Source organism: Folsomia candida, unplaced genomic scaffold (assembly GCF_002217175.1).
Source record: "Folsomia candida strain VU population unplaced genomic scaffold, ASM221717v1 Fcan01_Sc034, whole genome shotgun sequence".
Taxonomy (NCBI): Eukaryota; Metazoa; Arthropoda; class Collembola; order Entomobryomorpha; family Isotomidae; genus Folsomia; species Folsomia candida.
In genome coordinates, this window is record NW_019091226.1 from 1,137,855 (window position 1) to 1,198,802 (window position 60,948).

A 60,948-nucleotide genomic window follows, 5' to 3' on the forward strand; every position below is an offset into this window, starting at 1 on the left:
TGAGAAATAGACATAATAACACGTTTACAAAACTAGCACATATTATGTTCATATTAACTTCGAACAAATGCTCTTTGATTCGCATTTTGCTCTAAATTCCCAAATTACATCTACTGATTTTTGTAAAAGGCTGGTGGTAACTTTCATAGCTGCATTTTGTCAACTAGTCTGGTCAAATTTGTTTCATAGCCTTTACAAAATGCCAAACGAATTTTAGGAAATTTTCGATTCAAACTAATATCTCAGTCGATTTCTTGTCTTTGAAATTTCAAAAATATTTGGGAATTAGTTGTGATATTTACAATGTTTCCTAAACACTTTACACCCCCGTCGCACACCGCGTTTGAAGCGTTACAACGTTTCTCCCTTGTCATGGAATGGCTCTACAACCGCCCCATAAATTGGGACAGGTCGACATGGCAACCGAGAACGACGCCTCGACAAAAACTCACCACTTGGTGCTTTCTGTCCCTAATCGTGCCCAGCTTCGCGATCTATGCCGTCTTCATCCTGCTCCAGCAGCTCGTTTCGTACCAAAAAGACCCCGACGTTTCCATCGTCATGGGAATATTTATAATTTTTGGAAGTTCTGGGTATACAGTTGCTTCGTCCGCAATTTTGACGGAAACCTTGAAACTTGACGAGCTCTGTGTGATGTTGAAATTCCTTCGGAAATTTGAAGGTATTCATAACCATGAGGGTGTTCGAAATTGTTTTGTTGTCCTTAGGTTTATGTACGATGGAAAAATAATGAGTCAAGCTTCGTACAAATTGTAACGGGATTTTTTACAACAAAATATGACGACGCTTAAAAAATCCCGTTACTTACGATACCAATAAAAGAATAATGGATCGATACATAACTTCAGAAATGATTCATTTAAAAAAAATTCAAACTTTCCCCTTCTTCTAGCACATTCCACACAACCATCCGACCTGTTTGGCCTATTTCTGCACGGACTCATCCTCGCCGTTATTATGCCACCTCTCACGTGTTGCACTCTTCCCATACTGGCGCCCAAAATGAACCCAACGTACCTCCTGTTTCGAAATGTGTCTCTGATTTCGCACAATTGCAAAATAATATTGAGATCTTTGATCATATTCGTATCCACGCTGCACGCTTGTTCGGAACTTCTTGGATTTGCAATAATCGCTACGAACGTTACCCTCACATTGAATGGGTGCCTAAAAGTTGGCAAAATTGGAGATACCCATGCAAAATTTGTCACGTGTTCCCAAATTATTTCAAGTTTCCGGAGGTATCGACAACTACAGATTTTTAATTCAATTGTGAATCAGGTGATGTCCTACATTTTGCCGGTGGGGATGTCACTCACATTTTTGTGCATGGTTTTAATGGGATATTTCTTAATCAAAATGACGCACCTGGTCCCGCACACGATCACCTTTTGTGTCGGGTCCGTTTTGGCGACACTGTTTTGCTTGGCGGTAGCAATACTGCCCAAGATGGCGGACGTTAGTGTTAATTCCGCCAATTTTGTGAGGTACTGGAAATTGCAGAGGACTTCTCGTTATTTGAGCAGACAGCTGAAAAGTTTTAAATGTTTAAGGTTAGACTCGGGACAGTTTGGATATTTAAAGAAGGCCTCGGGAGCGGAGGTATTATCGCAGTTTTTGTATTTTGTAATGTCCTTGGTGATAATGATATGAGGGGTACCATTTCGAAAATTTGTAAAGATCTTTTTGTCGTGCTAGAATTCATAAAATATGGGGTTTTAAGCTATGTGAAAATATTCCAGATATCAGAATATTAGATATATGTACATATTTAAATTTATTTATGTACATAATTTCCATGAATTACCGTATTTTCCATGTTTTCTGATAATGAGTAGAACTTATATATTAAAAAATATAATTTATTTATTAAAAATATAATACTAGAAATATACAAAAATTGTTAAATTAATTAATGAATGAATTAATGTTAGTAATAATAGAAATTTATAAAAAAATGGTAAATATATTGGTGCAACCCCGAAACTATATAAATATTGCACTTATGTATGTAAAACGAAAATTTATTCTGCAATGATGCACTGAACAAATAAATTTAGTTTAGTGTAATCAAAAAATGTATCAAAATCCAATGAAAATCACTACAAATCACTAATTAGTGTGTGCTGCAATCATGATTTACATAAATGATTTTACGTATAACTATACAAATGTATGCAGCCATAACAAGGCTTCTCATGTTACGATGCATGTATAAATACCAGTGCATTAATACGACACTTGCTATTAGGCAGCTTAACTAGGGATTTATTAAACATTTATAATCATGTTTATAAAAACAAAATGCAAAATGCACCACATTTTTTGTAAATTTCCTTCAACTTGCCCTTCCTTCAGATATAAATACCTCTTCAACAACAATCTGGTCTTGTACTATTCATATCTCTTACGGAAAACACGATGAAACTTTTCACCCTACTTTTCGCAACAATTGGTATGTCGCGCAACACGTTGAAATTAACAAAACTGTATCATTTATCTAAAAACCATTCCCATTTAGCGATCATTTCCATCATTTGTACAAACGCAATGCCGGCACGACGTGAACAACCCGAACTTGAAGAGGAATGCATACCCGAAAATTTAGAGAAACGGCGTGAGTTTGCAAAGCTAAACGTACACTCTTATAAATCCAGTACTAGAATAATATCAAAGCGGAATTAATAAGAAGTACCGCTTGGTAATAACTCGTTTTTAAATATTTTTCTTTATGGGTAGAAAATTCTAATGAACCGGTATAATTTTAATACTGAGCGGTAGCAACCTTAATACAGATAAATCAACTAGATTTTTCATAGTGTACAGAATTTTAAAATTCATTTTCATAAAAAAATGTTCCCAATTTTCTAAATACAGATTCGCACCACCACCATTACGATTACTACTCCGATGAGGACGACTACTATTATGGGGAGGCGTATTATTCTGATGAGCGTCACGATGACGGAAGAACGCTCCAACAAAATGGTCGTTTTATGCTAGAAAGGGTCGGAGGTCGTGCTGGAGCAAATCTTTCCACTTATTACACAGGGTCAAATGGGGGATTATTTGTTGGAGTCGGTGGTTGGGGTGGTTACTAAAAACTGGGGTCAGTTTTCCCTAACTAACAAAAATGCAAGGCAAACATAACAATGGAACCACAACAATGTATCGCGAGATGATTATAATCATCATTAATAATTTACTTTTTTATTTATTTATTTATTTATTTTATCACGCTAATAAATTCATAAATCTGTAGAAATCTATCAATTCACTTAAAATAATTAAGATCCGCATATCAATGCAGCAGAGTTGTTCATACACATGTAAATAGGCATGTGGGCAAATACTTCTTAAGGAAGATATCTAATTAAATTATATAAGAGTCCATAATTAGCACTTCTGGCAGACTCGGATCTATTTATTGATTTATTATTGATTTTGATTATGCAATATTTAAAATAGCTGAATACGTTACATTTCTAAAGGGGAAATGAGTGATTGATTTAAAATGAATTATTTCGAATATTGAGGATAATTACGATTGACATCTTATTTTGCATTTTGCAATCTTATCTCGTTTTGCACGTATGTATGAAGGATAATTCATTCACACTTTGGAATTACCATCATCCAAAATTTATACAAATTTGAGTCCTCCTGGAACGAATAATCAAAAATGCTTACGTGAGTAAACATTATATAAACATAAAAATACAAACACTTTATTTGTTTACTTTATGAGTAGCATGTCTCGAAAAGTTTGAAATATGGCGATTATGTACAAAGCACTTCAACCATTAACACATTTTGATGTTTTTAGTATGTTTTAAGAATTTATTAGACATCAATTCATAAATTTAATCGACATCAAACTCTTAACAAATTACTCGATAATTATCTGCGTAAACCGTAAAAAATTCAACTTATTCACACAATCTTGGTGTTTCTTTGTGCAGGGTTTTTTTAGTATTTATAATATAGTTGAACCAAAAACCCTTGTCAGGATGAGGAACCATAACCTTCCCTTTGGAAAGCATGCATTTTGTAAGTTTGTGACGCTGGTCATTAATTCTGAAAAATTAAGACGCATATGTGTAATCAAGCAAGGTGAAGCAAAGTTAAACGTTTGTCCCAATTCTTCCGACATGACATATGTAAGTACTCATCACAACTATTTATGTATAATTAATGACATACTAATTTGCATAGCTGGTTTCATTCGGTACGGTACAAAAACCCTCTCCAACTTTTTCCAGTGTTCGACACTCTTGAATTCTTTGTGTTTACAAATTCTCACTACCCGTGTCTTGTACATACATTTCGAACCGGCAAAAAGCAACAATGAATACAACGGATTCATTGATGCTTGGAAAACACATGTGCTTCTTCAAGGTTTTTGTTTGAGTATTTACCAACAAGAGTGTCGGAATACTCATTTTTCAAATACAAAGAACCCTCGGTGTTATATAAGTACGTTAGGGTACATAAAATGTAAATGTTTTGTGTACAATGGATACGTGCCGAGATGAATAGAACTATTTTCAGCCTACGCAAATCGATCTAGCATCTGGACGAGTATCATTCAGCCAGACATTTATTGGCTTCGACAATTAAGCAAATTGCGTCATTTATATAGGGAACTTGCAGCTTTGAGTAGCGCATTAAAATCAGAACATTTGCACAGAATGGATGCATTTTTTGCTAACTTACTGTTTCTCATCATCTCATTTTTAAGTAAACTGTTCTATGCGTCTGGCTCAAATTTTGAAATATCAGGCTTGGAATTGGCCACAAAGCTATTTGGAGCGTGCAATTCACACATCATGATGTTCGCGAGACCAATTAAGAACCCGATTTTTGCAAACCCAGTTCAACTCTTCATCCATAATCACACCCTTTCCACCACAAAGCACAATTTAGTCAAGTACGAGAAATGTCGCGCAAATATAATTTTTCCTGTGAATCAATTCACCCCAGATTTCCAGCGGAATCTTCACCGCGCTTTCGGTAGGAATGGCGCATCCGTCAGCGAAATGTCAAAGGGAATCGTGCGCAATGCTAACTCTAAGGGAGACCGGGAACCCTGGTACGAAGGCAGGTACGAAAATGTTTTCTTCATTCTGGTAGGCCATTTTGAACCACGAAGTTCCGAATGGATCATGTCTGCATTAACCAGGAACGAGTATCCCAACCATTGGTTCGCCATTAATACGAGAACATCCCCTCCCACCATGAAGTACATATGTCTCCGCTGTCTCCCAACCCTCTGGGCCAACTCTACGTTTCGGTTCGACCTCTGGAACTGGAACGGGGAAAACATTACGCCCACTACATTTGACCTTTTCGACCATGTAATAAACTGGGAAAATCGTATCGTCACCCTGTATTGGTTGGACTACTGGCACATGTCCGTTATGAAGACTCAGTACGACAAACGGCTCTCATATGGACCACGCCACGTGTTGAGCGACATCCGCTCTGGAGCGGCCCCTATTGTCCCGTCGGACGTCTATGCACCCCTCCTACTCGGAGGAAACCTTACATTTTCGGAGTATCAGCATAGGTACATTTTTTCCAGACAGACGCAACTCGGGAACTTGCAAGATATTCAAATTCAAGGGGTATGCTATATCGTGCAACATGATGATGTTGGCGGTGAATTGGGACCGGAAGAAATGTATCAACGGAATTATCAACTAGCTTTCACGGCGGGGCATGAATTTAGGTTCATGACCTGTTCATCCCTCTCTACTAGTTCTAGGATCAGCTTTCTCTTCTATTCGTACCCGTTTCATGGGGATACGTGGGGTGTAATTGTTACGTTTCTCGTAATCCTACCGACGCTCGTGCTGGCCTTGACGGTACTGATGAAGGAGGGGAATAAACGGGGACAACGGTTGCTCTTCTTGTACTCTACGTTTTCGATGAGTCTGATTGAAATGCACTTGGCTCAACCAAAATCGTATAAAACCAATAAGGTCTTTCTGCTAATTTTTTTGGTCTGGTCGGCCTCCAGTGTGATCATCAGTAATGCGTAAGTGAACTAAAAGAGAAGCAGTTTCGGAATGATTTACTCAGAATGTTGATCATCGATTTCAGCCCCCTATTGCAAGCGAGTCTTATTTTGCCCAAAATTTTACACGTGTAAAGTAAGATTTGAGTGTAAATTAAGTTATGATGAACCTGATTTTACTTCTCCATGCTAGCATCTTATTGAGGGTAGCCATGATTCCTGTTATAATATCAAGGAACTTTGTCTTTACCCTCCCGCGCTCGTATCCCTACCATACTAATAGTATGGGCAGGATACCGCGCGGGAAGGGAAAAGAAAAAGTTCCTTTTTATTAAAACAAGTCTCAATAATTGCGAGGTTTTGTAAACGTCGTAAGGTTCTGTGATCAAAAATACCACTTCTTTTCTTGCAAAGATATTTTGCGATAATAAATAATAATGAAGACAATTGTGAATATTCTCATTCTGAGATACTTGTTCGAAAGTAAATACATGTATGTAATTAATAACCACGTATTCGTATATTTATAGGTATAAAGGAATCCTGACCAACTACGTCGTCCTACCCCTGGAAGAGACCACCCCACGGACCTGGTCATCTCTCTTTAACCTGTCCAGCTTCACTTTATGGATGGGCGACGGCAGTATCGCTCCTAATAATAAAGTATCCGCTCAATATGGCGTCAAGTTCGCGCCGGACACCCGCTTCTCCAAAGAGCTTTTTGTCACGATGCGGAAAATTGCGGAAAAATGGGTCGCTCAATGGAAATCTTCTGACAGGAAGGCAGCAATGGACCTCGTGTTCCAAACCCTGCTCGAAGGTCGCCTCTACACCATGACCCGGCTCAAGGTCAACTTCGACTACACCTCAATCGAAAAGGAGGTCTCATCCTGTCAAAATTCCGCTTTGGTAGAGACTTCCCGAATTTTTCGGAAATATTTATTAACGGCGTTTCCAAAAAGGTCTTCGAAGCTGAATAAATTTTACCGGGCGAGTTATCAGGAGGACGCGTTTAAAGGGAGCGAAGGATGGTTTGGGACTAATCGGTTCGGAAACCCGCAAGTCTGGCGGAGAATTCAGGCCTTAATGGAGTCCGGATTGTATGACATGTGGAAATCACTCTTTGAGTTTGGCCTGATTTACAGGAATTTGAATTTCTCTTCGGAAAACGAGTTCCAGCCGCAAAGCCTGGTTTCAAATATTGCGACTTTGTTTATTCTCTTTGTGGGTGGGGTTTCTCTCGGGGTGCTGGCATTTTTGGGGGAAATTGGGGTATTACTGGTTACCAGGTGTGGTAGGTGTGGTGCACGACGCAGAAAAAAATGAAAAACGATTGAGAGTATACATATACATATATATATTTGTAGAATTAGTAAAGTTGGTAACAGAATGTTAAGAAGTTAAGCACGTGCTTCTAAATAATTACTTATTTGTGTTACACGCTCTTTGAAAATTATAAAGAAGAATTACGGACATAATGTTATGAGTCGAATAAATTTAACTTATTGCTCTCTGCAGATTTAATTTCATACCTTACATACAATCCTAAAATATATATGACTCCAAAAACGCCAAGCAAGACAAGAACAATTTTGCATTTTATTCGGGTCTTTCATCTACAAAATCATCAAAATAGCGAGTGGGCGTTAAAAATATCAAAATTTGTTTTTAAAACTTTCACATAATAGACACATATATGTACATATGTACTCAATCCCGTCATACATGCATGTACATATGTACCTCATCTCGAGTAGTAAATTGCACACATGTAAGTATGTATTGTACATAAATCGCGACAAGGTGCAAAAAACCCTACACTGTTAGGCAACTGGTAAATTAAATCATTACTGTCCACATAAAGTATGTACATATTGGTGTACAATTGTATAGATGTACGGCTATTTACAATAATAACCGTTTAATAATGTTATGGTTGTGAACAATGACCACTCAGAAACAAACTTCTATCAATCCGGTAGAAAATTAAATATATTCTGTAGAACCAAGTATTTTATTCCTCTCTCAGATTTTTAGATATAAGGGCAGGATGGGTTGTTTGGTGTCAGTTCTTGTTAAGTGGGGGATTAGTATTTGCTGGGGGACGATGCTCAGTGCTCTCTTACTTTCCACTATTTACATACATACGTTTCATGACTCACAAACATGAACCACCGAATGCACCAACCAAGCTGATCTTCTTCTTCAGTCTGATTCAAATCGTTACTTGGTGCGTACATACATGCTTACATATCATCAGAATATGAATATGAATATGAATTTTATTAATCCTTTTTCTTGGCCACTCGGGCCCAGGTAATAATTGTAACACACCAAACCAGTATATCCGACAAGACACAAGCGTGGAAGTGCAAGAGTTTTACTTGCAGATGTAAAATTTTTACAAAAGTGCGTGGTTCACAATATTTATGTACATATATGTACACGCGCTTTCATACTGATCACAGTGATCACTGGTTTGGTTTCGCTGCTGTGCCATTGTTGGACTGGTTGAGATCCACTTTTACAAGGAAAATCTTGCCCATGCTGTTAAAATTTCATACCGTAGTGGGTACACAATTGACACAGTTTTTATTTAAATACTTGCATATTTACTTGTATTATTATAATTGTATTGGTATCCTAATCAGCAGAAGAAGAAAAAGGGTTGGTAATAATAAAAATATGTCGTGAAGACTCGGTCAGTCTCATCTCACCTCCAAACTACTTATTACCAGGTCTGAACAAATCTGAGACCTACTTTGTAAGAGTAAGCATCGTAATTCGTGCAGTTTGTGAAAATAAAAGGAGGACGAAATGACCACAAGTTATCAAATTTCGAACCCCCTGGAAAAGTGTGGATTCTTGGGAAGACTTTGATAAAGTATAAATTTCCCTTGTTTTTTATTCCGGCGAAAAAAGAGAGCAAAGCTGCCGACAAGATGACGATGGCGAACGGCGACTCTGCGACAGAATCATCGCGGGGTTGTGGAAAAAGGGGGCTGATTATTAAGAAAAGCGGTGGTAATTTTAGACCCCCAGAAAATTGGGGTAATAATTCAACACCTCAAGAAAATCGTGGTACAAATTTAATACCCCTCAAAAATGGGGGTAGTGATAAGCGACATCCCCACCGTCGGGCCCCCTTCAACTGGTCCGGTCTCTTGGAAATGCTGCTCTGCGACTTTATGCTGACCTGTTTCCTCCCATTCTTTTTCGCTCCGATGTTCCTCCTCAACATTGTGGGCAGGTGTTTGGCCAGAATTTACCTCTATTTCAAAACTGGGGGGAAAGTGCGCCTAATGCGGGGACAGGATGTCTTCTGGGCGTCAGAGTCACAGTTTATCACGTGAAATTTATCTTATCACAGTTTAATCCGTGCAACTTTACGAGCCTCTATGTTATCGAGGGCATCCCTGATTTAGAGAAGATAAGACACCGGTTAAAACCCAGCTGGGTATGCAAAACAGTAATTTCTTGACACTGCTAGAAATCTGGTATAGTCAGGCAGTTTTCCGGAGTTAAAGTTGCCACCGCCCGGTACTGAAATTATGCCGGTCCGTAAAAATTGTCTATCGATTTGGCAAATCTTTAATACCGAACACTTAAGTACTACGCGGTATTATTTATCAATACCACTTTGGTAGAATCATATACATATGAATACCGCTTAGTATTATTTTAATACCGGATTGGATTTCTAAGAGTGTAGGGAAATGCGGAAAGTGATCACTTATTTACAATTATTTGCTGTGCTGTAATTCCAATTCCACTTTTTGGCCATTTTCAACTTCCAGATTGAACGAAAAGACACTCAAGGTCGACCCATATTTACGAAGCTAAAGCTTAGAGCGGTCCAACGTGCGAATTATTTTGGATGGGAGTACCACTCGCAATTCGACTTGAACCAGCATATCAGATATTTACATCCAGACAATCCCGATAAGCATACGGGTAACCGATTATTTGCATCATTTGTTTCGACTATTTCGCAACTCATTTAGCAAACTTGCCAAGCTCGAAAAATTGGTTTCGGATTTGCAAAATAAATAAGACTTCACAAACCTCATAAAGCTACTTATCGTAGATACATATGAAAAAACCCAATTTTGATGTTATACAAATATTTCCCTGTTTGCCAAATCATTTTGGCAAGTATTTAGAAACATTCCCATTCACTGTAAGTTTACGAAAAAAATCCCATGATTTTCCAGCAAAATTTTAGCGAAATCTTACAAATTTCGTTAGTTTTAAGACCATGAAGGTTGACGTGAGTGCGCCCACTAAACCGTTAAAATTTTGTTGCAGGCGAGGCAGAACTATTTGAAGAAATCACAGCCATCTACGACCGCATTTTACCCCAGGATAAGCCCCAGTGGGAGGTTAGTTCCTTCAGCAACGTTTAATTAACCGTTTAATTAAACCATAAATAAAAAGAAAAATAGTTTTAACTAAAATTAAAATTACAAATTAAATTTGCGCTTTTGGCAAGGTGCTTCTTGTACCGAATTATCACTATGACGATGACACCTCGGGCAGGAAGGGGTCACCCCATTACGCCCTCATTTTCCGTGTCCACCACTCCATCATGGACGGTCTCTCGGCCGCGCAAGGGTTGCGACTGGTCTTTGCGGACAACGTGGTCGAAGCAGGCATTGACCCCATGAGACCCATCAGAGCGACGTGGATAGAGAAGATGTGGGTCAACTTTGCCGCGTTGATGTTAGTGGGTAAGTGCATATCTTGACTTAACTTAACACTCTTAAATAATACCATGCGGTATTAAAATATGACTCTAACAAAGTGGTATTGATGACAGTAATATGGTGAAGTAATATGTAGCTCGGTATTAAAGTTTTATCATATCGGTAGAAAATTTTTACCGACAAATGCAATTTTAATACCAAGCGGGAACAACTTTAATACCGAGAAATCAGTACCGGCCTGACTATTCCAGATTCCTAACAGTGTAGAAATCGTCAAATTTATTCTATTTAACCGATTTTTAGGACCCTACCTACTCCGAAATCTGTACATGAAAAAAGAGACCAACCCATTTCACGGTCCGGCCCTATGTGGACCAAAAACTTTAGGATGGTCGAAACCCATCAGGCTCTCGGTGATTAAGAAATTAAAGGTATGTGCGATTAAAAAAAACAGAGCCAAACGATGTACATACACGTGGTAATTAATTAATGAAGAAATTTCATTAATTTAGGACTCGACCCAATCATCCATCACCGCCGTGTTTACCGCCTGCATAGGAGGAGCTTTCAAAACCTTAGCGGAAGCCAAGGGACACCCACCGCCGAAAAAACTGACCGCTGCCACGTGCGCGGCACTCATTCCTTACCCAAATATCAAGGCACAAAACAGATTTTGTGTCCTCTTCACGCCAATTCATGCTCAAGTGGAGAATGTCCTTGTAAGCAAAACAGTTTCTCATCTTTTCCAAAAAATTCACACAAATATGCATCCGTTCAATCTGCACATCTTTAATTATTTCTCGGCTGTGGGAATTTATTTAAAAAATCTGGACGACAAATTTGTAAAGCAGGTCGGTGCTTTTGTAACACTCCAGATTTTGACACTTTTTGAAACATATTTCGAGTTTAAGAATCCTTCAGAAAAATTGGAAAAACTCAACGCCATTCTCTTACACAACGACACGTGACGTCCAGAATTTAAAAATTCAGCCCCAGAGCTGAGAAATGATTAAAAATGTGTTGATTTTGACAATTTTGGCGACAAGTCCGACCTTAATAAATTATTTTTATGTCCAGGAACGTATCAAACTTTCTCCAGAACCGTTCGCAACTCCCACCCAAGTTGTCATGGCCTACTGGATCACGTGGATCGGTGGCTGCCTTCCCATCCCAATTTTAAAGCTTTTGCAGGACAGGATTTGTTCTGGAACAGTCCTCCTCTCCTACCTGCCCGGTCCGAAAAGCACCGCACAAATTTTCGGGGGTGACGCAATCATCGATGTCGCCGGGTGGTCCCCGATCCGCAACAAGATCGGAATAGGCCTCTGCCTGTTTGGATATAATGACCGCATTCGCGCCAACCTGGTCGCGGACCGGTCCGTCTTTCCCGACGAGGGTGACGTGACCCATTTCATTTCCGCGTTTGAAGGCGAGCTAATCACGTTGGGGAAGACTTGCCTCGGTTTAAGGGAGGAGGAAATTTTTACCTCTGGGGACAGACACCCCCACCACAGGCAGGCGGGATATTATAAACATTATTATGCAAATAAGACAGATCGTCGCTCACAGCAAGTATTAACAAAAAAGCGCTTTAAATAATTTGGAGACAAATCATCTCCCAGGGTTCATAAATATTATAGTGCTCGACTTTTGGGAGGCGTTTTGTCACCAACGGGAAATAAGTCAAAAACACGTGGACCAAATGCACGTGACATCTTCATGTCTAAGAAAAGATGAACTTTTTATCTGAATATTGAATAAGTTACACAGTGTAACATGAAAGATTTGATTTTCTTAATAACGATATCACTTGTGTTTGGTGCTCGAATTTTTGACTTGCTGTTCGTTGGTAACAAATTATCTAGGTAATCAATAGATTGGTAGAGTATGCAAGTACCTTTGCGGGTAACGATTTCTCTACAAATTATTTAGAGTGAGTGACCAGCGACTATGTATAATCTCAATTTTAGTAAATATAATTATTTTAATATTTATATACCTATGGGTAGAGGATGAGGACCAGTTAGTAAATTGTATTTCCTGATTTTTATGCTATCTCAATTTAAATTACATATGTATGCAAGTATGAGAAATGTACAAATAATAGAATTTGTCACTGGTTATAAAATCATTTTGATTTACTTTCCTTCAAATGCTGAAAACTGAATTATTCGGGGGATACACATTATTAAAATTGGCGATTTTTTACCCCTCCCTCCCCCCTCGTCACATGTAAGACCCCCTTTTTTCACCATGTACCGAAAGTTGACCGGTAACGTGACAACTATACATGTAGCCTTCACCTCCATCGCTTTACATATTTTATTAACGCTACCTTAACTTTATTCACCTCTTATTTTTCGTTGAGGAAGAAGTACACAAATGTGTGTACTGCATAAATTACGTTGGCACCAAAATTTCCTTTTAAAGAAATATATTTCCTATATATTTAATATACCTTGGTATTTCGGAGAAAATTCGATCGTAAATTCTTGGATTTTTCCTTCTGAAATTTTGGAATTTTTCATATACAGACCAATATTAAAAAACTAATTTTTCGTGTTTCTCGTCATCAAATTCCAAAATAGGAAAGTTGTTGAGATTTTAATTGGTTCCTATCAGATGTACTTATGAAATCAACATCGTACTTTTATTAAAAAATGAGTAGTCCGAAAGAGGTTAAGCCAACCGTACTATCAAAACTATTATCCCTATAAAACTGCTTATTATTAGAACTGCAAAAATGCCCCACTTGCAGAAAGACTTCTTCTCCCTGTTTTTTTGCTGCAGTGGTTCCGCATTTGGAAAAAGTTTCGCAAATTTTCCAAACAGAGAAGAATGCACCATTGAACTGGGAAAACTTCCCAAGATAGCGACTTCCACGGAGGGAAGGGTAATAATTTTACCCTCCCACCAAATGCAGGTAGTAGATTTGTAACGAAATAAAGCTCCGCCAGGTCGTCTAGGGATATTTCTTCGTCTTCTCCAACTTTTATGGAAAAATTTTCCCCCCTCTGAATTGTAAACTTGAGAATTTTGAGTTTCCCAAAATCACCTCGTTCAAGGGGAGGAAAGCCGATTAAAGCTTGTTGTGGTTGACGTGCAGATTTAAAGTTATGCTGTCTTCCCACCCCGGCCCACGTGACGGATAGTGCTGAAAAAAATTAATAACGGTAGAACGTTAAGCGGGGAAATTCAGGCATGTATCGTAATACAAGTTTGCCAATTTTTGTACACACGGCAAATTTGCACTAAGTACGCAAATAAATAATTATTCGCGCAGATATCTTTACAAATTTCTCGGTATCAAAGTTTCTACTCTCGATGTTAAAATTATACCAGTCAGTAAAAATTTGCTACAAATATGATAAAACTCTAATACCGAGAAATTAATAAATACATACCACGTATCACTTCTTATTACCACTTTTGTAAAGTCATAAATATATTAATACCGCTTTTTATTATTTTAAACTGGGTTTCTAAGAGTGTGCAAAAAGAATTCGTAACATACCAAGTGATTCCAAATTCGTCATTTTCGGCAGAACAATCACGTCCGTGTATTTGACATCTTTTCGGCCTGGGTCCCTAAATTCGAGCGTAACATGGGTCAACGTTTCTTGATTTGCATCGAACAGTTTCTGCACTGCAAGGTGACATCTTAAATCACGTTTCCAATAGGGAAGGTCAAAGTAATGAATGCGGAAATCAATCTTCTCCAAATTTCGAAGCTTCTCAAGGAAACAGTTCGTTTCGGGAAAAACCGGAATTTCAAGTTCCTTAAGCTGTTCTAATCGCAGAGGAAAATTTTTTGTCAATTCCGATAAGAAGCTTTCACTCGGGGTGGCTTCCGTGCACTTGAATCCTATTAATTTTGGCGTCATTGCGACAAACCGGGTAACGATCAGGTTTATCACACTGCCCGGGAAGCAGGACAGATTTTCAAATGTTAATTCGAGCCGTTTTAACTGCGGGAAGTGTAAATTTGATAACGTGCTTTCGACAAGTTGGATTTCCGTTGTGTCCCACGTGGACGCTTTGAAGTCTAGATTAAGGTTTAGTTTCTCAATTTCGCGCGAGTTTTCGAGTATTTTCCGTGTGGAGTGGTTGTTTGTGAGCCTGGAAACAAATATGTCTTTAGTGCTGCTTGTGCTACATATTCAGCCAATATTAATATCAACTTTCAATTTGTTGGGAAATTTTATGAGAGGTTATTTCGTTTTTGGAAAATGATATAAAATGATCTGCCAGGAAAACCGTTCATGTTTTTTTCATACTATTGATATTAACTAAGCAGTAGTTTGTAAACAAATCCATACACGTGGAACCGATCATACATATAAATATATATAACAGACGAAATTTTGCTATTTTTTTTAGCTACTTTCGAATTACTATAATAGATCCTTAATCATTTGATGTACAGGGTGCTTCAAAAAGGACTTTGCCTGGAGAAATTTTTCAATTAATTTTCAAGGATTTTGATTTTTACCAAAATTCGAAACTTGTTGAAATTTTAATTGGTTGCTATCAGGTGTGATTATGAAGGGAAATTTTATTTAAAAATTCGTAGTACGAAATAACTTAAGTAGGACTCTGGATTTAGAATATTATACTTGATACAGAATTTAGACTGCATTTGTCCATGTAAAATGGCGGACACGCAACATATTTATGTAAATATACACTCTACTTTAAACTTACTCATTATCCTCCCGATTTACACCCCAAGATATGCCCAACTCCTTGCTGAGTCCTCCAAGTCTTTTGAAGTCATCAATTAATGTATCCACATCTGGTAAATTCGGTTTGTGTCCCGACATTTTAACTTCGGACTCTGCCTTACTCCACACCCGACTCAAATATTTCGAAATATTGACCTCTCGGAAACATGGGTTAGTTTCCATCGTCAAATTTGCGACTCCTCTCTTTACCTAAATCTGAGAAGCTACCTCTTCAAATTAAATTCACTTGAGAACATGACCTTAAATTTTTTACTTCCAAGTTGCGAAAAATATGGGATAAGATCTGTAAATTAATACAAATAAATACATTTAAATATTTTAACACATCCTTATTTTCATACATATGTAAATGTGGATTATTACGTCTGGATTTGAGACGAAGCCCGGCTCCATTTGCAACTGTTCAATTTTATCGAAACTGCAATGCAGTTAAGTATGTACATATGTAACTTATATATGTATATAATTCCAATTTATCAGTGCGTATTTTGCATCTAAAGTACATACTTAAAAAGTGGTAAAGTTATGGGTGATAAATTTGTGCAAAATGTGAAAAATTGCCGTGTTGTTTATGCCCTGAATTTGTCCGGTTTCAATGGTGAGTAGTCCACCCAATACAAGTAAACTCCACATGCAGGTTTTATTATCGATACTGATTGTGCGAATAGTTTGTCAAGTAGACACGTTTAAACTTGTTGGATAAATTTACAATCATCATTGTTTTTGCAAACATCATTGTTTTCCAGCACAAAAGAAAGCAACTTATGCATGTACATATGTACCTTGTACCAACTTTGTGTACATTCTCAATTTGCCAGGTATTCAAAAGTTGTCTTATCAATGTCAACTTGGTGCATGTTCTTAGAGAGCAATTAGCGAATGATTTATTTATTTATGCGTACATATATTTTTCATCATTACTCTATAATCTGGTTATGGACAAATGCGTACTTTAATACACTTGTGATTTTGATACGGACTTGCACATTAAATAAGGACTCATGCATATTCACGAGGTGCAAAATGTTAGCATAATACTTGTGAAAAATTGCGAGTTGAATTCATCATGAGTTAACTTCTAGCAGATATGTATTAAGTTTCTTAGTATGGACTGTCCGGTGAAAGATAGTGTCAAGGTTCCCCCTATTTTTTCCACCACTTAAAAACTAATTTTGGATAAATAAAAAACACAAAACTTAGCAAATTTGATAAGCTTTTTAAAGCTGAAAACAGAATTTGATTATCTCTATTGGTTAAAAAATGACGGCACAAAATTTCTCAAGCACAGTTTGTCAGCTCTAACTATCAGTAATAATTTGACTTGTATGTGTGTGTAATTATGTCAGTCTGACGAGATTTTAATTTGTACTTTGAAGAAGAAATACTTCAATCCGATTGAGAGCAAAAATTTTATTTATTGATTTTTCTAAGAATTTTTTTAATGAAAACATCTTTTAAATTAAAATTTCAAAAAATCAAACTAAAAATTTAACCTTTTTTCAAGCAATATCAAGATTGTCTAGCGGGTATTTATACCAAAAAGTCAAGCCCAAAATTAGGAATCTCGTGATATTTATCTTTCCATTAAATTGCCACTTTGAAGAAAATATTGGGTGCAAAGTTTAATTTTTAGTAAATGTTCTGCATCTTTTTCCTCCACTGGACGAAAACCAGGGTGGACTTTGAACTTTGCCTCCAATAAATAGTTTCTTAAACATGTCATTCACCAGAAAGATGGGCTATAATTCCTAATTACTGGCTTGATTTTTTGACTTAATTCGCTATGAAATCCCAGTGTAAAAAAGTTCCATTGTAGGTCAGAGTTTGGTATCAGGAGCATCAAATTACACCTAGCAAATTATGGCATTGCTTAGTTGCACATCATTACATTTCTCAAACTACTGATCCACCTAAACGAGCAAATGACTGATTAAATAAAATTTATTCGGATGGTTGGTTAGTTTTTAACTCAATTCTCATAACGGGTAGCGGGTTACGGGTACCCGCACGGGTACCCGTGCGGGTACGGGTAGTTGGGCAGCGGGTAACGGGTCGGGTAACGGGTAGCATTTTCGCTACCCGCGGCAACCCTACGGGTAACTATATAATTTTTCAATATTCCTTAAAGTTCATTTCATCATTCGAAAGGCTGATGGCTATGTTAAAAGCATTGGGAAAATGACAGGTTTTGGTGCAGTTCTCGCCAAATATTTCGCGAAAACGTGATTTTGCACCGCATGTTCTATGATAAAGTTTTAGTTTAACCAAATTATCTGTCGATTAAGGCCATTTGGAAGGAAATCGAGAGGTGACAGTACTTAAGGTTCCCTTGTTAGATCAATGCTAATTAAATTGTCGGATTCATCATGAAGTTTCGAGAATTTTAATGTGAGACTTGAATTTCCAAGTATCATTGCATATTTCCAGATTGACATGTTAAACATGGATTTTCAATGTAACAGTCCAAGTAAATGATAACGCTTAAAATTGCATACTAAATTCGTATATTAAATTCGTTTTTCTCTAATATATAATTTTAGGAATTTTGGTTCAACCTGCCCCAAAATCTACAAAAACCCACAAAAACCCACAAAAACCCCAAAAACCCCGGAAAAACCCCCGGGGTTGGGTTTTTCTAGAAAAACCCCGGGGTTTTCTGAACCCTGCCCCCTCTATCAAAAACCAAGACTTTTTGTTTTTACTGAACATGGGTACGTGCCACATTGCCAAAATATTGACCGGGTACCTCCGAGGGAAAAAAGTTGATTTCGTCGGTAAAAAATACTGCGCTCCAAATGTACCTTAGTGTCGACCCATTGAAAGATTTTGGGCATAAATTAAGAAATAGTACTCTCATGAAGAAAGGACATCAAAAAATTTCGAAAAATTTCGGCAGGTTATAGAGAAATTCATCATTAACATTGGTGAAATGAGTGGCAAAGTGCTCATTAGAGGTCCTCGATAAAGTATTCTCTCCACCGGTACGGAAGGGGTATCTGAACCACTGAAGGGTTGAAAACCTTTGGTATATTCATCGTTCGTATTCCACCAAAGTTTCGTTAGATTTGATTCACGCATTCATTTACTCTAGGTAAAAATAGCTTGACACTTAACTTCACCGGACAGTCCATAATTGAGGCGTTTGACTCACTTTTCCCATTATGTATGTACATATGTATGTATGCAGTATAGGACATTTGTACAAATTTAACTTTGTCCAAATCGCTTGGAGTGAGTAGGCAGCGATTATAATGTGAATTTTAGTAAGATAAATAACTTTAATCTTTCGATACAGGCTAAGGACCAGTTATAGTGAATTGAATTTCATGATTTTTATCCTATTTATGTATCTTAATTTAACCTATGTAAGAGAAATGGTGGGCTAATAAAATTAGTTAATTGCATTTAAGTATATACGTACATATGTACATACTTTTCAAAAGGATACGACTATATTTAAAAGTGCATTAGTATTTACTTATTAATTCGTTCGAGTAAATTTACCTAGATCACGATACCAGATTAAATTCCAATAAGTATATGTATATATGTTTATTTTTATCATGTGAATGATAGCAAGACCTAAACCACCCACCCATTAAAATGATAACGTAATATATGGACGTTCCCTAAGCCAACGCTGTTATCAAACCTATTATCATTACAAAAATGATTATACACATCAACGCAACACCGACGCATTTTCGAAGGGACTCATTCTGCTTCTTTTCCCACTGCAGTTGTTCCGAATTTGGGAAAAGTTCCATAAGTTGTCCAAACAAAGGAGGCGCCACAATTGAGAAACTTCCTAAAATGGCGCTTTCCACGGAGGGAAGGCTAATTTTATCCATTCCCTCTAAAATGGGGGATAATAGATTCTCGGTGAAATTTCGTTCCACCAGTTGGTCCAGGAAGAGATCTTCTTCTCCAATTCTAACAAAGATAGGTTTCCCTTGCTGAATTGTAAACTTGAGAATTTTTAGCTTCCCAAAATCACCCGGTACAAGGGGAGGAAAGGCGATTAAGGATTGCTGGGTTTGAGATGCAGATTTAAATTTGTGCTGTCTAGCCTCGCTAGTCCATGTGATAGATAGGGCTGAAAGTTTGTAAAAGAAGGAATATCATTAAACCGGAAATATGTATGGAAATTTAGCATAGTTCGCAATTGAATTGGTGTGCGAAGGGTCATGTACACTTATTAGGCCCATGCATCATTGTTTTTAAGATAGATATATGCAATGAAATAGTGTTATATTTTTTATCTTCCAACGTTTTTCAAGTTAGATAGCTAGCTTAAAATTTGCGTAATTTTGTGTAAATCAAGAATTTGTAATAAAATTGGCGTGTCCTACGAGCAGTTTGCGCGATACAAGCCAGAATGTGCGAATTTTTTTTTAATCTTGATTTTTTCCCCAAAATCGTCTACCTTGGGTCAAATATCCGTATAAATAATTTTAAAATTTAAATTATTTTACACTAGAATTTGGCCGCTGCCTTGTTTTTAATGGACCATAGACAAATTTATTTCGATCCGCGACCAGATGACCTCAAATTTGTATATTTTCATTGATATGGCAAATCTGCATTCGTCCATCACGGTTCAAAAATTAAGAATTATTGCACTTGTGTACAATTTTAGAAATCTTGTATAATCATGCACGTATTAATTTCTCTGTTAAAGTTAGTATTAGATTATACCAAAACATGCTATATGTATAATACCATTTTGGTAGTCATGCATGCATAAACTTTTGGTACTATTTTAATACCGGGTTTCTAAAAGTGTGCAAAAATAATTCACAAATTTCCATACTTAATGATTCCAAGTTCGTCATTTTCGGCAGAATGATCACGTCACCAGTTTCTGTCGGACCAGGGTCCCTAAATTCGATCTTGATATGTTTCAGGGTTCCTTGATTTCCTTGATTTGCATCCAGCAATTTTTGCACGGCAAGCTGACATCGCAAATCACGTTGTGAATGCGGAAGGTCAAAATAATGAATGCGGAAATCGATCTTCTCCAAATTTCGGAGCCTTTCAAGAAAACTTCTCGTTGTGGGAACGATCGGAATTGCGAGTTCCTTAATCTGCTCAAATCGCCGGGGAAAATTGCTTGCCAATCTCGATATGAAGTTTGCACTCGGAGTGGTTTCCATGCATTTGAATCCTATTAATCTCGGGGTCATTGAGACAAACCGGGTAACGAGGATGTATAACACGTTGTCCGGGCAGCAGGATGGGTTTTTAAACGTTAACTCGAGCCTTTTTAACAGCGGGAAGTGTAAGTCGGCTAAGGTGCTTTCGACAGGTTGGATATCCGGTGGGACACACGTAACCGCTTTGAAAACCAGGTTAAGCACAAGTTTCTCCATGTCCCGGGAGTATTCGAGTATTTTCCGCGTGGTGAGGTTGCTTATAACCCTGGAATCAAATGTTTGGTTAATTACTCAATTCGTTGGAAAATTTAACGTTGGATTAGGTGATTCATCGCTTGTGATGTCAAATGTCTTAAAATCAACATTTTACGCATTTATTCGTTCTGGAAATTTATTTTAAAATTCTGTCCGATCCATTCATAGACCAGGTGAGTACCAATTTATTAAAAATATACACTCTAGATTTTTCCAAGTTTTGAAGGAGGAGACCCAAAAAGACTGAAGGCCTTCAGAAAAATTGAATTATGCACAAATTAAAAATAATATTACCCTTTTGCTGAGTAAATGCACTCTTACGCAAATTATACTAAACCCAGGGTAGTGTTGACTTAATTAAGAGCAAGGTTTTCTATTTATAGTTTACTTGTGTACCCTACGTACGTAAGTTAAATATATAATATAGAATTACGGGTGTAAATATCTACCTAACATTGTATTTAGGACATTGCCAAAATTGAGGACACGATTTACGCATACCCTCCACTTAACTTACGCATCGTCCTCCCGATTTACACCCCAGGTTATGCTTAACTCCTTAATCAGACTTGCAAGCTGTTTGAAAGCATCTAATAAGGTATCCACATCTGGTCCAGGTAACTTCGGGTTGGTCAAATTCGGTACGGATATTTTAACCTCTGACTCCATCCCTCTCCACGCCCGGCTCAAATATTTGAAAATATTGACCTCCCCGAAACGTGGATTAGTTTCAGTCGTCAAATGAACTACTCCCCTCTTTTTCAAAATCTTAGAAGCCGTCTCGTCCCATATTGAATTCACTTGTGAGCACGATTTTAAATCTTTTATTTCCAAGTTGCTAAAAATCTGGGATAAAATCTGAAAATGAAAGACAAAATATGTACATATTTTAACAAGTACATGCATATTTTCAGAAATGTGGATCATTAATTACGTTTGGATTTGACACGAAGTTCGGCTCCATTTGCAGCTGTATAAATTATATAAATTGAAATATAGTTAAGTATTTTACTTACTAATGACGACTATTGACGATATAATTTAGAATTATCATGGCGTATTTTGCCATAATCAAAACTGATTTCTGAAATACTTATTTTCCGAAGCATCTATTTACAAACAGATAAAATTGTTGAATAAAATTGCTCAAATTTTGGAGACTTGCCTTGTTATATAATAAGTTGGCCAGTTTTTCAATGGTAGCCAGTCGTGAGTATGTATGTATGCATTATGCAGGTTGTTAGAGAGCAACAAGAGATTTGTTTACTGATTTATATCGATATTTTACATCTTTAACACATACATATCGTCGTACTAATTCATAGAAGACCTAAGTGCAGTCGATGCTTAATTCATAAAAGACCTAAGTGTACAGAAAAAAGTAAGAAAGACCCTTGTGCAAGAATGTATTTACTTATGGCTAAATCCATATGAAGAATTGTTTTGGCAAGATATAGCCAGAAGTAAATACATACTTGCACATAGGTCTTTTTTACTTTTTTCTGTACACTTAGGTCTTTTATGAATTAAGCACCTTCTGCACAAAGGTCTTTTCTGAATTAAGCATCGACTGCTCTGAGGTCTTTTATGAATTAATACATACGACGATATGTCCATATGTATGTAGCTTTACACATTAGTGGTTTTAACACTTACTTGCACAACTAAAATTAAATAATGCTCCAGGCATATTCACGAGGTGAAATATATTAGCATTATTCTTGTAAAAAACTCTGACTTGAATTCATTATCAGTTAACTTGCACAATATAAATATTAAGTTTATTTACAATTATGTATGTAAGTAACTGAGGAGTTTGATTAACTTTTCCTATTACACACAAACGTGTAGTAGATAAATGTTTTGACAAAAATGTGTTTGAAATTCTATTGTACATAAGCACAAATTATGTAAATACTATTTGAAGATATCGTAGTATATACTTATACTAAATAAATCCGTATCAATGCTTTGGACGGAAATTGTTACATCTTCAAACAGAGATGTAATTAACCTGTGTAATCGCACTTACTATACTCACTGCTTCATATGTATCTTACCTAGATATTAAAATTTGTATGTGTATTTGAACAATTGAAATTATGTATATTTACTACAATTATAGTTTTGCTCAAGGTTTGTGAAGCATCAACTCAATAAATGTAAATTTATTTATAGGTCCAACCCAATTAGTTTACATTAAGCAAAACATATACCTGCTTCATCAAATAAAACAGCAATTTACTAAGAAAATATTTTCTTGAATATTCCCAGGGTTAAATTAAATAGTGCTGCCAAGTAAATATATGCCTTTTAGACATGGTTTAGCATACTTTTGAGAAAATACCATTCCTCCAGGTTGCAATCGGTCATCTATTGACAAGGGGAAAGCACTCTACTTATTTTATTACTCGCCCTCCAGTCGTCATTGCAGAGCTGGTTGGAAAAGTAGCACTCTTTGATAAATTTAACACAAAAATTTCAAGATGCTGACTCTTCGAACACTAAAAATTGTTGGGATGTACTCCACCTTCATCAACAACATAGTTGGATGTACCCCCTTCTCCTGGAATCCTGGAAAACAGCTTCTTTACGTAAAAACGGATACTTCCTATGCCCGCTTGGCTGCGTACTTCGCCAGCTATGGTCAAGCTCTTGGGTATATGGCGTATCTATTGTGGCAGGCGTGTCTGGTCTTATCTCACCCTGTGGGAACATCCATCTTCGAAGTGCTATGGCTCATTAATTGGATCAACAGCTATGTTTGGCAGATATCGTCAAATCATTCCGCATGGGTTAAGAGACACGAGACCGTGACAGCTTTTAACAAATCGGTTCACTTGTTTCGTCAAATGTCCTCCGAGAACAAAAGGATTGCTCGAATGGCACCAATTATTTGCACATTGAACATCATCGAGCTCTACTTTCTCATCACGATCTTTATGATGGGGCAGTTCGCAGTGGCGACGGTTTTGATGTTTCTCGTTGTGCCGGGCATGATCCAATATGTGTATGCGGTTGTGGACGAGAAGTATAAAGTTGGCGTGGTTTTTGTAGGATTTGTAATTTTTGAGGGCTATTCGAAATCGTCGATGGCGTGTGTGATGGGTACGGTGGGGTTTAATGTGTTAATGGGGCCGCTTGGAACTAATTTTTGGCTGAGGTTTACGAATAGGTAAGGTGGTGTAATGGTAAACACGTCTTAAAATACTAATAACTTGTTAAACTAATACGTTAAGGAACTACTACTTCTCGTTCACAATTATTAAATATGTAGTAAAGTCCTCGCTTTTTTAGAACGTGAGGTGGACTAGGTTGCAGATTACAATATTCTTTAAACATATTTATTAGTGAGGGAAACCTATCATCGGCCATATAACCTTTCAGATTTTTAGTCATATAGGAATTGTTGACCAACTATATATGTACATAATGCTACCATGGGACAATACAATTCTTCATGTTATGTTAGTGACGCTTTCGTTTGATTACAACTGAGGTGCATCAAGTACTGGGCAGTTTTTAGTCTTCGTACCTGCGTAACTCCTCTGTCAAATATTTTATTGAGTCATTGTATCTCTCCCTCTAGATCTCAAGGATTGCCCATTTCCCACAAGATCCGAAACTATCACCGCCTCGACATCCTAATGCGGACTGTAAACGATTCTTTCACCTACTTCCTCCTCTCCGTCATCCTACTTTGCTGGATTCCTTGCACAATGGCGTCAATAAATGGATTCGCGGCCATTCGGTTTCGCCCGGTGTTGACCCTCTTTCAGTACTTCCCATTCCTTGGACTTTTCCATAATGGGATGTGGATGATTGCAATTGTCCTTAGGCCCTGTGCAGGTGTGTATGAAGAATCCAAAAGGCTAAAAGCTGCCCTAACTAGACAAACTTGTCAAGGTTTCGATAGTCAGAGCAAGTTTTTTCGGAAGCAAGTCAAGGCTTTGAAACCGTTCGGAGTTCGGTATGGAAGTGTCCGAGTGGCGAAAAGGATTGATATCTTGCTCTCATACAGTTTCATTGCGGATTATATTTTCACGCTGCTTCTCACCTTCCCCGCAGAGGCAGTGGCGGCTGGGAAATAAAATTTAAAAAATGGGATGTACCGTAACTTGTGATTTTCTTGGCAAAATTGCACTTTTCCATTGACATCTGACATCTATTGTCGTTATGATTTTACTTAATGTGTAAAGTTGCAAGAGAAATATGTAAGAAATGCTTAATGTTCGGTCAGCGTTTATGTAAATGAACATTACCCTGTCCACTAATTTGACCTATTTAGAAGGTGAAGTTTTATTGATAAGGTGATTAAATATAAATGCACTAGTAATTCTACATTAAGTAAACCATACTAAATTATTATTATTTTGATGTAAATAGTATAACGTACTTATTATTGTTCAATAATAAACACATTCCAAATTTAAATTTAGAACTTCGAATTTAGACTTCATTTTTAAAAGTGTGCGCTTCTGGTATCCATTTCACTGCGATATTTTCATATGTACATATGTACAGGGTGGTTTAAATGTCAGGTTACAATGGAAAATTTTTCAATGGGAAAAATTCGTAAATTTCCATTAGTTACGGATTTGGGATTGAGATTTTTATTAATTTTTATCACAACTAATGGAACACTGATGACAAAATTCTTAATATATTGAATTTCAAAGGCAAAATTTCGATAACTAATGGACTTTTGCGAATTTTTCCCATCGACAAATTTTCCATTGTAACCTGACGTTTAAACCACCATGTATTTAATGAATTTAGTGCACCCATTGAAAGCTCATCACGCCGAGTTAAACACCACCGCCACAATTACCACAGTTGCTATCACGATTGTAATGACTAAACCTACCAGTATTCTAACAAAACAGGTGCATCCAGCCTTTTTCTCTTTGTCATGGCTCCGCAATTCTACCGCGTTTGGAAAAAGTTGTAAAAGTTTCTTAAAAAAACTGCCATACAACATTGAACTAGTCCAATCTCCCAAATTGACGGTTTCAACGGAAGGGAAGCTAATCTCATAAGTTTTCCAAACAGGGGCTAATAAGTTTTTGATAAAATTATATTTCACGAGATCCTCCACTTCGTATGTGCCTTCGTCATTGACTGTTACAAAGACACGTTTCCCTTCCTGAATTATAACCCTGAGAAGTTTTAGTTTCGCAAAATTCCCTCGTTCAAAGGGTGGAAAGACGATTAAAGATTGTCCGCTTGGGGCTGCAGATTTGAATTTATCCCGGCTTCCCGCCCCGGCCCATGTGACAGATAGTTCTGAAAATATTTAATAAGGGTAGAACAGTAAACGGGGAAATTCAGGCATGTATCGTAAAGAGTACAAGTTTGCCAATTTTTGTACACATGCAAAATTTGCAATAATCTAATAAAGTCCGCAAATAAATAATTATTCGCGCAAATATCTGTATTAATTTCTCAGTATTAAAGTTCCTACTCTAGATGTTAAAACTAAACCAGTCCGTAAAAATTTGCCACTAATATGGTAAAACTTTAATACTGAGCAATTACTACACACTAAAAAAATTCACCAAAATTTACTCAACGTTGAGCAAAATTGCCACCAAAGCAACAAGTTGGATAAACGTTACTCAAAACTGAGTAAAATTTGTCAAATTTTGCTTATTAGTCGTGCAATCCCGGGCGAATTTTATCCAACAGTTGGTTTGGTAGCAATTTTACTCAACTTTTTTTGCAGTGTACATACCACGTATCACTTGTTATGACCACTTTTGCAGAGTCATAAATATATAACTACCGCTTGGTATTATTTTAAACTAGATTTCTGAGAGTGTGCAAAAACAATTCACAACATTTCATACCCAATGATTCCAAGTTCGCCATTTTGGGCAGAACGATCACGTCCCAAGTTTCTGTTTGGCCTGGGTCTCTAAATTCCATCTTGACATGGGTTAACGTTCCTTGATTGGAATCTAGCAGTTTTTGCACGGCATGAAGGCATCTCAAATCTCGAACGTCAAAATACGAAATACTGATATCTATCTTCTCCAAATTTCTCTGCCTCCCTAGAAAACTTTTCATTTCTGGAACAATCGGGATTCCAAGTTCCCTTAATGGTCCAAATCGTGGGAAAATATTTTCCAATTCCGAAGATAATAATCTTTCCCTCGGAGTGACTTCCATACACCTGAATTCCATTAATCTTGGCGTGATTGAGACAAATTTCGTAACGACCAGGTTTACGAGACTGTTCGAGAACAAGGATGGATTTAGAGACACTAATTCCACCCGTTTTAAGAGTGGGAAGTGTAAATTTGCCAAGGTGGTTTGGATAATTTGGAGAATTCCCGTTGTGTCCCACGTGATCGCCTTGAAGTCTAGATAAAGGACAAGTTTCTCCATTTCGCGCGAGGATTCAAGTATTGTCCGCGTGGTGAGGTGGTTTGTGAGCCTGCAAACAAAAGTCGGGTTATTGGCGGTTTTTTAAATAAAAATTAAGACAAAACTCTTTAAATTTTTATAAGTTAAATCTCTTTTTGGGGCTTTGTTGTCAAATATGTAAATCGTGCCAGTTAAGGTCTCAGATTTGTTGTCTAAACTAATTTTACTGTAACGTTTAGTTTTTTCATACATCTACCAAAGGGAGGGCGGCCTGGTGGATACGAATTTGACCTTGAATAACCCCGGAACGGTTTGTCGTAGCGGGTCAAAATTTTGAACAGACGAGCATGTTATCCTCAGATAGTTGTGTGCAAAATTTCAGCCTTCTACTTTGAAAAATGCCTGCCCCACAGCCCCCAGAAGCTGAGACAGTCATTTCAAATAGTTCCAGAAAAAATCTCGCCCGTGTTTGCAAAAAATTTTATTTGAATATTCTGTTGAGGAATAGAAGTGAGCTATTGGTGACAATTGACGAAGAACTATTTTCCCTACAAGTTACTAATTGGGTTGGAAGAGCTTACTACACGACAAATGCCGAAAAAAAATTCAAGAAATTTGGTGCTTTTCAGTGAGGAGAACTTTTTTAAACAGTTGATGGTCGTGGGTGCAATGTCCTGTCGTGGTGTCCTCCCACTTATCAAAGTCCCCCAAAAAGTGAAGGAATCTTCGAAGTATTATGTGGACCTTGTACTGAAACCACTTTTAGAATACAATTTTCCTAATTTGCACGGTAAAATAATAATTAAGGTAATTTTTATCGTGACGCAGCGTCTTCCCAGACGGCAAAGTTGACCCAAGATTATGCAAATGACCTTGAACCTAGATTGGGGATAAAAATCATTTGGAATAGTGAAATACCTATACAATCCCCTGATATAAGTCAAATCGACTTGTTGGAGTTCGGATAGATGAAAAGAAAATCTTTCTGTGGGGACCGAATTTTTTAGACGGAGTTTGGAAAAAATTGAAATGAGTGTCTCAACTTCTGGGGGCTGTGGGGGAGGCATTTTTGAAAGTAGAGAGTTGAATTTTTGCACACAACTATCTGAGGATAACATGCTCTTCTGTTCAAAATTTTGACCCGCTACGACAAACCGTTCCGGGGTTATTCAAGGCCAAATTCGTATCCACCAGGCTGCCCTCCCTTTAGTAATTCATGGAATTTGGTAACCGGTAACTCGAACCCAGTCGGGTTACCGGCGGGTCGGGTTTTTACCGGGTTGACCAGACCCATCCCACCTCTACTTAATGCCCTCTATTCCTTAACTTACACATTTTTCTTCCCATTCACACCCCAAGATATGCTTAACTCCTTAACGAGACCTCCCAGTTGTTTAAAAGCATCCATCAATGTATTCACATCCGGTCGAGGTAAATTCAGTTTGGCCAAATTGTGTGCCGATATGTGAACTTGCGACTCCACTCTGCACACTTGGTCCAAATATTTGAAAATATTGACCTCGCCAAAACCTGGATTAACTTCCGTGGTCAAATTTACGACTTTTTTCGTTGCCAGAATCTTAGAAGCGATCCCTTCCCAAATTAAACTCACTTGTGAGCATGATTTTAAATCTTTTATTTTCAGATTGCTGAAAATATTGGATAAAATCTGCAAATTAAAAAAAACATGCAAATAGTTTAATACACTGCATGTTTGTTTTTATAAATGTGGATTATTATTACATTCTGATTTGAGACGAAGTCCGGCTCCATTTGCAACTGTACATACAATTTTACGTGAATTAACATATAAATAAATATGTAAATATGTGACTTACTACATAATGATCACATAATCCCACTTTATCATGGCGTATGTATTTTACATTGAAACTTTTCAATTTTGCAAATATTTTGTGGAATTTTTTAAGTACATGCAAACAGGTAAAATAGCGGGATAAATTGGGACCAAAAAACCTCATTGTTTGCCAGGAAAAAAGATCACAAAATTTGACAACTTACCTTGATATACATGTATATATTCCCAGTTTTCCAAGGTTGCCGTGAGTGCGCCCACTGTATGTAAACTCAGTACAGGTTCTGCATTTAAGCGATTGAGTTGTTTAAATATCTGTGTATCGCTATTTTTCATCTCTAAGACACAATCTGTGTACAAATAAACATGTACGTGCTTTTATACACACATTAGTGATTTTGTTGTGATACTGACTTGTATTACTAGCTAGACAAATAATGAGCCATGCATATTCACGATGTGCAAAATGTCAGCATCATTCTGGTGAAAAATTCTAGTTGATTGAATCCATCATTGAAATTGAACTTGCAGCGTATGCTTAGCTTATTTAGTAAAATAAGAGTTGTACTTTTATTATTGATACACATATCTTTAAAACGTTAGTAAATATTAAACGGTCCATAGATGTGTCGATATGCATAAATTTCTAGCATGGAAGAAATCCAAGGAAAGAATCGAATGTTGTGTTAAATATCTTGTCGGGCATATTTCTTATCTTATTTATTTCCGTATTAAAATGTGACACGCCTTAATAAATACATACACTGCAAATTTGAATCTTGTTACAGTTAGAAATAATTATATATATCTTATTTAATTAATTTCAGCTGTACATAGACTGGGTAACACACATACATACATACGCCTATTAAACCGTCAACAACAAGGTTATCGTATTCTCCGCAATATACTTAATCGCTAACGGTTTCAAATTCTTCCTAACTGCGCCAAATGCGCCTACCTGTATACCCAGTGGTCTCAGCGCTTTCCACGTCTTCCTCTCAAATTTCGATATGTTTCCCAAATTCATTCTCTTCCTTAGAAAAGTTTCTGAAAATTCAACCACATTTGCCGCCTGTGGTATCAAGATGACCACAAAACACGTCGCTAACGTGCCTATGATGGGATTCGTTATGTAAACCAACCACGGAACTTTTCCATACATTCGAATCGTACCATAGTATGTTAAAACGATTACCGAAATTCCAAAAAATATTAACGGCGGGACCGAAAATGAACAGAAATTTTGATTCGTGTACTTATTCCAGGTCAAAATTTTCATGTAGAGCTTAATTTCTCGGAATCTTTGGAGCATTCCACGGCCGTTTTTGCGAGATGTGGTGAGATCAGTGATGATATCGTTCATCGAACAGACCACCATCAGCCCGATGATGAAAAATCCACTGACCGCCTTCATCGTGTCGAGTACGATGAGAATGAAAAATCCGTACCGGGCCGACATGATGGACATGTTTCTTGGGGAGTAATCATAGGTGGAAAATAAGTCGAAGAGTGGATCTACGCCGAGATAGATTGGAATGACGACAACGATAAAGGGAAGAACAAAGGTGTTCCAGAGCATGAGAAACATGCAGGTTTCTATGATGGCGTATTTTTTGTGACGGTCCGTGTTGGATTTGGTGAGTTCTGAAATTGATAACGGATAGGTTTTTAATAGTTTAAAAAGTTTGAAAATTTGTCTGCTGTTAGAATAAAAAAAACTATACATAGTGCAAATGTGTATATTCGTTAAGACAAGAGTTGAAAGCAGAATACGTTTTTTGCACCGTTAAAATCCAAAAAATAGGCTTCACCTAGCCGCCCGTCATTTATATTATTTACTTGTAGACATTTTCGAATAAATGGCGCTTATCGATTTTATGTATTTCTTGCTAAATTGTGTAGATGTGCAGAAATAGTGTAACTTGTTTAGTGCCACCAAACAACACATGCACGAAACTACTCCAAAATACTCCTGCAAGAAATTGATTTTTGCACGTTGGTTTTTCCGTGGCGAGTACTGCATCCAAAAATCTAGCAGATCCAACAACTACTGCACTTATTTAAACGATATTTAATTATTGAGACCAAGTATTTTTACCTGTCGTTTCCATCTGAAATTTTGGAATGACATTAATAATGACCGGGGCCACCTCGGGTGTGCAACAAATGACGTAATTCATCGCCAAAAATGCAGCAGGTAGAAAGGCGAACAGTACTTCGATGTAGGTCCGTACCACCGCACTCGTTGAATCATCTTGTCTCGATTCCAACAAACTTCGCGTGTAAAACTTTCTTATCAAAACGCCGAAACAAAACATTGTGTGAAGTGTTAGACAAATCATGCTTGAAGGGATGAAATATCTTTTTTTCGAAATTATTGAACCGAATTGTAGCTCTTTATTTGAGAGGTTAATTTTGAAATTCATTAAACCCAATTTGTTCCCGAACAGGTTTATGAATAAATCGACAAGTTTCCACATTCCGTCAGTTGCCATGATTTCTGAGGAATTTTATTTAGAATAGGTTTGTACTTACATAAATTCGGAGCTCGCTAAATACTTACTGCGAGGAAGGTTTTCTACTAGTATGACATTTTTTAAAAGTAATTTTTAGAGGGTTTATAAGAAAATTATTTAAATATTTTAGAAAGCTTTAAATACATACACTCTTAGAAATCCAGTATTAAAATAATACCAAGCGATATTCATATATGACTCTATCACAGAGGTATTCATAAGTAATATAATTTAGTAAAGTTCGGTATTAAAGTTTTACCATATCGGTTTTACCAAATTTTCCCGCACCGATATAATTTTAATACTAAGCGGTAATAACTTTAATATCGATAAATTAATACCTGCCTGACCATACAAGATTTCTAACCGTGTAGTAATCAACGTATCTACGTAGATATGCTAGCCAACTCTCGAAATTGTGCATGATATAACTTTGAATTATTAAATAAGAATATTAATCGGTTCAGGGTTTGCAATTTTTTGTTTCATGAAGGCAATTATTTTCGACATATTTGTAATTCGAGTTTTTATCAAGTTTGATATTTCTGAAAGAAACTATTGATTTGCACGTGTTCTGACGAGTTTCATATGGGATACGAAAAAAGCATGATGAAAAATAACACACTTATTTAACACGCCGTTGTAAAAACGACGTGCGTGGGTTTGGACACGAATCGCTATGAGTGCTTACCATAGGGCGGATATGTATGTACTTAAATTCCTCAAAATATGTATGTAATATGTACTTAAAAATCTCGAAAATATGCACATAAAAAATATTTTCCAAAAGAAATTTCCAACCTTATATATATTCTAGATTTGAGAAGATGCAAATTTTTAACACTCTTATAAGTAAATTATGTCAGAATTACATTTAAATCTTCATTCAATGACGTATAAGGCAAGACCAGTTCCATGTCAAGATTTTCTAGTGTAATTTTTGGCTTGAAAAATGCGGAAAATTGGATTGGCACATCGTTCACACGAATTGACAACCGATTATCATGGCAATGTAGATAATTTTGAGAAATTCTTAATTTCTTAAGGAAGAAAAATATTTTTGCATAAAAAAACTCGAAATATATATTGAAATATTTATATTTAGAAAAATACTCGAAATATGTAAGGAAATCTGCATATATGCATATATGTAGGGAAAAACTTTAAAATATGTATGAAAATATGTATATGTACGAAAACCCCAAAATATGTAAAATATGTAAAACTATGTTTGAATTTTTGGGATCCTACTAAGATGGGATGTTAGTGGACGAAGTTTAAGTACGATCTGATTTGGTATGCAAAAGTTAGAAATACATACATATCCGCCCTCTGGTGCTTACATACATATACCGTCATGAATCAAGACTAAAAGTATTGATTGGATAATATACGTACATACATATAATCCAATCACTACTTTCATTGCCCTTTAAGAGATAGATATGTATTTCAATTTTTTAAAGGGTAATGAAACTTATGCACTAAAACTTTGCTAGCCATTGATATTAGCAGAGATTAAATGGTTAATATTTTTCTACATACATATACGTACATCCTATCTACTTATACATCTCAGAGGAGAAAATTCATGTTTTCTTCCATAAAAGCTTTGAAAGTACTCATTAAAAAATTTACATAAATTATGTATGTACATATGTGTGTATGTATATATGTACCTGCCAACTTGTTGCTAAAATTTGGTACTTGTTTGTGTGTCGGTAAAAAAAAATGATGTGATCGATATCATCTGAAGGTACTAATGAACATTTTTTAAGTCGATTTTACCGGATCATCAAACTAGTTAAAGCAACTGTTCAGTGGATAAAAAATATCCGAATCAAAATTTCAATTGAAAAATATTATTTGAAAATTTACCAGTAAAACTGGAAATTAATAAAAATCGGTTAATTCGACCGTACATTTATTTCCCTAAATTGCCCAATTTACGTATTACTTAATTATTTTGAAATCAATTTATTTCTGCACTATTAGAAATCCAGTATTAAAATGATGTGTGCGAAACGGTAGCAGCTTTAGCATCGAGAAATCATTTCCTGCCTCATCTTACCAGATTCGTAAATTGTGTGATTGGTAAATCTTTCCATAATTTTAACTTTATTTATTTTTCAATTTCATAATTCCACAAGTTTATAAAAATTTACTTATGTTTGTATCACACTTTTTGCTTCCTTTTACACCCCCACTCTTCAAAATTCTTCCCTTTTCTGCTTCCTGGTTCATGGTGGACTTCGCGGATCAGGTTTTCATAAATTTTGACATCTTTGGAACAAACATTGGTCATATTGACGGATTGGAGTTGTTCCGGCGTCGAGATGAGTTGTCCGGCGAGGCGGATGTAATAAAATTCTAGAGCGTCCGGCTTATCTCCCCCGTAGCGTTTGGATAACTGGTCAGCGCCAATTTCGTCGCGAAGGCGGGCCTGCCATTGTTCCTTGTTTCGACCGAACATGGTCGTGATTTCGCGCAGTTTGGGGGTAAACACGCCCTCGTAGAGGTTCCAAAGGACGTGAATAATTTCGGGGGCTGAAAAGTTAAGAATTATTAATTTGCAGTGATGTAGAATGTAGATAACAAAAAGTGTGCAAATTAGTGTGTACAACTTACTGTTTACAAAGTACATCTTTTCGATAAGACCGGGATAATGGGATTGTAAATTTCCGAGAAAGTAGAGATAGAGTTGGAGACCTGATAGGAATAAAAAACGCCTAGTTTTTAGAAATTTCCGAGAATTATTCAGCCAGATGTTTCTAATCCTGGCAATTTTTCGTATTTGTAAGGAATTTTAAATTTTTATAAAGTGGAACTTTGCAAAATAATTTTTGGCCGACATTTCACTCGATTACTATTTATTTGCAATGCAGTTTTAAATTATATTGTGTTTGGGTTAAAAAATATTGAAAAAATTAACAAATTACTGATACAAAATTTGATATTATTTTGTAACTTACATCTTGGGCAGGTATGCGTGATGGCGTGAAATCCACTCATATCCATGATTATCGTTGCTTGCACAATTTCCATCCCGGCCGAATTCGCATTTCGCAAAAAGGTTGTAGAATCTTCATAAATTTTGTCCATGTAGCGCATTAACCGATTACCAAGTCCGGCAAGGATTGCTCTAAAATAAATTTTTCAAGTACAAAATTTACAAAAAAAACAAATCACACTTTTTGCAAATATGCATTTACCGTCTAATGTCCCAGTCTCCTAATGGCACTGATAAAACAGGTCTATTTAGAGGGTCACACCCCTCCAAATAAACGTTGTACTCCTGATCAAATTCTGGAAATTCTTCATCCAGCAATTTATCAATTTCGTTTTCTTCTCGCCATTTTAGCATCTTGAATAAATAAATGATTAAACTTGTTGAAAACATTTTGGAACTCACATTTTCCATTAACCGTTCAGCCGCATGGACATCAAAATTTGTCTCTGAAATAAAATCAGGTCTTAGTTTTACACAAATTTCTCACATTACAAAAAAATATTAAACTCACGGCGAAGAAATCGAATCAAGTAAATTTCCTTTTTCATGTAATCATGCTGCAAAATAGGCGATATTCTGTCACGAAACTGGTCAGACATCACAAAAAATATTAATATCACACAAACTAATTGATCAGTTAAATCAATTAATTAATTACCTCATCTAACTTCAGCTTTTCTTCAAGCGTTAGTGTAAAAAATTTTGTATTATCCCCTTCCACAAATTTAACAAATATTACGAACAAAACCACAAAATTTGTGAAACGTTTGAAATTTTTTTCACACATTTTTGTCTTTTAAGGAAATCGAACTAAAATAACTCCGTAACTTTTATCTACTTATGCAACAACTTCACGGATAACATGCACTTCTTGCATGCAAATGTGCGAACAACAAAGAATAAACTGCAAGTTTTTCCTCCTCCACAAAATTCGCGAATGCATGCATACCTACAAATTGAGCGGAATCATGCAGTGGAACAGACTCGATTTTTGGCTTGATCTTCTCGCACTTGTTAATTTTTTTTGTGCAAATCGAATGTAAAACTTTGACGTGCAAGATAAATACTTATGACGCTCGATTTCATCTTCACAAATTTAAGAAAACAATTAACGTAATTGCATTGTGGTTAACGAGAGTGGATATAAACCAGGTAGATATGTACATACAATCCGACCTTGGCCGGGTTAACTTTTCTCTGCCGGACTGGACTAGACAGATGAATCACTAATCATTAAAAAATTATATATGCAAATTTATTATGATTACATACTTAATACTTATATTTTTGCAAATTGTGGATATTTTCCACAAATCATGACGATAATCAATTACAGATACACCTCATCGCCTACATAAAAATCTAAATGGTTTGTAGAATCGAGTTGAAGTTTGGACTCTTCTGACAGGATTTTTTTTGCCTCAAAAATAAATGCACAGCACTTCACTTTTCAATCTTCTCACACAAATTATTAAATAGTAATGATTTGGGTGAGAAGATGTGTTAACTGGGTAATGATTCATCACCCAGTTTACATAACATTACCATTATTAAGTAGCGCAAGCTACTTTATGCGATGACTTAGTTAGTCTGTCCGTCCGTCCGTCCGTCAACACGATAACAGGAGAACGGATCGAGATAATCGAAATCGGTTTTCGCCATCATACGTATGACCCTAGGGGGAGGATCCCCTAAGCTTTTGGGGGCAGCCGGACCACACCCCCCGGGCGCCAGTGGGTGTGGTTGGGGCAAAATGAGAATTTTACAAAAATTGAATCTATGGATGAAGGGCAGTTAAATTAACTGTTCCCAAGTTGTGCCACACCCCCTCGCGCCCAGTGGGTGTGGTTGGGGCGCAGTGGGTGTGGTTGGGGCAAAATGAGATTTTTACAAAAATTGAATCTATGGATGAAGGGCAGTTAAATTAAGTGTTTCCAAGTTGTGCCACACCCCCTGGCACCCAGCGGGTGTGGTTGGGGCAAAATGAGATTTTTAGAAAAATTGAATATATGGATGAAGTAGAGTTGAATTAAGTGTTCCCGAGTAGTGGCGCACCCCCGGGCGCCAATGGGTGTGGTTGGGATAAAATGAGATTTTTAGAAAAACTGAATCTATGGACGAAATAGAGTTAAATTAAGTGTCTCCGAGTTGTGCCACACCCCCCGGGCGCCAGTGGTTGTGGTTGGGGCAAAATGAGATTTTCATAAAAAATGAATCTAACATGTTGGACAAGTAAAACAGTAAGATTGATTAATTAATTAATTAAGATTGATAAAACAGTAAAACATGTAAGATGCATGATTTTTCAGAGTGGCTACATATAAATGAGGAAGTTTTAATTATTTTTGAAATAATTCAGATTCTGCGATCTATATTTTGTATCGCATTATCAGCATTATTGCGCTACTTGTGTACCCTGCGTTGCCGCAGTTTATTTCTAAATACAATTTAAGGAGCAATAAGTAACAACATTTTTATAACCTTGTTGAAATTTTAAATCAACAATTTTTTCTCGACATTTTATGTCTTCACCTGTAAAAGAACGTGCGTAAATCATGTTGTTAATTTTTACAGGAGTCACAATATCTCAAGCCTTAGTTTTAAAACTTGTCTTAAAATTAATAAAACCATTTAAGAAATCGAGCAAATACATAATGTTATTTCACCCAAGATTTATTATTTTGCATAAGGTGCATGCATAATAAGTATGTATGTATGTAAATATGTTCTTACGTATGTACACACACCCCCAAAAGCCAAGGTACAACATTTACTCTCAACATATATATGTAAATCCGGTTTAACCAATTGAAGAGACAAGTAGTTTTTTTGCACAATTTACGTATCTACTTTACATAAATTCATCTTTTTACACCGGAATATTATTTATTTCTGAGAAAAAAGTTTACCCCGATAATGAGATTGTGCATGAATACGTACGCACACCCAGTAAAACAATGCCTTGCGGATTCACGAGTCGTGATTTATCTCACCAACCTACGTCATATTTGAATTATTAAATTGCATCTGCATCACAAACAAGTACATATGTACATATGCCGAAAAATTTACATAATCTTCCCTGTAACTTGCCACTTCTTTAGTTTCAATCAAACACGTAAATAAATAATTTACATATCCAATTTCTACCTGTGCAGAACCAGGATCCAGGTTATCAGTGCGTACTTCTCTTCGCCAATTAAAATCCCTCATCGTTGGGTGCATTCACGTCAACACTGTATGAACATAAGTTTTTTCATCGGCTCTTCTTTAGCAAATAGTTTGCACAATAACAGCATGCCAATTTATAATGGGTAAATTTGCGAAAAAGTTTCATCGTTTCTCGGTAAAAAATTTGAGAATTTTAGAAAACTTTGCGAAACATGGCGAATTATGCTCCATTTATGTCATGCATTTTAAATAAACCAATATAACTAACTTTTTTCAAACTTTAATTTATTTTTCATTTTAAATTCCCATCTCATCTCAATTAAGAAATTCTTCATTATAATTGCACCCTAAACTAGAAGAACCATCGCCTAAATCGTTTTTCGCTTTACTCAACATATTCTGCCTCCTCTCCATGACAACGCTCATCTCTTTAATGAAGGTTTCATACATGGCGAGATCCTTTTCGCAATTGTTGTGCAGTTTGATGGCGTCGACGTCGTGGAGCGCGGAGACCATGGTGTGACCCAGGCGGAGGTAGACGAGTTCCAGGGGGGCCAACTTGTCCCCGCCGAGTCGCACGGAGAGGGACGAGGGTGGAATGGCCTGTTGCAATTTGGCCTTCCAGTCGACATCTTGCATCATGTAGATGGTCGACATGGCCTTAATTTCTGGGGTGAATACTTCCTTGTAAACGCCCCAGATTAATTGGACAATTTGGGGGGCTAAACAAATCAAATTTTTTAATGAGAAGGAACAAAAACGCTAATATTTATTTAATTGAAAAAAAAACGAAATGTATTTTGCGAAAAATAAATTTTGGCAGAATTTCTTGCTAAATGTGAAAGCAAAACAAAAAAGACAAATATTATGAAAAGTTAATCTGAAAATAAGACCTTTTAAAAAATAGATAAAATTTATGAATTTTTCGAAACTCTTTATACAATTTTGAAATTGTAACACCAAGAGGTAGAAACTTTAATACCAAGAAATTAATGCTAGATTTTTAACAGCGAATATTACGAAATATGAATGCGAAAATACAAATGGAAAACAATTTACAAATTTTGAAACAAAGTACCTTCGCAGATATGTATAATATTTGCAAAAATAAATGCATAAATCTACAAAAATGTGTTTAAAAATGCAGAATTTAAATTGATGCAAAACTTTCAAAAAACACGTATCTACTCAAATTTGCGCATGCAATTCTCTCCTCTGCCAAAACAACATGCAAATTATGTAAATTTCACTTACTATTCACAAAATAAATCTGCTCCACAAATCCAGGATAGTGAGTTTGCAACGTCGTGAAAAAATACAAGTACAACTGTACATATCGGATCCATACATTTCGGACAGCCATGCGTCTTCATGTCAAAACCGTCTAAATCCAAGATCAGCGTGGCCTGATACAACTCTACCCCGATGTCATTCACGCTGCGCAAAAAGGAGGTCGCGTCCTCAAAAATCTTGTCCATGAAGCGCCTCAGTCGCGGTCCTAATCCGGCTAGCGAGGCGGACCGGATATCCCATTTCCCGATAGGGACAGAAATCACGGGTCGCCCGGAACGGTCACACCCCTCCAGATAAGTTACATACTCTGCCTCAAATTCTGGATAATCCTCACTCGATAAGGCGTCAATATTGTTTTCTTTGCGCCATGTGAGCATGTCCAGGATGAGTGACGTGCTCGAGGAAATGTTGAACTTGGAGGCTGAAATTTAGGTTTTTGAAAATATTTATAATCCAGGAAACCATTGTTAAATCAAAAATTTTGGGGATGGGGTAATTTGTAAAATATGTTATGTAAATTTTCCCGATTCATGGAAATTACCGTGCAGAAATTATGACAAATTTTTAAATGAAAAAATTAAACTATTTATATTTTATCATAATGTGCAAAATAGTGTAAATTTCTCACGTTTCAGAAATCTTAGCAGGAATTCGTCACTTTCCATGTAAAATGCTGTCAAATTTGGTCCGACACGTAGGCGAAACTAGATACAGGTGTACATACATTTAATTGTTTTTAAATAGGTGTATGTATGCATAGTAACGCAACTATTAAAATATACTCGCTTCAGAGTAATTTTGCAATTCACGAAAAAATATGACACAATTCATCCAGTTCTTTGTAATTTTGTAACATTTAACAGCCTTCCGAAATTGTTATGTGCATAGATGTATAAATATTCACATAAATACATATGTACACATTCTTATAAAAAATAACCTAAAAACACAGTATTGCTTATGTATTTCAAAGGCAAATTTATGTACCTTAAACTAATTCATAAATACTAAAATAGCAAAAATTATCAAAAACTTGCAAATTCTCACCTCATCCAGCACTTCTCTTTCAGACGGTGTTAAATCGAGGAAATGTTTAACTCTCGGGTTTCCATTGTTGTCTTGGGCATTTTCCTCGACATCATTAATTAATCCATTGTTCTCCGTAACGTCTTCCTCACTTTGTTGAGTAAACACCGAGGAGCAAAACAACACCAAAAATATGTACAAACATACCCCTCCTTTAATTGAGGATGGATTAGAATGCATTATGAATCAGGGTATGTAATCTTATCTGCTCAAAAGCCGTGTGTGAAGAAGGAACTTAACACTACCAAATCAAGATTAAAACTGCGATGCACTCAGAAAAGTGGAATAAGAGAGGAAAACTGGTGTAAAAAATTTGTAGCATGTATGTACATATGTACATCTCAAATACTCAACAACGTAGCTTAATACATGTACATAGTTACTTAAATATCTATTAGGATTGCCAACTATGTTCATATGTATATGTATTTATATGGAAGTTTGTATGAAAAAGCGTCTACGTATTACCTATGATTAAAGCTGTTTATATGCAATAAACACAAATTAAGTATGTACTTATGTATGTACATAAATGCATACATGCATGCTTGCAGATATGTATATACATACCTAAATATAAATTTGACAAAAGATTCCTCAAAAACCGGAGGCAAAATTTCCATGCAATAGAAATATATGAGAATTACTCGCAAAACGGTTTGCGGAATTCATAAGTATTTTAATCAATTATTCAATTTTATTAAATATATTATGTTAGCATATTTTTAAACTTTATTAAATAAATGGGTAGAGGCTTTAATACTCGAAACTTCAAATTTCTATTAAAACGTTATATTTATAATCTGTAGGGATGCCCAGAGTATTACCCGCCGAGTACATACCCGGCATACTAGGCCTTTTTCGAGATACCGGTACCCTGACTGCAATTTTAGAGTCGCCACTTTACAAGGGCGATTAATTTATATGTTCAATTTTCTTGCTTGCAATTCAAACCCTTGCAAAACAAATTCCAATCCTATGGATTTCATTTTTACACTTTGTACAAAGAAGATATTCGGAAGGAATGGGTACAAACATGGACAAATCTTAGATGAAGCTTATCGCATAAGATTTAAAATTACTTTTCATACACCAGAAAATATTGTCATTTATGTAATATCGAATTTTGTAACTTTCAATTACTAGCATATACATATTTTGTTTTTATTACTAGAGCTCCGACATTGTGGATTGATTAGGATTTAGCCACTGAATATGTTATCTTCAGTTATCAATTGTTACCGGAGCGGCAATGTACTTCCGCCGAGTGCAACTATACCAAAAATTTATTGAGAGTGTGGAATTAGGGAAGCTGCCCAAAACAACGCTACAAATGTGGGACTAATCAATGCCATAATGCGTTCAGGAAACACGCTGAGTCAACACCGGCTCAAAATTCGACGGTGGTCCCTGCGTATGTAGACAAAAGTATAAAATATCAAATCCAACTAGTAAAATAAGAATTAAAAATGCAGCAGTAATCACCTTGAACCTTACCCAACCAAGGAAATTTCTGTCTACGACAATCACTACCGCTACGATAACAGTGTGATAATAAAGCTTCCTGAGAGTACAAATTACAAAAACATAAATGCCAAATCCTAACACCTTGTTATACTGGTAGCCAGCTCGTTGCATTACAAATATTTGGAACATATCAAAATCAATATACCACCAAGGAAGTGTATACTTCTCGTCATAATACAAGATCGAAATTATGCAAGAAAATAAAATCTGCGCGGCAAAAAGGATTGAACTGTCATAACTCCGGTACGAAGACAATCTAGGTTGCATCGACGAAAGTATTACGGAGCACCACACCCACAGGTGAATCGTTGTACCAATATTTTCCAAAGTATCTCCATATATAGAAATATATGCTCCCGTTACAAAAAGTAAAACCAGTAGAACCCACAGAATAATACTTATCAAGCGATTACTAAGTTCAAGCGTGGAAAACCCTAACTTATGGATCAGTTTTGATACATTTCGAATAATTTTGGCATTCTGCGTTTCCGTTCGTAGTAGGATTAGTTCTTCAAGCTTTTTGAATTGTTCAGAAATCATTAATCGTTCATGCGCATATTTTCTTTCACGCATGTTTTCAACGTCTTCATGTAATTTTCTAAATTCTTCAAGCATCCTAATTTCTTCCCTGGTGTTGAATTCTTCAAACATTTTGAATCTGTAAAATAGGGATAATGGTTCACGCTTTTGCTTTAACTCTTCGCTCTGATATTTAGGGTCTTGACGCATATCTTTAAGTCTAAGACGCATGTATTCAAGTCGATGATGCGTATATGTAAGTTGACGACGCATATCACTGAAAAGAAGGCCATCTATGGATTCGACGAATTGGTGCATTCCGAGAAAATTATCATTCATATTTTCACATCCTTCACCCATAGTTAATTCTTCCACCTTGTAATTACGTTCTAGCATTTGCAATTCTTGGAGAAACCGTAATAATTTACTCATCAGGTCCAAGTCTTCCAAAGTCCAGGTATCTTCAAACTTATGTATTATTTCGCGTATATTAGCTCTTTGGGTTACATGTAGTTCTCCAACCTGATTTAGGACACTTCTTTCCACTGATCCTCCAGTCAAACGGAAGGCCGGAAATATATACGGAAACATTCCCCGTATCATCGATCTACCTGTTCGGTTAAAACATATTCATCAGAACATCATATTCAATAGTATCCTTTCATTTTCGATTCACTTCACTTTATGTGGCTACATTTCATACTTTACCCCATGTATTAAGCATAGGGGAAAAATTAAAAGAGCATTACGTCACTTACGCACACTCATCTGATAAGCAAAAATCAATCATAAATAAGAAGAGAAAATTCATACTCAATCACTATACACATGTAATTGATCACGTCAGTGATTGAAAGGCAAGAGGTATGATCCCTGAATCAAATTCTGAGAATTGTTTTTTAAGCGCTGAGAGTGTAAATCTAGTTCAGACATTCGGGACATATACATACATGCATATGTAAAGGGTTGTCAGTTAATTTCTCCCCACTTCCTCTTGCAAAAATACGAAAGCGTATTTCTCAAAACTGTGAGAGGCAACAAACGAAATTTTTTCTTCGAACACACCTCAGTATTTGGGCTTTCGATCACCCACGCTAACCTTGTCCTAAACTCTTTGCTTAAAGTTCTGTGCTAATTTTTGCAAAGTGGTTTTAGGTATGGAATTGAACTTTTCTTGAACTTTCATTAATAGCTCCTTTTTTGTGCGTGGTTTTGGATCCATGCACATATCCTAGGTAACTATTGCCCATTGGTTCTCCAAAACACCCACATCCGGATTTTTATATAACCACACCCACTTGCTCCAAGCTCTCTTACCTTGCCCTTCACATAGCGACGTGGTCGTTTTTGCCGTGTCAGTTGCACGACCATCCTGCGTGAAATGCACTGACTAACATTTGGAAAAAAATCCTTGTTTCTCATACTACTAAAGTATTTAGGTCGCATTTTCTCCATAAAATTATTTTCATCGACATTTGACACATTTGCATAATATGTAGGGTTGTCACGCCACAAGTGAAAAAACACACGCTACCATAACTTTCGATCCAAATCTTGGGACACGCATGGGTGGTACATCCGATTTTTTCACCGCTTTATATCTTATATCTTGTAGGTTCAGTTCTGGATATAGTTCAATTGGGCACTAATTACCCTAGAGGATATGACGGCTTAGTTCTTCACACTATCTTTTTTCACCAAAATCGCCACTTTTTTGAAGCATTTCTCCAAATTCAAGTCGGGCATTAATGTTCTTTTGAAATAATAAAGTTTCCTGGGATAGTTTATAAGTTGTGTGACTCGAATTCGTCGATTTTGAAAATTCCTGCATTGTAGTATTGTAAGTTTTCTTGTTTTTAGTTTTTAAGCGTTTTGAGACATTTAACTATTTTGAAAAACGAAGTTCCGAACTTCCGTTTCCTGATGAATCTTGAGCTTCATTGTTGTTTCTGTAGTAGCTGACATCTTCGTACGTCGCTGAGACCGTTTTTGGTATTGAACAAAATTATTGCGGGACCGCAGCCTTACCGGTTTCCCAGCACATCATAGTTTCTTCGATTTTTCTTATATTTTTAATTGCTGCGGAACTAAAGTTTTTGTCGGAAATCTATGACAGTCACGATCGACCTTTGGTATTGGTCTACTCATGGTAAAATTTTCAAAATTAAATATTAACAGGTTCAGGAATTGCAGCTTAATTTAGCTCCGCGGGAGTAGTAAAAACTGACTGGGGAGAAATTAACTGACAACCCTTTATAATATATAGAATACTGCTCGATATATAGAATTGCTAATTTCTGCATTGAAAATGACTAAATGCCGCTAAACAATTTACGTTCATATTTATGATCACCTACGAATTGATTTAGCCATATATGCGCCGGGTTTTAATTTGTCTTCAACGTAGGTAAACATCTTGGTCAGATAGTCAACATCAATATCCCGCTGGGAATCTGACACTAAAGACAGTCTAGCCCTAAAAAATCAAATACTTTTAAATAAATGATAATATTCTTATCAGCGTTACAAATCTCGCAGTCACAAAGGTTCACCTCCCATACAAGTTAAAAATGGATACGGAATATGGGAACTATGTGGCTAAGGGATTAGTCATTTTGCATCAATTTCAAATTTTACTGATATCTCATTTTTAATAATTTAGGTTAATTAATGTTCTTTTATCTCATGGAAATACTTCCGCAATGTTGGAATTTTAAATAGGAGAGAAAGAATTTGAAAAATATGTATAATGAGGGTATTCATTATTTCTTCATATAGTAAAATAGTTCACGAAGAAGAAAAAAGTGGTCAAACTAAGTACAAAGTGTAACCTTAGTAACACGAAATCTTTACAAAATCTCGTAACCGTCGTAAGTTAAATATTTTACGATGCTTAAAATACCAAGGATACCTACATAAGAAAAATTAATACCCTCGTAATTTTCAGTATGTATTTCTCATTTTAGTTTTGCAGTTGGGCACAGATATTTCAGAGGATTAATAAATTGGCTAACCCATTCCGTGCAAAATCCTTCCGTGAGCGAGACTCACCAACAAAAATGTCATCATCGAAAGTATGCAACAGTTTCCTTCGTTCTTTTATAAATCCAACGCCCTTAGTCTCGACGAAATTTTTTCCTTTCTTTATTTGCACGCATTTCAATTTTTCGAAAATATCGGGTGTGCCCTTGATGAAGTGGACAATATCCTTAACGATGTCGAACTATTTACGAGGGAAAATTAATAAGCCAGTATTAAAACCTTGAATTAATTACATAAATTAAGTATTCCATATCTGCTATCCTAGCCAAAAAATCTCATCTTAGTTGTGTACATAACTTAAAACAGAAATAAACCAAACGAAAAAAAATATATGAAAGTTGTGAGAACTTTGAAACGCTGTAAGAATAAATATATCGGAGAGAGTGGAATAGAAATTAATAGATTTTATTTATTGAACACCAAAACGTTGTGAACAGATGACAGAAGAAACTACAAGTCACCAGATTTCCTTCATACATATGATTCAAAATTAGCGAAGAGTAGCGATCGATTAATTAATCATGATTTACGAATTAAGAATTGGGATTAAGGATTAATAACCTTTAATGCTGAACCTCAACAAAAATTTGTGTGCAATTATTCCTTAATCATTAATCCCGACGAAACATTTTAATGCCATTAATTTATTATCTCGACGAAGCCTTGGTAAATTATTAATCGTTAATCATGATTAAAAGTAAGTTTATTGCAATCATTAAACTAAGTAAAGTAAAAATTAAATTAGTCATTAATCAAGAATAGCTCAGGATTATTTAATCCTTAGTCAGGAATAACTAATTATTACTTAATCCTTAATAAATAATTAATCAGGATTAATTAATCCTTAATCCCTAATCGCTAATTCAAGATCAATTTGAATTAATCCTTAATGCTAGCCAATTAAATCAGTTAATTAATTCTGAATTAATCTAATCTCGCCATAAAATTAATCATTAATCATTAATCCCACAAAAAATCACTAATCGAATAAGTAGGGTTGCTAGTTTACTAATATCTATGAAGTAGATATGTACATATGTACGTCAACCAATATGAATTCATATGTATGTATATGCTCATCTCGCAGGATGAAGATTAACCCCATATGTCATGTTACTCCATATTTAAATATTTCTTTAAAAAGTTTACCCAATTACCTGGCAGGACATAAGAAATAACTTTCCATTATTGAGATAACGTAATTTGTGTTTGTACATTTCACAAAGAAAGTTTCTGTACGGGATTCAGATATGTACTTAATCAACAAACAGTACACTGAATCGGATCAGAATTTCTAGACTTTTTTCCATTACCCAGATCTGTTAAGGTTATCGTATAAATATATGCAAATATGTAGAACTAAGAGTGGATCTACTTTTCAGAAGGGTAAAATTGTTTTTAACATTTCATTAGAATCTATAGACAGCTAGTTTGATCTCTGATTACAACATTATTCTCATTGCTTATCCTTACTCTTACCCATAGATCGCTATACTTGGCCAATCTAAACTTAAATAATTCCACGTAAACTCCAGATTCGTACGCAAAATGGACAATTTCAAATATAACTTCAGGGTATTCCACGTTTAGTTGGATCGAATACAATTTTGGTGTTTTGTCCAAGTCAATTTTGTACACAGGGTTGGAAATAAGTTTGCCACGAAAAGATGGTAGGCGTTTCCATTTATGGGTAGCCATATTTAAATTGGATACAAGAAGGTTCAAATTAAATAAGAATGAGGATTATTTATTTTTAACTGTACGTATTGAAATTGAGCTGCCCTCACGCTTGCAAAACTAGATAAGGGAAGATAAACCTTGATAAGTTATCATTTCTCGCCTCTTGAAGCTTTTTGGATCATTCAAATTGATGCCGTCCGAAAACTTGTTAGTCGAACGAGAGTTCTTGTTTGAGATCTGATATACTTACGTAGTAACGGAGGTATGACGAAAAACTTGAAGCAAAGATATGTAGCTTATTAATCATGTAATTTAATTGATCAACCACTGCAATGTAACTTTATGGGTGTTTGTCTGAATAAGGTTAGAAATAAACCGAATACATATGTCCATAGTAATAGAGATATTTCCTTATCGGTATTACACCTTCTACGGTTTGGTATTAGAATTTGTAGATAAGTAGTTAGGTAGAAACTTATTAGTAACATGATAAAACTTTAATACTGACTAAACTAGTAAATACCACACTATACTGCTTATCAATCCCACTTTTCTTAGAAACATTAATACCGCTATATTTAGGAGGGGAGGTTGTGTACTATCAACTCCCGGATCTCGATGCCCTTTGGATATTTTGTAGTGTCCCATGAATGTACAAGAACCCTGAAGTGGTTTGATGCCATGGCCACATTTGCGCCCGCCACACCCACTCAAATGTGCCCAAAAATCGCTTTCACTCCAGCTTTCACTCATTCAAAACCACGCCAAAAATCCAATTTTACTCCGATTTTCAAATTTCTTTCACCATTATACTCCCAGATAGTTGCTTTCTTATTTCCAACATCAAACTCAACTTTTTGGATGATTATTTCGCAGGCATAATTTGTTTTGTTGATTACTACAACAATGCTCATTCAGAATTTTAAATTTTAAAAATACTAAGAATTTCAAAAAGTTGAGTTTGATGTTGGAAATAAGAAAGCAACTATCTGGGAGTATAATGGTGAAAGAAATTTGAAAATCGGAGTAAAATTGGATTTTTGGCGTGGTTTTGAATGAGTGAAAGCTGGATTGAAAGCGATTTATGGGCACATTTGAGTGGGTGTGGCGGGCGCAAATGTGGCCATGGCATCAAACCACTTCAGGGTTCTTGTACCTTCATGGGACACTACAAAATATCCAAAGGGCATCGAGATCCGGGAGTTGATAGTACACAACCTCCCCTCCTTAGTGTAAAACTGAATTTCTAAAAGAATATGTAAACTAATTGTATGCATATTTTGTAAAGTGCATAGTATGTGCAAAACCCCGTTGACATAAATATCACATTGGGTTTACTCAACAGAGACCCTGTTGACAGTAAACTAAAAACTGATAACTGATAACCAGAGGACGGTTATGTATGTACGTAAATTCCTCAAAATATGTATGTAGTATGTGCTTAAAAATCTTGAAAATATGCACATAAAATATGTTTTCAACTTCAATTTTCTACTATATTTGTGAAAATATAATTTTGAGAGCACCTTCATTTCTAAATGAGGAAAAATATTTTTACAAAAAAAGACTGAAATATCTATTAAAATATTTATGTTTAGAAAATCCTCGAAATATGCAGAGAAATATGCATATGTATGAAAAAATCCTCAAAATATGTTTGAAAATATGTAACATGTACGAAAACCCTAAAATATGCAAAATATGGAAAACTATGTTTGAAGTTTTGCGATCGTGCTTAGATGGGATGTCAGCATAAGAAGTTTTAGTACGATCTGATTTGGTATCAAAAAGTTAGAAATACATACATAGCCGCCCTCTGCTGATAAGATTATTTGGCTGATTAATGTGCACAGCTCACTCAGTTTAAAACTTTAAATACTGTAAAATTTAAAATGTATAACTATAAATTCTAAGACACTTTAATCGTATTCCATATACATATTACATTGTGACAGGAACGTAACTAAATACTTAACCAAAAAATAAGTGTAACCTTTAGCGATCATAAGTCATAGCTTCAACTGGAAACTGACCACAATATGTTCCGTTGTGATCGAGCCCAACTTGTGGAGGCGATCATGTTAGAAGGAAATCGCCAATTTCAAGGATTAAATGATTTGTTTGGCGACTGTTTCGGTTCCCTAGTTTCGGAAGTTATCATTGTTGATCCATACATTAAGACGGCTATCCAGGTAAAAATAAGTATCCGTAATAAAAATTCATAGTATTCATATGTATCTACGTAAGTACAGGTATGGAAGTAAGTCAATGTTGTGATCATAAATATGTAGACACATATCTAAATATGTATGTACATAAAGTGTAAATTATTTATAAAGGATGGCCCTAAGTAGGATGCAACGTGCATCCTACAGATACCTATAAATATATATGTATGTAAAAATGATACACACATATGTACATACATACGTAGATTTAAAAAATAATCACGATAACGTAGTACTTACATATCTGTATTCGCATTACTCCATCCTGCACTCTAAACAAAAATAAGGAATATTTACTTAAGGTTGAGTAAAAAAAAAACCAAAAGATAAAATTTGTCCAAAGTTGTTTAAATTTTACTTATTTTTGTTTAGAGTGTGCATATGTACATACCGTAAGTACTGTATTTATAGCCGGGTCTTGAGTCCAAGGTTGAAAATTTTAATAAGCTCATCTCTGATTATCGAATTAAGTAGTTTAATGACTGTTCTTATGTAGGTGCTTCAATTTATGCATAACCAGGAAATAAATACCCTGGTCTCCAATTATGCCAGGTTTGTAATTGTAGCATGTCCTGCCCTTAGGATTAGAGCCGGCTATAAATAGAGTATTTACGGTATGCAGATACGGAGCATGCTCTTTAAGCAGACTCGAAAAATTTACAAACCTTTAATTTACACATTTAAGTAAAGCAAGGGGACGCATACATTTTCAAAAATTTCTTTTAATATTCTCATGGTCAGGTTTCCAAGTCACTTCTCAAATAATCTCGTTTCTTAAAAAATAACTGATTAAGACGCGACATATAAATACAGTTGTCTATAAGTATACGTACGTATTTATTTAGATAAGAAATACTTAACCACCTTTACTAATTACTTTCAGCAAAACGGTCTTCTAATGATGTTAGGATTAATTAGGGACAAGTGGGCGAATTCGCCTCCTGTTCCCCTCAAGATCACCTTAATCACAAATAACGACCTGGACATGGAAGTCACAAATTTCCACGCACATGAAAACGACATACGGGAAGACAGTTATGGCGGAATATTCGAGCATATATTTACTCTGCACGACAGAAATTTAGTAAAGTTTAAAGTCGTTGAAATTCGATGGGTTCACGACCGTTCAATAAGGTAAGTAATAAAAAATATTCCAGTAGTTTACTTGGTGTTGCAATGTTTTATTTAAGTATAAAACTACTACGGGACTACCTTATATACAAATACATGCGTACGTAATTATCTACTTATTCAGGTATACCTGATTATAGTGTATAATATGTATACATATGTATGTATAATCAGTTCATAATTTCTGTAAGAAATGCGAAATGACAAAAATGCAACAAATACAGTATGTATATGTACATGGTCCACTCATCGGCTTAATACTCTTTATACCACACACATCATACCATGGAGCTCCCTAAAGGTATTCACTCAGATTTTGACCAAACTAATATCGATCGATCACAAATTTAATTAACACACAAGGCGACAAAATTGCAACCGCAGAGGAAAAATGCATCATAAAGTTGACAAAATTGTATGTACTCCTTCTAAATTTATTGCGTTCTGCAAATTTTGTATGAAATAAATTAAATTTACTGTGCGGTTTTTTTCTCTTCAGATGCAAATATATATCTTCTAAACGGTAGTATCGGGAGATATGTATGTACCTATATAGCGCCTTGTGCTAATTTCGCACGTACATAAGTATTTACTTTATGTACATATACATACATAAAGTAAATTTCTGATCAATTGACATAAAATCGTAGACCATACGCTGGGAGAACTCCATTGTTAGTTATGTAATGTGCCATAAATTTCCCGCTAAATACAAAGATAGCACTTACCTGCATAAGTGCACGTGTACATATATCTTGCATTTCCTGCACTCGTGCAAGAAATTCTGCCAGCAGGATAATAATCGCATGCAGTAATTTTTTGAGCAGCGAGCACATCGTATTTGTAATGTTCACACGATACAGTTTTCTAAATTTGTAATGATTGGCGTGCCAAAAATGTGCACACGATGTGACTTTTTGAGAAGTACACTTGGCTGAAAAGCAGTAATTCTGAGTCCTGTCGATTTAAAACTGCAACATTTTAACATTTTTGAAACATTTTTTTTTCTTTAATAATGTTCTAACAACGTCGACCAGCGAACATGTTTTACAGTGTCGAACATTTTAACCTAACAGCGATCTTTTGGTGTTTTGCATGTATTTCAAGTCTACTAACCAAGATGGACGAGACTTACACGGTTTTTCAAGTAAAACTAGGGAAAGGGCTGGACATCACGTTTTGCCGGTGTGGTTGCCGTTACCCGAGAGGCGCATCGCACCAAGACGTACTTCAAATTGATCCTAATAATTTACGAACCCGAATGTGCGAAATTACAAAACTTCACTGGCAATTTACAGAATTGGTGAATGCTACAAAATTTTTCTCCGCTTTGTTGACATATTATAAAAGTGGTATTATTAGACCATTTTACTGAATGAGGTGTATGAATGTAGCAACAATAATGTTGCGTCTTTGGCCGAGTTTTATTTTCTTGGGATGATGTATGTATGTAGATGGTCTCATTTTAATTTATCCGAAACTTTATAAATATGAATGTACATTGTTCGGTATATTTAAAGTGGTTGAATAAATTGTTTAAAAATTATTTTGGAATACATAATAAACAAATAATAACGACATATTTTAGCCACAAATCGCATTTCAAACATTGTTGCAAGTCTGATTGAGAAATTCAGTCCAAAACTCTGCATATTCATTGGGTGACATGAACAGCTTGGAGGTTATTCTCGTATGTATAAGTCTTTAAAAAATTATGGCTTTAAACTAGATTTTTGACTATATATTACCCTAAAATCATAATTGCATTCTTCCAAAGTATTACCGATTCGCAGGGTTCGAAAAAACCCAGGGTTTTAATCAAAAATTATAAAACCCATGGGTTTTAATGGGTTTTACCATGTTAATTGGGTTTTATTTGGGTTTTAATGGGTTTTATTGGGTTTTATTGGGTTTAAATGGGTTTTATTGGGTTTTAATAGTTTTAAGTAATAATTTAACAAAAATTATTCGGAATTTGTATCTATTCGGAAATTATTTTTGTTTTACAACACTTGAAATCTGTGATGCTAAAGAATGGAGTCAATTGTTGCTTTGTTCCGAATTTTCATATATTATGATAGTAATGAAATAAACTGCTTTAGAATGAATTGAGATAACGTCTTTTAACGTATAGGAGATGTATTTAACTTTTAGAATATAGTTTTAAGGTAAAACTCGATTAAAACCCAATAAAACCCATTAAAACCCAAATAAAACCCACTTAACATGGTAAAACCCAGTGGGTTTTACTCATTTACAACCCATTAAAACCCATTAAAACCCAATAAAACCCAACCCATTAAAACCCAGGTCGGAATACCCTGCCGATTCGCATCCACATCGATGGAAACAATTATTTCAAATGATCCTAAATTGATTAAGCTAAATCACCTTTACTTATTTCTATAAATTTAATATGTCTGCGTCATTAAAAGCACATAATTTAATTTAGAAACTACTACATACCTATTTTAAATTTGAAAAGACAATGCATACATATGCACATACGCCAAATTCAAGATTATTCCATGAATTTCGAAGTATGTAAGTAGTAAATATTGGCAAAATCCTTATCAAAGTAATCTATATATAAAATGAACCAAAGGTCTAATTTATCACAGTAATAAAATTCATCAAAGCAATAATTGAACTCGTCAAATCAAATATTCATTCGTCTCCTCATAAGAAATTTACATTGCAGTTCTCCTCATTTTCTTCGATAGCTTCGAAAATAAAACTTCCATTTTTGTATACGAAGAAAATTAAACAAACTACTTCGGTATTTGAGTTCACATATTTCTTCCATAACTAACAAGCTGACGACGATACGATCTACCTCTAAAATAAAATTTCAACATGGAAATGCAACATTTTTTCGGGAAAAAATACCCGCATTCATTTTAACTAAAAACTTTACAACTAGAAATTTTGCTTGACTTATTAAACTGGAGAAATAATGTGGCGTGTTGAAGCGTTTGATCATCTTCGTCGCGGTATTTTAGCCACACATCGCAACTCCGTGCATACAGGGTACTTTATTTCCTGGGATGAAAAGAAGCGACGCGCCACACCCCTCAGAAACGGCTGGCATTACGGAAGTTTCAAAACTTTTGGGATATTTTGCCTCCTCATCTTTCTTGATTGCAAGGTTTATGCAACTAAGGGCGGCTCTAAATGATGAAATTGATAAAGCGGACGTAACAGAAAATTTGACAGAAATCTGGTTCACTTCTATGCAAATTTGTTACGCCTTAGTTATCTTGCCAATCGTTTGGTATTTCATGCGGACATCTGGTCCTCAACAGTTTCTCGCTGTTTATTATTCCCTGCTAAATTTTAAGAAGAAATTACAAGGTGGGTAAAAACCTAATCTATGTATGTAAAGATAGATCCCTAAAACGGGCGGCTTGGGTAACTGCGACTAAAATACTTGCAATTAGCAACAAACCATAGCATTACCACCACGTGAGCAGTGGTACCTTCATTCCTGAATATCGTGGTCATTTCTTATCCGATTTTGATTATCTCAAGGTTTATGTATTGAAGGCTAAAAATATTTATAAACTTTTTTTCACAGTACATTTTTGATTTAGCCTTTCAAATTTTTCATAGGAAGCAATATCACTTTTTGGAGGGTGTTTTTTGAGAATATCTCAGGAACGGGTAGGGTTACAACCGTGCCAAGTTGGAATCCAAAAGTAGACCATCATAATTAACTCTCGGCACTTATTCCATAAAAATCGGTTAAGAAATGGTAAAGTAATGTGGTTTTGTCACTTTTGAAAGTTGTAGTAAATGCATACTTAGGTGTTTTTTAGTCAGTAGATCACCATAGCTTCACCTAAGAAAAAGCCCGCAAGTTGATGTACATATATTAACGATTACCGGTATTAACTTCAAGAAATTTTAATTTCTTAGATACGATACCTCCCGGAAACTTCACTGCACGCCGAGCTGTAATTTATACCACGACGACGCATCGCATTTCGGTCATGGGCATCATCTTCTTCTCCACGATTGACTACATAGTCCCCTTGTTTTGCGTGAGTCTCGCATATTCGCACAACCCCATCTACGCCATGCTTGAATTCAGCGAAACATTGTCCCCTAGAAATTCGCCCCTGGCAAAAATATTGCTTGGTTTCCTCGTCTGGGTAACGTCGATCATGCTGGCATCCACTATTCGCCCCGTCATTTTGATATTCTTGTATGGAATCGTATCCCTCTATTTGTGGACACTTTTCCTCGTTCCGACGTCAAGCTCGGTCAAATTCTGCTTATCGTTTGCGAAAGGGGTAAAAATTTACAGAACGCTCAAGGTCATGACCCTGGTTATGGGTGAGCTTGCCAGTGACATCGTCGTCCCCAGAGTTCACCACGTCTGCGCCGTGCTCTGGACAACTCTGGCGTTGTACTTCCTAATGACCCATATTTTCTTGACGGGCGAGACGTCGCCCTACATTGTTATCTTATGTGTCGCAATGATACTGATCTCTGCGTTGATGGAGTGGTTCGCTATTGGAATGGTTGCGATGGGGGCGACATTGTCGAAACGCTTTATTCGCGAAATGGGACGAAATCATGGCAGGAACAAGTACAGGAGACGCGTTGTGGGAAGTTTATTACCGAATTTTATCAATTTGGAATTCGTTACTACTGTGAACACGATTAGGGAAGGGATTCAAAGGGTGTACTTTGCAAACTTTGTGGCCAGGGTGACCAATAATACGATTACTTTATTACTGGCTAGGATTATGTGAGTTAATAAAATTAATTACGGACTTAAAGAATGACTTGGCATTTTTCCGAAAATTTTCAAAATTTAAATGCTTATACCATACTGAAAATAATACAAGCAACGGTTCGGTTAATAATTTTACTTTTCAAGTAACAGTAAATGTAAATAATGCAAATACGACTCGACGACTGAAAATCGACTGATATTTAGTATCCAGGTTGAATGTAATTTTATAAAAAGGTGCATAAATGAAGAAAGTATTATTAAATGCATCTCTCAAACCTAACTTCGTAAGCGGCCTAAAAAAGCACCCGCAGTCGAAGGATGTAAAGTATAGCTGCTTCAAAGGTTAAACAAAGTCGATGTCATGAAAAAAATCCGTCAGGCGAAGAGTATTGTAAAACTACTCACTTACATTAAGTCATCAATTTATTTGGTTCAACGTGCAGAAAGTACTATTCGTTACACGTCATGATGTAAAACTTTGTCCCTACACATATGTACATACTAGCAGTTTAACTTATTTTAAGCTGTTATAAATCTACACGGTAAAATAGCTTATTGGTATTCAACATAGTTGGACGGTTTCCATGGTGCAGAGTGCAGTGACCCAGAGGCGTTCCTTGGATTGGGACGGCCTGGAGCACATATTGAGTCCGGCCTTTTCAAAACTGGTGTAAAATATCCAGTCATTAAGACATTGTATGTATGTATCTTGCTTAAAAGTGGGTCGTAAAATTAAGCGACATCTAGGTCACTATGTCTTCCAAATTGCGGGGTAAAGTTTACATGAAAAAATATTCGGCTCATTTTAATTTCTTTATCAATGATCGTAGTTATAATTTGTAACACAGCTCATGGAGTAAGAATTTTTGGTGAAAATTCCACTGTCGGGGTCCCATAGAATCAGTATTGAAACCTCATGAAACGGTATCCAGAGAGATCCATAGTTTAATAATAATAAACCGTAGTAACGTTAGAAGTAGCTCACCCTGTTATAATTAGTTGGACATAATTTTGCATCAAAGGTGCAAAATAAGCGGATAAAATAGATGTATAATTTTTATATAATTTTGCACCAATGGTGCAGCCGAAATGGAAAAAATTGGGACTAAATTTTGACACGATTTCAAGGTTAAGTTATGTCTGCTTAGGCTAATTAGAACTATCAGTTAATCCTAATCATTGGTGTAGAATACATCGATTCCTCCAATTATTTCGCACCATTTTGCGTTAACGATTTTTGGATACCAATTGTGCTACAAATTAGGGTTAAAATGGTCTTGGGGCTTATTAATTAGCATCAATTGATGCAAAAAACTCGTCAACAGACAGACGGACAAGAGGAATTCAATAGCTCTCATGCTACGCAGGGTGAGCTAATAATAATAATAATATTTATTATACTGATTTATATGACCATGAGATAAGGTAACACTGATTAAGACTAAAGAAGGTAGCTCTAGCTTAACATTAAACTACAAATAAACTACATAGCATGTTTCAACAGTTTACATCCTATCTATCCCATCCCTTAACGTTTGCAGAAGTATTTATGACTAACTACAATAAGATGCATTAATTCTGGGACCATATAAGTACAGATATTATGGTGGTGGTGCGGGAGGAATAATTCAGTGATTCAAATAAAAGACGAAAAAAGATGCAGAGTTCGACATTGCATCAGATATAGGTACGTCAAAGTTTTTACAAAGAAAGTGTTCAAATCTAACACTCAATTGCACAAGGGAATCCCAGTGGCGCAACTATATTTTGGGGGCCCCTAGGCAAATGACCAAAAAAAGTTTTGTGTGTTTATGTGTTTTTTGCATTTTAGCATTTAAGATAATTTTTTTACATTCCAAAATTCGAAACGAAATATGCAGATTTGGGCTACAGAAGCTGATTAAACGTTTTAAAATTATATTTCAAATATTTTTTAAACATAAAATTTGTCAAAAATCTGCGTACTTATGTTTGTAGGTATTTGATAATCATTTGATTTTAAACTTCAAACATACACATACTAATTTTGAAAAAATAAAACTTACAATGAATAAGTTTAAGACCAATTAAATTCGTCGATCAGGATTTTCTTTAATTAATAAAAATTTTTAAATTTGTCAATAGTGTATGGTTAGCAGACGTGGGGGCCCCTGATGTCGCCGGGCCCCTAGTTCTTGCCTATATGCTAATTGCGCCACTGGGGAATCCCTCAAAATCGCAAAAGATTTTACATTCGTCGTGGAGAGAGAACGGCGAAAACCAGTGTCCTTCGAGAAACAACAATTATTTTCCTCTTGCATCATGGCTACCATTTTTCAGGGCGACCAGTATCCCTTCAGAATTAAAACGTTTTCCATAATACGACAATTTTCTTTGCTAGAAGCAAGGAATTAAAGCTCAGCAACAAGGATGGAATTTTGATGCGAAGCTGCAGATTCTTTGATTTCTACATATTAAATTACTCCTTCACAGGACTTCGGAATTTTACTACAATGTGTACCCAACTGGAGATCCTCTTCAAAGCAACTGTAAAGCATTGTCTTTTCCCAGTTTTTGCCAGGGTATGCTACCCCGTGTTTTTGAGGTTTTGGTGGGTTTTGGGCTAGTAAATTTCAGCAATACTACCTACAAAACGCAGGTAAAACCCCTGCGTGTGGGTTTTCAAAAGAAATACCCCGGGGTTTTCCTTACCCTGGTTTGTGCTAAACTTTAGAATGCAAAAAAATCGTCTTGGGCACTAAATATGTTTAAGGTCTAACTAAATTCCGTTCAATTAACCAGAAATCATGTGCTACCCTTACATACAAATAGGGCCTCAAAAATCGGACGTTTTTGAAAAACCGATTTTCCGATTATTAGGATTTTCGAATTGTGGTAAAACCGGTTTCCAATTAATCAGATTTTGGAAACTTCTACGAAACTGGTTTTAGATTAATCGAATTTTGGAAAATCGAAGGAAACAGGTGTTGGATTCTTTGTACAAACCGGTTTAAAGCCAATTTTTAAAATCGGTTTTATTGTAAATTGTAAAAAGTTTGCAAATATATGTAATAATCAAAGAATGCAAAATTAAAGTTAAAAACAAACTTGGGAATATGGGATTAAACCACAATTATAATTCTAGAAATAGTCAACATTAGCTACAAAAACGGTTGATTTTATTAAAAACCGCAAACCGTTTTTAGAGTGTATTTAAAAACCGGTTTTTTAGGAAAATTGTGAAACCGGTTTTTCACAATGCCGGTTCTTTGAAAATTATAAAACTAATTTTCGGTTAAATTGGAAACAAATTTTTTAGTTTTCTTACAAAACCGAAAAACCAAATTTGGATGCCCAGCTTTCAAACCCCTCGAGACTCATTTTCTGATCACGGAGTTCAATTCTATCTCTTTTCTTGAAATCAAATGTTAAGTACATGAGATCATGAGTTCGTGGAGCTTGGTATGAAATTGAAATTCTATATTTTGTATGACGCATAAACGCTCTCAAGAGGTAAAGGTCTATCCCCGTAAGAGAAGATTCGGGTTTAAAATAGTTAAATTGTTGATTAGAAACATCCAGCCTCGCAAATGAAACACGTCCGTCGTACACTTTTCGACACTTGATATGCATTTATCTTGAGGCGTGTGATAGAACAATTATATCTAGTGTATAGGGCGTGCCGGTACGGCCCATCGGGCCGTACGGCCTGGAGCCAGCGCTCCACCTAGAAGCATCGTCGGTACGGGCCTGCAGTGACCACTCATACAATTATGTCATTGAAAATTCAACTCATCCGGCCGTCCCTTCCACTCCAAGCAATAAATTGATCGTGTTATTAATCCCAGTTTGAAAATATTCTCTTTTAGTCTCTCGATTTAAAAATAGCTTAACCCCGCCAAATGCTGCGTTTAACTTGTGTGGCTGTGTCGACCTTATCTTTCTCTTTAAGGCGATAAGTCTCCCATTACTTCCTCCGACCACCACAGAGGCGTCCAAAATTCTCAGCACTTCTTTCGAATCTTCCGCCAATTTTTGTGCCACGGGCAACGTGAGACTCACAATAGTTCCAACGACGATAGAAACCGATGGGTAAAACTGATACGCTGCTAACGGTAGGACATTGTAGAATCGTAGCGTGGCAAAATTTGAAAATACGAAGATCAGCTGGCCAACCAACATCAACGCGATGGTTCCCAATTCTTGAAATGGTGCGACTTGCTGGCCCGCTATTTGGAGGGAAAGATGAATTTTTACAAGGAATTCGATCCTTGGAACGAATCGGATTCTTTGTGAGAGTATAATTTTAGCGTGTTTTAGTAAAAGGGAGAAAATATTTAGCTGGATTTTCAACCTTGACATGAACGAAATGAGGACCATTTTGAGCGTGGAACAGATCATGACGGTGTTTCCCGCGATGATGAAAAATCTCAAAAAATGGAGGGTGAAGTGAGCTCGATGTGATAGTTGGAAGAAGTCGGATAGATCGACTACGGCAAAATATAGGGGGTCTAAATGTAAACTTATTACCGATGCAGTAACGATTATTGGGTAGATATCCAATAATTTAAGTACTGAAGAAATAATTATATTTTGGAGAACGGAATCGCCACTCTTTGTATGTTGAGAGTAAGGACCTGCATATAAAATTTAGCAATTTAGCATTTATAGATGTTAAGTATTATCCGAATTCTGGGACGAAATGCTGGATTGGAATCCAGTGAATTTAATCTAATGAATATTTATGTATTAGTAAACAAGTTTAACAGCCCATCTATACGGTTTGGGGTAAGTAAAGTCAAGCTGGGGCAATGTGAAACCACAGAATCATGTTTAGCTGGTAACATACCAACCACTGCAAGATACTGGTTTAGACACTAGGGTTTTCAAATTTACAATATTTTCTATAATTCAAAATCTTGAAAAGTTTGTCAAAATTTGGGCTTATTATTTTACACATATATGTAATCTTCCAAATAGAAACGTACTTGTTACCAAATCGCAATCTCCCCCTTACCATAGATATCGCAATGTCCCCAACTCCAAATCATGATGCGCTCTTCCACTTTACGACACCCATTCCACCCATAGGCGCCTCCAACCCCATGTTTACTAACCATTACGTGCATAACGAATCCATAAAAATTGAATAGACCAGACAGTAGAGAGATAACAATCTTTGTCAAGTCACTGACTGGACGACCAATTTTGCAGAGAAGTTTCGCGATAAAATAGATGACCCCCGCCATGTAGCACGTGTCGATGGTAACGAAACAGTAAATGTGCCAGAGGAGGACGCGCTTATCCTTTTTCCAACTTGTATATGTGAAACCCTGCTGGGCCATGTCCCACTGAACGGGACATTTCGAATACAGTTGAAAAATATCGGATTTCTTGGTGAAAGCGGAAATCACATGATTTAGAGACATTCTGACTGTTTGGACTGGCTCGAGCTTTAGCGTAAGTATGTTCATGTGACAAAAATAGTTTCTTAATTTCAGCTGACAGAGTTAAAGAGGGTCAAGTTGTATAATTTAGGGATATAGGGATATTTGAGGTTAACATTTTAATTTATTTATCTACTACATATATGCTTACATACGTTTCACCTTTACTCCTTTACAAATGAGGTGACCTAATTAATTTTTATAATATGTGGGCATGTCTAGCCAATTATGTAACTATGTAATCAAGAAAACTTAATTGGAAAATTAACTACAAATTTTAACCCTGGTTCTGCATATACATATGTAAGTGAATATTCGTAGTAATTCCTTGGTAACCTTGTAACTCTGTGTAATTTGAGCACCTTGAATCATTAGCTGCCAGCAGGTACAAGGTTTCGAATTCTGTAAAATTAAGTACTTATCTTAACCTAATCTAGAAAAACTATTTTTCAAATTTGGCCGAGGTGGAAATCGACCTTGGAGAG

General features: G+C 36.0%; 7 protein-coding genes across 9 annotated transcripts; 2 read left to right on the top strand and 5 right to left on the bottom strand.

The window, feature by feature from the left end:
• The first annotated feature begins 4,774 nt into the window (after positions 1 to 4,774).
• On the top strand, positions 4,775 to 7,505 carry LOC118439356. The gene is made up of 2 exons (XM_035860609.1): positions 4,775 to 5,125; positions 6,571 to 7,505. Exons 1-2 carry the CDS (start codon positions 4,851 to 4,853, stop codon positions 7,364 to 7,366), a joined length of 1,071 nt encoding a protein of 356 aa, XP_035716502.1. The 5' UTR covers positions 4,775 to 4,850; the 3' UTR covers positions 7,367 to 7,505.
• Positions 7,506 to 12,993: 5,488 nt separating this feature from the next.
• On the bottom strand, positions 12,994 to 15,659 carry LOC118439362. Its single transcript, XM_035860613.1, has 3 exons — positions 15,451 to 15,659; positions 14,261 to 14,865; positions 12,994 to 13,900 (listed from the first exon to the last, which is right to left on the bottom strand). The coding sequence occupies exons 1-3, from the start codon at positions 15,651 to 15,653 to the stop codon at positions 13,476 to 13,478; spliced, it is 1,233 nt and encodes a 410-aa protein (XP_035716506.1). The 5' UTR covers positions 15,654 to 15,659; the 3' UTR covers positions 12,994 to 13,475.
• A 3,086-nt stretch (positions 15,660 to 18,745) lies between these two features.
• Positions 18,746 to 21,868, bottom strand: LOC118439321. Its single transcript, XM_035860557.1, has 4 exons — positions 21,837 to 21,868; positions 21,420 to 21,760; positions 20,305 to 20,912; positions 18,746 to 19,587 (listed from the first exon to the last, which is right to left on the bottom strand). The coding sequence occupies exons 1-4, from the start codon at positions 21,864 to 21,866 to the stop codon at positions 19,121 to 19,123; spliced, it is 1,446 nt and encodes a 481-aa protein (XP_035716450.1). The 5' UTR covers positions 21,867 to 21,868; the 3' UTR covers positions 18,746 to 19,120.
• Positions 21,869 to 25,577: 3,709 nt separating this feature from the next.
• On the bottom strand, positions 25,578 to 29,404 carry LOC118439317. The gene is made up of 5 exons (XM_035860553.1): positions 29,294 to 29,404; positions 29,015 to 29,050; positions 28,603 to 28,940; positions 26,752 to 27,341; positions 25,578 to 26,188 (listed from the first exon to the last, which is right to left on the bottom strand). Exons 1-5 carry the CDS (start codon positions 29,303 to 29,305, stop codon positions 25,701 to 25,703), a joined length of 1,464 nt encoding a protein of 487 aa, XP_035716446.1. The 5' UTR covers positions 29,306 to 29,404; the 3' UTR covers positions 25,578 to 25,700.
• Positions 29,405 to 33,694: 4,290 nt separating this feature from the next.
• LOC110860806 (SEC14 cytosolic factor) lies at positions 33,695 to 35,594 on the bottom strand. Of its 2 annotated transcripts, XM_022109919.2 has the most exons (7): positions 35,275 to 35,594; positions 35,128 to 35,203; positions 35,019 to 35,062; positions 34,819 to 34,970; positions 34,579 to 34,748; positions 34,235 to 34,315; positions 33,695 to 34,153 (listed from the first exon to the last, which is right to left on the bottom strand). In XM_022109919.2, exons 1-7 carry the CDS (start codon positions 35,401 to 35,403, stop codon positions 33,783 to 33,785), a joined length of 1,023 nt encoding a protein of 340 aa, XP_021965611.1. In that variant the 5' UTR covers positions 35,404 to 35,594; the 3' UTR covers positions 33,695 to 33,782. The 2 variants fall into 2 exon arrangements, with proteins under 2 accessions (XP_021965611.1, XP_021965610.1); XM_022109918.2 differs by having other exon boundaries at positions 34,819 to 35,062.
• A 2,457-nt stretch (positions 35,595 to 38,051) lies between these two features.
• LOC110860813 lies at positions 38,052 to 47,022 on the bottom strand. 2 transcript variants are annotated; one of them, XM_035860600.1, is made up of 8 exons: positions 46,734 to 47,022; positions 45,227 to 45,435; positions 44,570 to 44,688; positions 41,652 to 42,823; positions 40,128 to 41,576; positions 39,709 to 39,784; positions 39,042 to 39,501; positions 38,052 to 38,509 (listed from the first exon to the last, which is right to left on the bottom strand). In XM_035860600.1, the coding sequence occupies exons 1-5, from the start codon at positions 46,950 to 46,952 to the stop codon at positions 41,529 to 41,531; spliced, it is 1,767 nt and encodes a 588-aa protein (XP_035716493.1). In that variant the 5' UTR covers positions 46,953 to 47,022; the 3' UTR covers positions 38,052 to 38,509; positions 39,042 to 39,501; positions 39,709 to 39,784; positions 40,128 to 41,528. The 2 variants fall into 2 exon arrangements, with proteins under 2 accessions (XP_035716493.1, XP_021965616.2); XM_022109924.2 differs by having other exon boundaries at positions 40,128 to 42,823.
• A 1,754-nt stretch (positions 47,023 to 48,776) lies between these two features.
• On the top strand, positions 48,777 to 51,839 carry LOC118439392. The gene is made up of 3 exons (XM_035860650.1): positions 48,777 to 49,126; positions 50,046 to 50,296; positions 51,401 to 51,839. Exons 1-3 carry the CDS (start codon positions 48,974 to 48,976, stop codon positions 51,666 to 51,668), a joined length of 672 nt encoding a protein of 223 aa, XP_035716543.1. The 5' UTR covers positions 48,777 to 48,973; the 3' UTR covers positions 51,669 to 51,839.
• Positions 51,840 to 60,948: the final 9,109 nt, after the last annotated feature.

Coding starts and splice junctions, on each gene's coding strand:
- LOC118439362 (XM_035860613.1), bottom strand. CDS start 15,653: ATGGAAACTAACCCATGTTTCCGAGAGGTCAATATTTCGAAATATTTG. Junction 14,866..15,450: donor GTAAATCGGGAGGATAATGA/GTAAGTTTAAAG, acceptor ATTTGTTTCCAG/GCTCACAAACAACCACTCCA. Junction 13,901..14,260: donor GACGAATTTGGAATCACTTG/GTATGTTACGAA, acceptor AATTTTTTTCAG/CACTATCCGTCACGTGGGCC.
- LOC118439317 (XM_035860553.1), bottom strand. Junction 28,941..29,014: donor ACTTCGTCTCAAATCAGAAT/GTAATAATAATC, acceptor TTTAATTTGCAG/ATTTTATCCAATATTTTCAG. Junction 26,189..26,751: donor GGCGAACTTGGAATCATTGG/GTATGAAATGTT, acceptor AAATATTTTCAG/AACTATCTGTCACATGGGCC.
- LOC118439321 (XM_035860557.1), bottom strand. CDS start 21,866: ATGGAGCCGAACTTCGTGTCAAATCCAAAC. Junction 20,913..21,419: donor GTAAATCGGGAGGACGATGC/GTAAGTTAAGTG, acceptor ATTTGATTCCAG/GGTTATAAGCAACCTCACCA. Junction 19,588..20,304: donor GACGAACTTGGAATCATTAA/GTATGGAAATTT, acceptor ACAAACTTTCAG/CCCTATCTATCACATGGACT.
- LOC118439356 (XM_035860609.1), top strand. CDS start 4,851: ATGATGTTCGCGAGACCAATTAAGAACCCGATTTTTGCAAACCCAGTT. Junction 5,126..6,570: donor GAACCCTGGTACGAAGGCAG/GTACGAAAATGT, acceptor GTATATTTATAG/GTATAAAGGAATCCTGACCA.
- LOC110860806 (XM_022109918.2), bottom strand. CDS start 35,403: ATGTGTGAAAAAAATTTCAAACGTTTCACAAATTTTGTGGTTTTGTTC. Junction 35,204..35,274: donor AAAAGCTGAAGTTAGATGAG/GTAATTAATTAA, acceptor ATGTCTGACCAG/TTTCGTGACAGAATATCGCC. Junction 34,154..34,234: donor AAAGATGTACTTTGTAAACA/GTAAGTTGTACA, acceptor TTAACTTTTCAG/CCCCCGAAATTATTCACGTC.
- LOC110860813 (XM_022109924.2), bottom strand. CDS start 46,952: ATGGCTACCCATAAATGGAAACGCCTACCATCTTTTCGTGGCAAACTT. Junction 45,436..46,733: donor CCAAGTATAGCGATCTATGG/GTAAGAGTAAGG, acceptor CCTCGTAAATAG/TTCGACATCGTTAAGGATAT. Junction 42,824..44,569: donor ATATATGGCTAAATCAATTC/GTAGGTGATCAT, acceptor TTAACCGAACAG/GTAGATCGATGATACGGGGA.
- LOC118439392 (XM_035860650.1), top strand. CDS start 48,974: ATGTTCCGTTGTGATCGAGCCCAACTTGTGGAGGCGATCATGTTAGAA. Junction 49,127..50,045: donor ACATTAAGACGGCTATCCAG/GTAAAAATAAGT, acceptor AATTACTTTCAG/CAAAACGGTCTTCTAATGAT. Junction 50,297..51,400: donor GTTCACGACCGTTCAATAAG/GTAAGTAATAAA, acceptor ATGTATTTCAAG/TCTACTAACCAAGATGGACG.